Source organism: Hippocampus zosterae, unplaced genomic scaffold (assembly GCF_025434085.1).
Source record: "Hippocampus zosterae strain Florida unplaced genomic scaffold, ASM2543408v3 HiC_scaffold_33, whole genome shotgun sequence".
Lineage (NCBI taxonomy): Eukaryota > Metazoa > Chordata > Actinopteri > Syngnathiformes > Syngnathidae > Hippocampus > Hippocampus zosterae.
Window position 1 is genome coordinate 1,163,079 of NW_026262883.1, and position 72,089 is coordinate 1,235,167.

The following is a 72,089-nucleotide window of genomic DNA, read 5'->3' on the forward strand; positions in this document are numbered from 1 at the left end:
AACTAGTAAGCCTCAAAATGATCTTACGAGTGAACTAGTGGGTGTTTTGCGGCTTACATGTCAACAAGTAAGCCTCAAAATGATCTTACTAGTGAACTAGTGGGCGTTTTGCGGCTTACATGTTAACTAGTAAGCGTCAAAATGACCTTACTAGTGAACTAGTGACAATTTGTGGCTTACATGTTCACGAGTAAGCGTCAAAATGACCTTACTAGTGAACTAGTGAGCGTTTTGCGGCTTACATGTCAACTAGCAAGCCTCAAAATGATCTTACGAGTGAGCTAAGGGGTGTATTGCGGCTTATATGTCAACTAGTAAGCCTCAAAATGATCTTACTAGTGAACTAGTGGGCACATTTATGGCCTTACATGTTCACTAGTAAGCCTCAAAATGATCTTACTAGTGAACTAGTGGGCACATTTATGGCCTTACATGTTCACTAGTAAGCCTCAAAATGATCTTACTAGTGAACTAGTGGGCCTTTTTATGGATTACATGTTCACTAGTAAGTGTCAAAATGACCTTACTAGTTAACTAGTGAGTGTTTTGTGGCTTACATGTTCACGAGGAAGCGTCAAAATGACCTTACTAGTGAACTAGTGAGCGTTTTGTGGCTTACATGTTCACTAGTAAGCATCAAAATGATCTTACCAGTGAACTCGTGGGCGTTTTGCGGCTTACATGTCAACTAGTAAGCCTCAAAATGATCTTACTAGTGAACTAGTGGGCATTTTGTGGCTTACATGTCAACCAGTAAGCCTCAAAATGATCTTACTAGTGAACTAGTGGGCACATTTATGGCCTTACATGTTCACTAGTAAGCGTCAAAATGATCTTACTAGTAAACTAGTGGGCACATTTATGGCCTTACATGTTCACTAGTAAGCGTCAAAATGACCTTACTAGTGAACTAGTGGGCGTTTTGTGGCTTACATGTCAACTCGTAAGTCTCAAAATGATCTTACGAGTGAGCTAGTGGGCGTTTTGCGGCTTACATGTCAACTACTAAGCCTCACAATGATCTTACTAGTGAACTAGTGGGCATTTTGTGGCTTACATGTCAACTACTAAGCCTCAAAATGATCTTACTAGTGAACTAGTGGGCACATTTATGGCCTTACATGTTCACTTGTAAGCCTCAAAATGATCTTACTAGTGAACTAATGAGCGTTTTGTGGCTTACATGTTCACGAGTAAGTGTCAAAATGATCTTACTAGTGAACTAGTGGGCATTTTGTGGCTTACATGTCAACTAGTAAGCCTCAAAATGATCTTACTAGTGAACTAGTGGGCACATTTATGACCTTACATGTTCACTAGTAAGCCTCAAAATGATCTTACCAGTGAACTAGTGGGGGTTTTGCGGCTTATATGTCAACTAGTAAGCCTCAAAATGATCTTACTAGTGAACTAGTGGGGATTTTGTGGCTTACATGTCAACTCGTAAGCCTCAAAATGATCTTACGAGTGAGCTAGTGGGCGTTTTGTGGCTTACATGTCAACTACTAAGCCTCACAATGATCTTACTAGTGAACTAGTGGGCATTTTGTGGCTTACATGTCAACTACTAAGCCTCAAAATGATCTTACCAGTGAACTAGTGGGCACATTTATGGCCTTACATGTTCACTAGTAAGCCTCAAAATGATCTTACCAGTGAACTAGTGGGCGTTTTGTGCCTTACATGTTCACGAGTAAGTGTCAAAATGATCTTACTAGTGAACTAGTGGGCATTTTGTGGCTTACATGTCAACTAGTAAGCCACAAAATGATCTTACTAGTGAACTAGTGGGCACATTTATGACCTTACATGTTCACTAGTAAGCCTCAAAATGATCTTACCAGTGAACTAGTGGGGGTTTTGCGGCTTATATGTCAACTAGTAAGCCTCAAAATGATCTTACTAGTGAACTAGTGGGGATTTTGTGGCTTACATGTCAACTAGTAAGCCTCAAAATGATCTTACCAGTGAACTAGTGGGCACATTTATGGCCTTACATGTTCACTAGTAAGCCTCAAAATGATCTTACCAGTGAACTAGTGGGCGTTTTGTGCCTTACATGTTCACGAGTAAGTGTCAAAATGATCTTACTAGTGAACTAGTGGCCGTTTTGCGGCTTACATGTCAACAAGTAAGCCTCAAAATGATCTTACTAATGAACTAGTGGGCGTTTTGTGGCTTACATGTTCACTAGTAAGCGTCAAAATGACCTTACTAGTGAATTAGTGAGCGTTTTGTGGCTTACATGTCAACGAGTAAGCCTCAAAATGATCTTACTAGTGAACTAGTGACAATTTGTGGCTTACATGTTCACGAGTAAGCGTCAAAATGACCTTACTAGTGAACTAGTGGGAATTTTGTGGCTTACATGTCAACCAGTAAGCCTCAAAATGATCTTACTAGTGAACTAGTGGGCACATTTATGGCCTTACATGTTCACTAGTAAGCGTCAAAATGATCTTACTAGTAAACTAGTGGGCACATTTATGGCCTTACATGTTCACTAGTAAGCGTCAAAATGACCTTACTAGTGAACTAGTGGGCGTTTTGTGGCTTACATGTCAACTCGTAAGCCTCAAAATGATCTTACGAGTGAGCTAGTGGGCGTTTTGCGGCTTACATGTCAACTACTAAGCCTCACAATGATCTTACTAGTGAACTAGTGGGCATTTTGTGGCTTACATGTCAACTACTAAGCCTCAAAATGATCTTACTAGTGAACTAGTGGGCACATTTATGGCCTTACATGTTCACTTGTAAGCCTCAAAATGATCTTACTAGTGAACTAATGAGCGTTTTGTGGCTTACATGTTCACGAGTAAGTGTCAAAATGATCTTACTAGTGAACTAGTGGGCATTTTGTGGCTTACATGTCAACTAGTAAGCCTCAAAATGATCTTACTAGTGAACTAGTGGGCATTTTGTGGCTTACATGTCAACTAGTAAGCCACAAAATGATCTTACTAGTGAACTAGTGGGCACATTTATGACCTTACATGTTCACTAGTAAGCCTCAAAATGATCTTACCAGTGAACTAGTGGGGGTTTTGCGGCTTATATGTCAACTAGTAAGCCTCAAAATGATCTTACTAGTGAACTAGTGGGGATTTTGTGGCTTACATGTCAACTAGTAAGCCTCAAAATGATCTTACCAGTGAACTAGTGGGCACATTTATGGCCTTACATGTTCACTAGTAAGCCTCAAAATGATCTTACCAGTGAACTAGTGGGCGTTTTGTGCCTTACATGTTCACGAGTAAGTGTCAAAATGATCTTACTAGTGAACTAGTGGCCGTTTTGCGGCTTACATGTCAACAAGTAAGCCTCAAAATGATCTTACTAATGAACTAGTGGGCGTTTTGTGGCTTACATGTTCACTAGTAAGCGTCAAAATGACCTTACTAGTGAATTAGTGAGCGTTTTGTGGCTTACATGTCAACGAGTAAGCCTCAAAATGATCTTACTAGTGAACTAGTGACAATTTGTGGCTTACATGTTCACGAGTAAGCGTCAAAATGACCTTACTAGTGAACTAGTGGGAATTTTGTGGCTTACATGTCAACCAGTAAGCCTCAAAATGATCTTACTAGTGAACTAGTGGGCACATTTATGGCCTTACATGTTCACTAGTAAGCGTCAAAATGATCTTACTAGTAAACTAGTGGGCACATTTATGGCCTTACATGTTCACTAGTAAGCGTCAAAATGACCTTACTAGTGAACTAGTGGGCGTTTTGTGGCTTACATGTCAACTCGTAAGCCTCAAAATGATCTTACGAGTGAGCTAGTGGGCGTTTTGCGGCTTACATGTCAACTACTAAGCCTCACAATGATCTTACTAGTGAACTAGTGGGCATTTTGTGGCTTACATGTCAACTACTAAGCCTCAAAATGATCTTACTAGTGAACTAGTGGGCACATTTATGGCCTTACATGTTCACTTGTAAGCCTCAAAATGATCTTACTAGTGAACTAATGAGCGTTTTGTGGCTTACATGTTCACGAGTAAGTGTCAAAATGATCTTACTAGTGAACTAGTGGGCATTTTGTGGCTTACATGTCAACTAGTAAGCCTCAAAATGATCTTACTAGTGAACTAGTGGGCACATTTATGACCTTACATGTTCACTAGTAAGCCTCAAAATGATCTTACCAGTGAACTAGTGGGGGTTTTGCGGCTTATATGTCAACTAGTAAGCCTCAAAATGATCTTACTAGTGAACTAGTGGGGATTTTGTGGCTTACATGTCAACTCGTAAGCCTCAAAATGATCTTACGAGTGAGCTAGTGGGCGTTTTGTGGCTTACATGTCAACTACTAAGCCTCACAATGATCTTACTAGTGAACTAGTGGGCATTTTGTGGCTTACATGTCAACTACTAAGCCTCAAAATGATCTTACCAGTGAACTAGTGGGCACATTTATGGCCTTACATGTTCACTAGTAATCCTCAAAATGATCTTACCAGTGAACTAGTGGGCGTTTTGTGCCTTACATGTTCACGAGTAAGTGTCAAAATGATCTTACTAGTGAACTAGTGGGCATTTTGTGGCTTACATGTCAACTAGTAAGCCACAAAATGATCTTACTAGTGAACTAGTGGGCACATTTATGACCTTACATGTTCACTAGTAAGCCTCAAAATGATCTTACCAGTGAACTAGTGGGGGTTTTGCGGCTTATATGTCAACTAGTAAGCCTCAAAATGATCTTACTAGTGAACTAGTGGGGATTTTGTGGCTTACATGTCAACTAGTAAGCCTCAAAATGATCTTACCAGTGAACTAGTGGGCACATTTATGGCCTTACATGTTCACTAGTAAGCCTCAAAATGATCTTACCAGTGAACTAGTGGGCGTTTTGTGCCTTACATGTTCACGAGTAAGTGTCAAAATGATCTTACTAGTGAACTAGTGGCCGTTTTGCGGCTTACATGTCAACAAGTAAGCCTCAAAATGATCTTACTAATGAACTAGTGGGCGTTTTGTGGCTTACATGTTCACTAGTAAGCGTCAAAATGACCTTACTAGTGAATTAGTGAGCGTTTTGTGGCTTACATGTCAACGAGTAAGCCTCAAAATGATCTTACTAGTGAACTAGTGACAATTTGTGGCTTACATGTTCACGAGTAAGCGTCAAAATGACCTTACTAGTGAACTAGTGAGCGTTTTGCGGCTTACATGTCAACTAGCAAGCCTCAAAATGATCTTACGAGTGAACTAGTGGGCACATTTATGGCCTTACATGTTGACTATTAAGAGTCAAAATGATCTTACTAGTGAACAGGTGGGCACATTTATGGCCTGACATGTTCACTAGTAAGCCTCAAAATGATCTTACTAGTGAACTAGTGGGCGTTTTGTGGCTTACATGTTCACTAGTAAGCGTCAAAATGACCTTACTAGTGAATTTGTGAGCGTTTTGTGGCTTACATGTCAACTAGTAAGCCTCAAAATGATCTTACTAGTGAACTCCTGGGCGTTTTGTGGCTTACATGTTCACTAGTAAGCCTCAAAATGATCTTACTAGTGAACTAGTGGGCGTTTTGTGGCTTACAACTTCACTCGTTAGCCTCAAAATGATCTTACTAGTGAACTAGTGGGCGTTTTGTGGCTTACATGTTCACTAGTAAGCCTCAAAATGATCTTACCAGTGAACTAGTGGGGGTTTTGCGGCTTATATGTCAACTAGTAAGCCTCAAAATGATCTTACTAGTGAACTATTGGGGATTTTGTGGCTTACATGTCAACTAGTAAGCGTCAAAATGATCTTACTAATGATCTAGTGGGCGTTTTGTGGCTTACATGTTCACTAGTAAGCGTCAAAATGACCTTACTAGTGAATTAGTGAGTGTTTTGTGGCTTACATGTCAACGAGTAAGCCTCAAAATGATCTTACTAGTGAACTAGTGGGCGTTTTGCGGCTTGCATGTCAACTAGTAAGCCTCAAAATGATCTTACGAGTGAACTAGTGGGTGTTTTGCGGCTTACATGTCAACAAGTAAGCCTCAAAATGATCTTAGTAGTGAACTAGTGGGCGTTTTGCGGCTTACATGTTAACTAGTAAGCGTCAAAATGACCTTACTAGTGAACTTGTGACAATTTGTGGCTTACATGTTCACGAGTAAGCGTCAAAATGACCTTACTAGTGAACTAGTGAGCGTTTTGCGGCTTACATGTCAACTAGCAAGCCTCAAAATGATCTTACGAGTGAGCTAAGGGGCGTATTGCGGCTTATATGTCAACTAGTAAGCCTCAAAATGATCTTACTAGTGAACTAGTGGGTACATTTATGGCCTTACATGTTCACTATTAAGAGTCAAAATGATCTTACTAGTTAACTAGTGGGCACATTTATGGCCTTACATGTTCACTAGTAAGCGTCAAAATGATCTTACTAGTGAACAAGTGGGCGTTTTGTGGCTTACATCTTCACTAGTAAGCCTCAAAATGATCTTACTAGAGAACTAGTGGGCATTTTGTGGCTTACATGTCAACTAGTAAGCCTCAAAATGATCTTACTAGTGAACTAATGGGCACATTTATGGCCTTACATGTTCACTAGTAAGCGTCAAAATGATCTTACTAGTGAACTAGTGGGCGTTTTGCGGCTTACATGTCAACTAGTAAGCCTCAAAATGATCTTACCAGTGAACTAGTGGGCACATTTATGGCCTTACATGTTCACCAGTAAGCCTCAAAATGATCTTACCAGTGAACTAGTGGGCGTTTTGTGGCTTACTTGTTCACGAGTAAGCGTCAAAATGATCTTACTAGTGAACTAGTGGCCGTTTTGCGGCTTACATGTCAACAAGTAAGCCTCAAAATGATCTTACTAATAAACTAGTGGGCGTTTTGTGGCTTACATGTTCACTAGTAAGCGTCAAAATTACCTTACTAGTGAATTAGTGAGCGTTTTGTGGCTTACATGTCAACGAGTAAGCCTCAAAATGATCTTACTAGTGAACTAGTGGGTACATTTATGGCCTTACATGTTCACTAGTAAGCGTCAAAATGATCTTACCAGTGAACTAGTGGGCGTTTTGCGGCTTGCATGTCAACTAGTAAGCCTCAAAATGATCTTACGAGTGAACTAGTGGGTGTTTTGCGGCTTACATGTCAACAAGTAAGCCTCAAAATGATCTTACTAGTGAACTAGTGGGCGTTTTGTGGCTTACATGTTAACTAGTAAGCGTCAAAATGACCTTAGTAGTGAACTAGTGGGCACATTTATGGCCTTACATGTTCACTAGTAAGCCTCAAAATGATCTTACCAGTGAACTAGTGGGCGTTTTGCGGCTTACATGTAAACTAGTAAGCCTCAAAATGATCTTACTAGTGAACTAGTGGGCATTTTGTGGCTTACATGTCAACTAGTAAGCCTCAAAATGATCTTACTAGTGAACTAGTGGGCACATTTATGGCCTTAAATGTTCACTAGTAAGCCTCAAAATGATCTTACTAGTGAACTAGTGGGCGTTTTGTGGCTTACATGTTCACGAGTAAGGGTCAAAATGATCTTACTAGTGAACTAGTGGGCGTTTTGCGGCTTGCATGTCAACTAGTAAGCCTCAAAATGATCTTACGTGTGAACTAGTGGGCGTTTTGCGGCTTACATGTCAACAAGTAAGCCTCAAAATGATCTTACTAATGAACTAGTGGGCGTTTTGCAGTTTACATGTCAACTAGTAAGCCTCAAAATGATCTTACTAGAGAACTAGTGGGCATTTTGTGGCTTACATGTCAACTAGTAAGCCTCAAAATGATCTTACTAGTGAACTAATGGGCACATTTATGGCCTTACATGTTCACTAGTAAGCGTCAAAATGATCTTACTAGTGAACTAGTGGGCGTTTTGCGGCTTACATGTCAACTAGTAAGCCTCAAAATGATCTTACCAGTGAACTAGTGGGCACATTTATGGCCTTACATGTTCACCAGTAAGCCTCAAAATGATCTTACCAGTGAACTAGTGGGCGTTTTGTGGCTTACATGTTCACGAGTAAGCGTCAAAATGATCTTACTAGTGAACTAGTGGCCGTTTTGCGGCTTACATGTCAACAAGTAAGCCTCAAAATGATCTTACTAATAAACTAGTGGGCGTTTTGTGGCTTACATGTTCACTAGTAAGCGTCAAAATGACCTTACTAGTGAATTAGTGAGCGTTTTGTGGCTTACATGTCAACGAGTAAGCCTCAAAATGATCTTACTAGTGAACTAGTGGGTACATTTATGGCCTTACATGTTCACTAGTAAGCCTCAAAAGGATCTTACCAGTGAACTAGTGGGCGTTTTGCGGCTTGCATGTCAACTAGTAAGCCTCAAAATGATCTTACGAGTGAACTAGTGGGTGTTTTGCGGCTTACATGTCAACAAGTAAGCCTCAAAATGATCTTACTAGTGAACTAGTGGGCGTTTTGTGGCTTACATGTTAACTAGTAAGCGTCAAAATGACCTTAGTAGTGAACTAGTGAGCACATTTATGGCCTTACATGTTCACTAGTAAGCCTCAAAATGATCTTACCAGTGAACTAGTGGGCGTTTTGCGGCTTACATGTAAACTAGTAAGCCTCAAAATGATCTTACTAGTGAACTAGTGGGCATTTTGTGGCTTACATGTCAACTAGTAAGCCTCAAAATTATCTTACTAGTGAACTAGTGGGCACATTTATGGCCTTAAATGTTCACTAGTAAGCCTCAAAATGATCTTACTAGTGAACTAGTGGGCGTTTTGTGGCTTACATGTTCACGAGTAAGGGTCAAAATGATCTTACTAGTGAACTAGTGGGCGTTTTGCGGCTTGCATGTCAACTAGTAAGCCTCAAAATGATCTTACGTGTGAACTAGTGGGCGTTTTGCGGCTTACATGTCAACAAGTAAGCCTCAAAATGATCTTACTAATGAACTAGTGGGCGTTTTGCGGTTTACATGTCAACTAGTAAGCCTCACAATGATCTTACTAGTGAACTATTTGGCATTTTGTGGCTTACATGTCAACTACTAAGCCTCAAAATGACCTTACTAGTGAACTAGTGGGCACATTTATGGCCTTACATGTTCACTAGTAAGCCTCAAAATGATCTTACTAGTGAACTAGTGAGCGTTTTGTGGCTTACATGTCAACTAGTTAGCCTCAAAATGATCTTACTAGTGAACTAGTCGGCACATTTATGGCCTTACATGTTCACTAGTAAGCCTCAAAATGATCTTACTAGTGAACTAGTGGGCGTTTTGTGGCTTACATCTTCACTAGTAAGTGTCAAAATGACCTTACTAGTTAACTAGTGAGTGTTTTGTGGCTTACATGTTCACTAGTAGGCGTCAAAATGATCTTACTAGTGAACTAGTGAGCTTTTTGTGGCTTACATGTTCACTAGTAAGCCTCAAAATGATCTTACTAGTGAACTAGAGGGCACATTTATGGCCTTACATGTTCACTAGTAAGCCTCAAAATGATCTTACTAGTGAACTAGTGGGCACATTTATGGCCTTACATGTTCACTAGTAAGCCTCAAAATGATCTTACTAGTGAACTAGTGGCCGTTTTGCGGCTTACATGTCAACTGGTAAGCCTCAAAATGATCTTACTAGTGAACTAGTGGGCACATTTATGGCCTTACATGTTCACCAGTAAGCCTCAAAATGATCTTACTAGTGAACTAGTGGCCGTTTTGCGGCTTACATGTCAACAAGTAAGCCTCAAAATGATCTTACTAATAAACTAGTGGGCGTTTTGTGGCTTACATGTTCACTAGTAAGCGTCAAAATGACCTTACTAGTGAATTAGTGAGCGTTTTGTGGCTTACATGTCAACGAGTAAGCCTCAAAATTATCTTACTAGTGAACTAGTGGGCACATTTATGGCCTTACATGTTCACTAGTAAGCGTCAAAATGATCTTACTAGTGAACTAGTGGGCGTTTTGCGGCTTGCATGTCAACTAGTAAGCCTCAAAATGATCTTACGAGTGAACTAGTGGGTGTTTTGCGCCTTACATGTCAACAAGTAAGCCTCAAAATGATCTTACTAGTGAACTAGTGGGCGTTTTGTGGCTTACATGTTAACTAGTAAGCGTCAAAATGACCTTACTAGTGAACTAGTGGGCACATTTATGGCCTTAAATGTTCACTAGTAAGCCTCAAAATGATCTTACTAGTGAACTAGTGGGCGTTTTGTGGCTTACATGTTCACGAGTAAGGGTCAAAATGATCTTACTAGTGAACTAGTGGGCGTTTTGCGGCTTGCATGTCAACTAGTAAGCCTCAAAATGATCTTACTAGTGAACTAGTGGGCACATTTATGGCCTTACATGTTCACTAGTAAGCCTCAAAATGATCTTACCAGTGAACTAGTGGGCGTTTTGCGGCTTACATGTAAACTAGTAAGCCTCAAAATGATCTTATTAGTGAACTAGTGGGCATTTTGTGGCTTACATGTCAACTAGTAAGCCTCAAAATGATCTTACTAGTGAACTAGTGGGCACATTTATGGCCTTAAATGTTCACTAGTAAGCCTCAAAATGATCTTACTAGTGAACTAGTGGGCGTTTTGTGGCTTACATGTTCACGAGTAAGTGTCAAAATGACCTTACTAGTTAACTAGTGAGTGTTTTGTGGCTTACATGTTCACTAGTAGGCGTCAAAATGATCTTACTAGTGAACTAGTGAGCTTTTTGTGGCTTACATGTTCACTAGTAAGCCTCAAAATGATCTTACTAGTGAACTAGAGGGCACATTTATGGCCTTACATGTTCACTAGTAAGCCTCAAAATGATCTTACTAGTGAACTAGTGGGCACATTTATGGCCTTACATGTTCACTAGTAAGCCTCAAAATGATCTTACTAGTGAACTAGTGGCCGTTTTGCGGCTTACATGTCAACTGGTAAGCCTCAAAATGATCTTACTAGTGAACTAGTGGGCACATTTATGGCCTTACATGTTCACCAGTAAGCCTCAAAATGATCTTACTAGTGAACTAGTGGCCGTTTTGCGGCTTACATGTCAACAAGTAAGCCTCAAAATGATCTTACTAATAAACTAGTGGGCGTTTTGTGGCTTACATGTTCACTAGTAAGCGTCAAAATGACCTTACTAGTGAATTAGTGAGCGTTTTGTGGCTTACATGTCAACGAGTAAGCCTCAAAATTATCTTACTAGTGAACTAGTGGGCACATTTATGGCCTTACATGTTCACTAGTAAGCGTCAAAATGATCTTACTAGTGAACTAGTGGGCGTTTTGCGGCTTGCATGTCAACTAGTAAGCCTCAAAATGATCTTACGAGTGAACTAGTGGGTGTTTTGCGCCTTACATGTCAACAAGTAAGCCTCAAAATGATCTTACTAGTGAACTAGTGGGCGTTTTGTGGCTTACATGTTAACTAGTAAGCGTCAAAATGACCTTACTAGTGAACTAGTGGGCACATTTATGGCCTTAAATGTTCACTAGTAAGCCTCAAAATGATCTTACTAGTGAACTAGTGGGCGTTTTGTGGCTTACATGTTCACGAGTAAGGGTCAAAATGATCTTACTAGTGAACTAGTGGGCGTTTTGCGGCTTGCATGTCAACTAGTAAGCCTCAAAATGATCTTACTAGTGAACTAGTGGGCACATTTATGGCCTTACATGTTCACTAGTAAGCCTCAAAATGATCTTACCAGTGAACTAGTGGGCGTTTTGCGGCTTACATGTAAACTAGTAAGCCTCAAAATGATCTTACTAGTGAACTAGTGGGCATTTTGTGGCTTACATGTCAACTAGTAAGCCTCAAAATGATCTTACTAGTGAACTAGTGGGCACATTTATGGCCTTAAATGTTCACTAGTAAGCCTCAAAATGATCTTACTAGTGAACTAGTGGGCGTTTTGTGGCTTACGTGTTCACGAGTAAGGGTCAAAATGATCTTACTAGTGAACTAGTGGGCGTTTTGCGGCTTGCATGTCAACTAGTAAGCCTCAAAATGATCTTACGAGTGAACTAGTGGGCGTTTTGCGGCTTACATGTCAACAAGTAAGCCTCAAAATGATCTTACTAATGAACTGGTGGGCGTTTTGCGGTTTACATGTCAACTAGTAAGCCTCACAATGATCTTACTAGTGAACTAGTGGGCATTTTGTGGCTTACATGTCAACTACTAAGCCTCAAAATGACCTTACTAGTGAACTAGTGGGCACATTTATGGCCTTACATGTTCACTAGTAAGCCTCAAAATGATCTTACTAGTGAACTAGTGAGCGTTTTGTGGCTTACATGTTCACTAGTAAGTGTCAAAATGACCTTACTAGTGAACTAGTGAGTGTTTTGTGGCTTACATGTTCACTAGTAGGCGTCAAAATGATCTTACCAGTGAACTAATGGGCACATTTATGGCCTTACATGTTCACTAGTAAGCCTCAAAATGACCTTACATGTGAACTAGTGAGCGTTTTGTGGCTTACATGTTCACTAGTAAGCGTCAAAATGATCTTACTAGTGAACTAGTGGGCGTTTTGTGGCTTACATGTTCACTAGTAAGCCTCAAAATGATCTTACTAGTGAACTAGTGGGCGTTTTGTGGCTTACATGTCAACTAGTTAGCCTCAAAATGATCTTACTAGTGAACTAGTCGGCACATTTATGGCCTTACATGTTCACTAGTAAGCCTCAAAATGATCTTACGAGTGAGCTAAGGGGCATTTTGTGGCTTACATGTCAACTAGTAAGCCTCAAAATGATCTTACTAGTGAACTAGTGGGCGTTTTGTGGCTTACATGTTCACTAGTAAGTGTCAAAATGACCTAACTAGTTAACTAGTGGGCGTTTTGTGGCTTACATGTCAACTAGTTAGCCTCAAAATGATCTTACTAGTGAACTAGTCGGCACATTTATGGCCTTACATGTTCACTAGTAAGCCTCAAAATGATCTTACGAGTGAGCTAAGGGGCGTTTTGTGGCTTACATGTCAACTAGTAAGCCTCAAAATGATCTTACTAGTGAACTAGTGAGCGTTTTGTGGCTTACATATTAACTAGTAAGCCTCAAAATGATCTTACTAGTGAACTCGTGGGCGTTTTGTGGCTTACATGTTCACTAGTAAGCCTCAAAATTATCTTACGAGTGAGCTAAGGGGCGTTTTGTGGCTTACATGTCAACTAGTAAGCCTCAAAATGATCTTACTAGTGAACTAGTGGGCGTTTTGTGGCTTACATGTTCACTAGTAAGTGTCAAAATGACCTTACTAGTTAACTAGTGAGTGTTTTGTGGCTTACATGTTCACTAGTAGGCGTCAAAATGATCTTACTAGTGAACTAGTGAGCGTTTTGTGGCTTACATGTTCACTAGTAAGCCTCAAAATGATCTTACTAGTGAACTAGTGGGCACATTTATGGCCTTACATGTTCACTAGTAAGCCTCAAAATGATCTTACTAGTGAACTAGTGGGCACATTTATGGCCTTACATGTTTACTAGTAAGCGTCAAAATGATCTTACTAGTGAACTAGTGGGCATTTTGTGGCTTACATGTCAACTAGTAAGCCTCAAAATGATCTTACTAGTGAACTAGTCGGCACATTTATGGCCTTACATGTTCACTAGTAAGCCTCAAAATGAACTTACGAGTGAGCTAAGGGGCGTTTTGTGGCTTACATGTCAACTAGTAAGCCTCAAAATGATCTTACGAGTGAGCTAAGGGGCGTTTTGTGGCTTACATGTCAACTAGTAAGCCTCAAAATGATCTTACTAGTGAACTAGTGGGCGTTTTGTGGCTTACATGTCAACGAGTAAGCCTCAAAATGATCTTACTAGTGAACTAGTGGGCACATTTATGGCCTTACATGTTCACTAGTAAGCGTCAAAATGATCTTACTAGTGAACTAGTGTGCGTTTTGCGGCTTGCATGTCAACTAGTAAGCCTCAAAATGATCTTACGAGTGAACTAGTGGGTGTTTTGCGGCTTACATGTCAACAAGTAAGCCTCAAAATGATCTTACTAGTGAACTAGTGGGCGTTTTGTGGCTTACATGTTAACTAGTAAGCGTCAAAATGACCTTACTAGTGAACTAGTGGGCACATTTATGGCCTTAAATGTTCACTAGTAAGCCTCAAAATGATCTTACAAGTGAACTAGTGGGCGTTTTGTGGCTTACATGTTCACGAGTAAGGGTCAAAATGATCTTACTAGTGAACTAGTGGGCGTTTTGCGGCTTGCATGTCAGCAAGTAAGCCTCAAAATGATCTTACTAGTGAACTAGTGGGCGTTTTGTGGCTTACATGTTAACTAGTAAGCCTCAAAATGATCTTACTAGTGAACTAGTGGGCACATTTATGGCCTTACATGTTCACTAGTAAGCCTCAAAATGATCTTACCAGTGAACTAGTGGGCGTTTTGCGGCTTACATGTAAATTAGTAAGCCTCAAAATGATCTTACTAGTGAACTAGTGGGCATTTTGTGGCTTACATGTAAACTAGTAAGCCTCAAAATGATCTTACTAGTGAACTAGTGGGCACATTTATGGCCTTAAATGTTCACTAGTAAGCCTCAAAATGATCTTACTAGTGAACTAGTGGGCGTTTTGTGGCTTACATGTTCACGAGTAAGGGTCAAAATGATCTTACTAGTGAACTAGTGGGCGTTGTGCGGCTTGCATGTCAACTAGTAAGCCTCAAAATGATCTTACGAGTGAACTAGTGGGCGTTTTGCGGCTTACATGTCAACAAGTAAGCCTCAAAATGATCTTACTAATGAACTAGTGGGCGTTTTGCGGTTTACATGTCAACTACTAAGCCTCACAATGATCTTACTAGTGAACTAGTGGGCATTTTGTGGCTTACATATTAACTAGTAAGCCTCAAAATGATCTTACTAGTGAACTCGTGGGCGTTTTGTGGCTTACATGTCAACTAGTAAGCCTCAAAATGATCTTACTAGTGAACTAGTGGGCGTTTTGTGGCTTACATGTTCACTAGTAAGTGTCAAAATGACCTTACTAGTTAACTAGTGAGTGTTTTGTGGCTTACATGTTCACTAGTAGGCGTCAAAATGATCTTACTAGTGAACTAGTGAGCGTTTTGTGGCTTACATATTAACTAGTAATCCTCAAAATGATCTTACTAGTGAACTCGTGGGCGTTTTGTGGCTTACATGTTCACTAGTAAGCCTCAAAATTATCTTACGAGTGAGCTAAGGGGCGTTTTGTGGCTTACATGTCAACTAGTAAGCCTCAAAATGATCTTACTAGTGAACTAGTTGGCGTTTTGTGGCTTACATGTTCACTAGTAAGTGTCAAATGACCTTACTAGTTAACTAGTGAGTGTTTTGTGGCTTACATGTTCACTGGTAGGCTTCAAAATGATCTTACTAGTGAACGAGTGAGCGTTTTGTGGCTTACATGTTCACTAGTAAGCCTCAAAATGATCTTACTAGTGAACTAGTGGGCACATTTATGGCCTTACATGTTCACTAGTAAGCCTCAAAATCATCTTACTAGTGAACTAGTGGGCACATTTATGGCCTTACATGTTCACTAGTAAGCCTCAAAATGATCTTACTAGTGAACTAGTGGGCGTTTTGTGGATTACATGTTCACTAGTAAGTGTCAAAATGACCTTACTAGTTAACTAGTGAGTGTTTTGTGGCTTACATGTTCACTAGTAAGCGTCAAAATGACCTTACTAGTGAACTAGTGAGCGTTTTGTGGCTTACATGTTCACTAGTAAGCATCAAAATGATCTTACCAGTGAACTCGTGGGCGTTTTGCGGCTTACATGTCAACTAGTAAGCCTCAAAATGATCTTACTAGTGAACTAGTGGGCATTTTGTGGCTTACATGTCAACCAGTAAGCCTCAAAATGATCTTACTAGTGAACTAGTGGGCACATTTATGGCCTTACATGTTCACTAGTAAGCGTCAAAATGACCTTACTAGTGAACTAGTGGGCGTTTTGTGGCTTACATGTCAACTACTAAGCCTCACAATGATCTTACTAGTGAACTAGTGGGCATTTTGTGGCTTACATGTCAACTACTAAGCCTCAAAATGATCTTACTAGTGAACTAATGAGCGTTTTGTGGCTTACATGTTCACTAGTAAGTGTCAAAATGACCTTACTGGTGAACTAGTGAGTGTTTTGTGGCTTACATGTTCACTAGTAAGCCTCAAAATGATCTTACCAGTGAACTAGTGGGCGTTTTGTGGCTTACATGTTCACTAGTAAGCCTCAAAATGATCTTACTAGTGAACTAGTGGGCGTTTTGTGGCTTATATGTCAACTCGTTAGCCTCAAAATGATCTTACTAGTGAACTAGTGGGGATTTTGTGGCTTACATGTCAACTAGTAAGCCTCAAAATGATCTTACTAGTGAACTAGTGGGGATTTTGTGGCTTACATGTCAAATAGTAAGCCTCAAAATGATCTTACCAGTGAACTAGTGGGCACATTTATGGCCTTACATGTTCACTAGTAAGCCTCAAAATGATCTTACCAGTGAACTAGTGGGCGTTTTGTGGCTTACATGTTCACGAGTAAGCGTCAAAATGATCTTACTAGTGAACTAGTGGCCGTTTTGCGGCTTACATGTCAACAAGTAAGCCTCAAAATGATCTTACTAATGAACTAGTGGGCGTTTTGTGGCTTACATGTTCACTAGTAAGCGTCAAACTGACCTTACTAGTGAATTAGTGAGCGTTTTGTGGCTTACATGTCAACGAGTAAGCCTCAAAATGATCTTACTAGTGAACTAGTGACAATTTGTGGCTTACATGTTCACGAGTAAGCGTCAAAATGACATTGCTAGTGAACTAGTGAGCGTTTTGCGGCTTACATGTCAACTAGCAAGCCTCAAAATGATCTTACGAGTGAACTAGTGGGCACATTTATGGCCTTACATGTTCACTATTAAGAGTCAAAATGATCTTACTAGTGAACTAGTGGGCACATTTATGGCCTTACATGTTCACTAGTAAGCCTCAAAATGATCTTACTAGTGAACTAGTGGGCGTTTTGTGGCTTACATGTTCACGAGTAAGCGTCAAAATGACCTTACTAGTGAATTAGTGAGCGTTTTGTGGCTTACATGTCAACTAGTAAGCCTCAAAATGATCTTACTAGTGAACTCGTGGGCGTTTTGTGGCTTACATGTTCACTAGTAAGCCTCAAAATGATCTTACTAGTGAACTAGTGGGCGTTTTGTGGCTTACATGTTCACTAGTAAGCCTCAAAATGACCTTACTAGTGAATTAGTGAGCGTTTTGTGGCTTACATGTCAACTAGTAAGACTCAAAATGATCTTACTAGTGAACTCGTGGGCGTTTTGTGGCTTACATCTTCACTCGTTAGCCTCAAAATGATCTTACTAGTGAACTAGTGGGCGTTTTGTGGCTTACATGTTCACTAGTAAGCCTCAAAATGATCTTACCAGTGAACTAGTGGGGGTTTTGCAGCTTATATGTCAACTAGTAAGCCTCAAAATGATCTTACTAGTGAACTTGTGGGGATTTTGTGGCTTACATGTCAACTAGTAAGCCTCAAAATGATCTTACTAGTGAACTAGTGGGCACATTTATGGCCTTACATGTTCACTAGTAAGCCTCAAAATGATCTTACCAGTGAACTAGTGGGCGTTTTGTGGCTTACATGTTCACAAGTAAGCGTCAAAATGATCTTACTAGTGAACTAGTGGCCGTTTTGCGGCTTACATGTCAACAAGTAAGCCTCAAAATGATCTTACTAATGAACTAGTGGGCGGTTTGTGGCTTACATGTTCACTAGTAAGCGTCAAAATGACCTTACTAGTGAATTAGTGAGTGTTTTGTGGCTTACATGTCAACGAGTAAGCCTCAAAATTATCTTACTAGTGAACTAGTGGGCGTTTTGCGGCTTGCATGTCAACTAGTAAGCCTCAAAATGATCTTACGAGTGAACTAGTGGGTGTTTTGCGGCTTACATGTCAACAAGTAAGCCTCAAAATGATCTTACTAGTGAACTAGTGGGCGTTTTGCGGCTTACATGTTAACTAGTAAGCGTCAAAATGACCTTACTAGTGAACTAGTGACAATTTGTGGCTTACATGTTCACGAGTAAGCGTCAAAATGACCTTACTAGTGAACTAGTGAGCGTTTTGCGGCTTACATGTCAACTAGCAAGCCTCAAAATGATCTTACGAGTGAGCTAAGGGGCGTATTGCGGCTTATATGTCAACTAGTAAGCCTCAAAATGATCTTACTAGTGAACTAGTGGGCACATTTATGGCCTTACATGTTCACTATTAAGAGTCAAAATGATCTTACTAGTGAACTAGTGGGCACATTTATGGCCTTACATGTTCACTAGTAAGCGTCAAAATGATCTTACAAGTGAACAAGTGGGCGTTTTGTGGCTTACATCTTCACTAGTAAGCCTCAAAATGATCTTACTAGAGAACTAGTGGGCATTTTGTGGCTTACATGTCAACTAGTAAGCCTCAAAATGATCTTACTAGTGAACTAATGGGCACATTTATGGCCTTAAATGTTCACTAGTAAGCGTCAAAATGATCTTACTAGTGAACTAGTGGGCGTTTTGCGGCTTACATGTCAACTAGTAAGCCTCAAAATGATCTTACCAGTGAACTAGTGGGCACATTTATGGCCTTACATGTTCACCAGTAAGCCTCAAAATGATCTTACCAGTGAACTAGTGGGCGTTTTGTGGCTTACATGTTCACGAGTAAGCGTCAAAATGATCTTACTAGTGAACTAGTGGCCGTTTTGCGGCTTACATGTCAACAAGTAAGCCTCAAAATGATCTTACTAATAAACTAGTGGGCGTTTTGTGGCTTACATGTTCACTAGTAAGGGTCAAAATTACCTTACTAGTGAATTAGTGAGCGTTTTGTGGCTTACATGTCAACGAGTAAGCCTCAAAATGATCTTACTAGTGAACTAATGGGTACATTTATGGCCTTACATGTTCACTAGTAAGCGTCAAAATGATCTTACCAGTGAACTAGTGGGCGTTTTGCGGCTTACATGTTCACGAGTAAGCGTCAAAATGATCTTACTAGTGAACTAGTGGCCGTTTTGCGGCTTAAATTTCAACAAGTAAGCCTCAAAATGATCTTACTAATGAACTAGTGGGCGTTTTGTGGCTTACATGTTCACTAGTAAGCGTCAAAATGACCTTACTAGTGAATTAGTGAGCGTTTTGTGGCTTACATGTCAACGAGTAAGCCTCAAAATGATCTTACTAGTGAACTAGTGACAATTTGTGGCTTACATGTTCACGAGTAAGCGTCAAAATGACCTTGCTAGTGAACTAATGAGCGTTTTGCGGCTTACATGTCAACTAGCAAGCCTCAAAATGATCTTACGAGTGAACTAGTGGGCACATTTATGGCCTTACATGTTCACTAGTAAGCGTCAAAATGATCTTACCAGTGAACTAGTGGGCGTTTTGCGGCTTACATGTTCACGAGTAAGCGTCAAAATGATCTTACTAGTGAACTAGTGGCCGTTTTGCGGCTTAAATTTCAACAAGTAAGCCTCAAAATGATCTTACTAATGAACTAGTGGGCGTTTTGTGGCTTACATGTTCACTAGTAAGCGTCAAAATGACCTTACTAGTGAATTAGTGAGCGTTTTGTGGCTTACATGTCAACGAGTAAGCCTCAAAATGATCTTACTAGTGAACTAGTGACAATTTGTGGCTTACATGTTCACGAGTAAGCGTCAAAATGACCTTGCTAGTGAACTAGTGAGCGTTTTGCGGCTTACATGTCAACTAGCAAGCCTCAAAATGATCTTACTAGTGAACTAGTGGGCACATTTATGGCCTTACATGTTCACTATTAAGAGTCAAAATGATCTTACTAGTGAACTAGTGGGCACATTTATGGTCTTACATGTTCACTAGTAAGCCTCAAAATGATCTTACCAGTGAACTAGTGGGGGTTTTGCGGCTTATATGTCAACTAGTAAGCCTCAAAATGATCTTACTAGTGAACTAGTGGGGATTTTGTGGCTTACATGTCAACTAGTAAGCCTCAAAATGATCTTACTAGTGAACTAGTGGGCACATTTATGGCCTTACATGTTCACTAGTAAGCCTCAAAATGATCTTACTAGTGAACTAGTGGGCGTTTTGTGGCTTACATGTTCACTAGTAAGTGTCAAAATGACCTTACTAGTTAACTAGTGATTGTTTTGTGGCTTACATGTTCACTGGTAGGCGTCAAAATGATCTTACTAGTGAACTAGTGAGCGTTTTGTGGCTTACATGTTCACTAGTAAGCCTCAAAATGATCTTACTAGTGAACTAGTGGGCACATTTATGGCCTTACATGTTCACTAGTAAGCCTCAAAATGACCTTACTAGTGAGCTAAGGGGCGTTTTGTGGCTTACATGACAACTAGTAAGCCTCAAAATGATCTTACTAGTGAACTAGTGGGTTCTTTTGTGGCTGACATGTTCACTAGTAAGCGTCACAATGACCTTACTTGTGAACTAGTGAGCGTTTTGTGGCTTACATGTTCACTAGTAAGCGTCAAAATGATCTTACTAGTGAACTAGTGGGCGTTTTGTGGCTTACATGTTCACTAGTAAGCCTCAAAATGATCTTACTAGTGAACTAGTGGGCGTTTTGTGGCTTACATGTCAACTAGTTAGCCTCAAAATGATCTTACTAGTGAACTAGTCGGCACATTTATGGCCTTACATGTTCACTAGTAAGCCTCAAAATGATCTTACGAGTGAGCTAAGGGGCGTTTTGTGGCTTACATGTCAACTAGTAAGCCTCAAAATGATCTTACTAGTGAACTAGTGGGCACATTTATGGCCTTACATGTTCACTAGTAAGCCTCAAAATGATCTTACTAGTGAACTAGTGGGCGTTTTGTGGCTTACATGTTCACTAGTAAGTGTCAAAATGACCTTACTAGTTAACTAGTGATTGTTTTGTGGCTTACATGTTCACTGGTAGGCGTCAAAATGATCTTACTAGTGAACTAGTGAGCGTTTTGTGGCTTACATGTTCACTAGTAAGCCTCAAAATGATCTTACTAGTGAACTAGTGGGCACATTTATGGCCTTACATGTTCACTAGTAAGCCTCAAAATGACCTTACTAGTGAGCTAAGGGGCGTTTTGTGGCTTACATGACAACTAGTAAGCCTCAAAATGATCTTACTAGTGAACTAGTGGGTTCTTTTGTGGCTGACATGTTCACTAGTAAGCGTCACAATGACCTTACTTGTGAACTAGTGAGCGTTTTGTGGCTTACATGTTCACTAGTAAGCGTCAAAATGATCTTACTAGTGAACTAGTGGGCGTTTTGTGGCTTACATGTTCACTAGTAAGCCTCAAAATGATCTTACTAGTGAACTAGTGGGCGTTTTGTGGCTTACATGTCAACTAGTTAGCCTCAAAATGATCTTACTAGTGAACTAGTCGGCACATTTATGGCCTTACATGTTCACTAGTAAGCCTCAAAATGATCTTACGAGTGAGCTAAGGGGCGTTTTGTGGCTTACATGTCAACTAGTAAGCCTCAAAATGATCTTACTAGTGAACTAGTGGGCGTTTTGTGGCTTACATCTTCACTAGTAAGTGTCAAAATGATCTTACGAGTGAACTAGTGGGCGTTTTGCGGCTTACATGTCAACAAGTAAGCCTCAAAATGATCTTACTAATGAACTAGTGAGTGTTTTGTGGCTTACATGTTCACTAGTAGGCGTCAAAATGATCTTACTAGTGAACTAGTGAGCGTTTTGTGGCTTACATATCAACTAGTAAGCCTCAAAATGATCTTACTAGTGAACTAGTGGGCGTTTTGTGGCTTACATGTTCACTAGTAGGCCTCAAAATGATCTTACTAGTGAACTAGTGGGCACATTTATGGCCTTACATGTTCACTAGTAAGCCTCAAAATGATCTTACTAGTGAACTAGTGGGCGTTTTGTGGCTTACATGTTCACTAGTAAGTGTCAAAATGACCTTACTAGTTAACTAGTGAGTGTTTTGTGGCTTACATGTTCACTAGTAAGCGTCAAAATGACCTTACTAGTAAACTAGTGAGCGTTTTGTGGCTTACATGTTCACTAGTAAGCGTCAAAATGATCTTACTAGTGAACTAGTAGGCGATGTGTGGCTTACATGTCAACTAGTAAGCCTCAAAATGAACTTACTAGTGAACTAGTGGGCACATTTATGGCCTTACATGTTCACTAGTAAGCGTCAAAATGATCTTACTAGTGAACTAGTGGGCGTTTTGTGGCTTACATGTTCACTAGTAAGCGTCAAAATGACCTTACTAGTGAACTAGTGAGCGTTTTGTGGCTTACATATTCACTAGTAAGCCTCAAAATGATCTTACCAGTGAACTAGTGGGCGTTTTGTGGCTTACATGTTCACGAGTAAGCGTCAAAATGATCTTACTAGTGAACTAGTGGCCGTTTTGCGGCTTACATGTCAACAAGTAAGCCTCAAAATGATCTTACTAATGAACTAGTGGGCGTTTTGTGGCTTACATGTTCACTAGTAAGCGTCAAACTGACCTTACTAGTGAATTAGTGAGCGTTTTGTGGCTTACATGTCAACGAGTAAGCCTCAAAATGATCTTACTAGTGAACTAGTGACAATTTGTGGCTTACATGTTCACGAGTAAGCGTCAAAATGACCTTGCTAGTGAACTAGTGAGCGTTTTGCGGCTTACATGTCAACTAGCAAGCCTCAAAATGATCTTACGAGTGAACTAGTGGGCACATTTATGGCCTTACATGTTCACTATTAAGAGTCAAAATGATCTTACTAGTGAACTAGTGGGCACATTTATGGCCTTACATGTTCACTAGTAAGCCTCAAAATGATCTTACTAGTGAACTAGTGGGCGTTTTGTGGCTTACATGTTCACGAGTAAGCGTCAAAATGACCTTACTAGTGAATTAGTGAGCGTTTTGTGGCTTACATGTCAACTAGTAAGCCTCAAAATGATCTTACTAGTGAACTCGTGGGCGTTTTGTGGCTTACATGTTCACTAGTAAGCCTCAAAATGATCTTACTAGTGAACTAGTGGGCGTTTTGTGGCTTACATGTTCACTAGTAAGCCTCAAAATGACCTTACTAGTGAATTAGTGAGCGTTTTGTGGCTTACATGTCAACTAGTAAGACTCAAAATGATCTTACTAGTGAACTCGTGGGCGTTTTGTGGCTTACATCTTCACTCGTTAGCCTCAAAATGATCTTACTAGTGAACTAGTGGGCGTTTTGTGGCTTACATGTTCACTAGTAAGCCTCAAAATGATCTTACCAGTGAACTAGTGGGGGTTTTGCGGCTTATATGTCAACTAGTAAGCCTCAAAATGATCTTACTAGTGAACTAGTGGGGATTTTGTGGCTTACATGTCAACTAGTAAGCCTCAAAATGATCTTACTAGTGAACTAGTGGGCACATTTATGGCCTTACATGTTCACTAGTAAGCCTCAAAATGATCTTACCAGTGAACTAGTGGGCGTTTTGTGGCTTACATGTTCACAAGTAAGCGTCAAAATGATCTTACTAGTGAACTAGTGGCCGTTTTGCGGCTTACATGTCAACAAGTAAGCCTCAAAATGATCTTACTAATGAACTAGTGGGCGGTTTGTGGCTTACATGTTCACTAGTAAGCGTCAAAATGACCTTACTAGTTAATTAGTGAGTGTTTTGTGGCTTACATGTCAACGAGTAAGCCTCAAAATTATCTTACTAGTGAACTAGTGGGCGTTTTGCGGCTTGCATGTCAACTAGTAAGCCTCAAAATGATCTTACGAGTGAACTAGTGGGTGTTTTGCGGCTTACATGTCAACAAGTAAGCCTCAAAATGATCTTACTAGTGAACTAGTGGGCGTTTTGCGGCTTACATGTTAACTAGTAAGCGTCAAAATGACCTTACTAGTGAACTAGTGACAATTTGTGGCTTACATGTTCACGAGTAAGCGTCAAAATGACCTTACTAGTGAACTAGTGAGCGTTTTGCGGCTTACATGTCAACTAGCAAGCCTCAAAATGATCTTACGAGTGAGCTAAGGGGCGTATTGCGGCTTATATGTCAACTAGTAAGCCTCAAAATGATCTTACTAGTGAACTAGTGGGCACATTTATGGCCTTACATGTTCACTAGTAAGCGTCAAAATGATCTTACTAGTGAACAAGTGGGCGTTTTGTGGCTTACATCTTCACTAGTAAGCCTCAAAATGATCTTACTAGAGAACTAGTGGGCATTTTGTGGCTTACATGTCAACTAGTAAGCCTCAAAATGATCTTACCAGTGAACTAGTGGGCACATTTATGGCCTTAAATGTTCACTAGTAAGCGTCAAAATGATCTTACTAGTGAACTAGTGGGCGTTTTGCGGCTTACATGTCAACTAGCAAGCCTCAAAATGATCTTACGAGTGAACTAGTGGGCACATTTATGGCCTTACATGTTCACTATTTAGAGTCAAAATGATCTTACTAGTGAACTAGTGGGCACATTTATGGCCTTACATGTTCACTAGTAAGCCTCAAAATGATCTTACTAGTGAACTAGTGGGCGTTTTGTGGCTTACATGTTCACGAGTAAGCGTCAAAATGACCTTACTAGTGAATTAGTGAGCGTTTTGTGGCTTACATGTCAACTAGTAAGCCTCAAAATGATCTTACTAGTGAACTCGTGGGCGTTTTGTGGCTTACATGTTCACTAGTAAGCCTCAAAATGATCTTACTAGTGAACTAGTGGGCGTTTTGTGGCTTACATGTTCACTAGTAAGCCTCAAAATGACCTTACTAGTGAATTAGTGAGCGTTTTGTGGCTTACATGTCAACTAGTAAGACTCAAAATGATCTTACTAGTGAACTCGTGGGCGTTTTGTGGCTTACATCTTCACTCGTTAGCCTCAAAATGATCTTACTAGTGAACTAGTGGGCGTTTTGTGGCTTACATGTTCACTAGTAAGCCTCAAAATGATCTTACCAGTGAACTAGTGGGGGTTTTGCGGCTTATATGTCAACTAGTAAGCCTCAAAATGATCTTACTAGTGAACTAGTGGGGATTTTGTGGCTTACATGTCAACTAGTAAGCCTCAAAATGATCTTACTAGTGAACTAGTGGGCACATTTATGGCCTTACATGTTCACTAGTAAGCCTCAAAATGATCTTACCAGTGAACTAGTGGGCGTTTTGTGGCTTACATGTTCACAAGTAAGCGTCAAAATGATCTTACTAGTGAACTAGTGGCCGTTTTGCGGCTTACATGTCAACAAGTAAGCCTCAAAATGATCTTACTAATGAACTAGTGGGCGGTTTGTGGCTTACATGTTCACTAGTAAGCGTCAAAATGACCTTACTAGTGAATTAGTGAGTGTTTTGTGGCTTACATGTCAACGAGTAAGCCTCAAAATTATCTTACTAGTGAACTAGTGGGCGTTTTGCGGCTTGCATGTCAACTAGTAAGCCTCAAAATGATCTTACGAGTGAACTAGTGGGTGTTTTGCGGCTTACATGTCAACAAGTAAGGCTCAAAATGATCTTACTAGTGAACTAGTGGGCGTTTTGCGGCTTACATGTTAACTAGTAAGCGTCAAAATGACCTTACTAGTGAACTAGTGACAATTTGTGGCTTACATGTTCACGAGTAAGCGTCAAAATGACCTTACTAGTGAACTAGTGAGCGTTTTGCGGCTTACATGTCAACTAGCAAGCCTCAAAATGATCTTACGAGTGAGCTAAGGGGCGTATTGCGGCTTATATGTCAACTAGTAAGCCTCAAAATGATCTTACTAGTGAACTAGTGGGCACATTTATGGCCTTACATGTTCACTAGTAAGCGTCAAAATGATCTTACTAGTGAACAAGTGGGCGTTTTGTGGCTTACATCTTCACTAGTAAGCCTCAAAATGATCTTACTAGAGAACTAGTGGGCATTTTGTGGCTTACATGTCAACTAGTAAGCCTCAAAATGATCTTACCAGTGAACTAGTGGGCACATTTATGGCCTTAAATGTTCACTAGTAAGCGTCAAAATGATCTTACTAGTGAACTAGTGGGCGTTTTGCGGCTTACATGTCAACTAGTAAGCCTCAAAATGATCTTACCAGTGAACTAGTGGGCACATTTATGGCCTTACATGTTCACCAGTAAGCCTCAAAATGATCTTACCAGTGAACTAGTGGGCGTTTTGTGGCTTACATGTTCACGAGTAAGCGTCAAAATGATCTTACTAGTGAACTAGTGGCCGTTTTGCGGCTTACATGTCAACAAGTAAGCCTCAAAATGATCTTACTAATAAACTAGTGGGCGTTTTGTGGCTTACATGTTCACTAGTAAGCGTCAAAATGACCTTACTAGTGAATTAGTGAGCGTTTTGTGGCTTACATGTCAACGAGTAAGCCTCAAAATGATCTTACTAGTGAACTAATGGGTACATTTATGGCCTTACATGTTCACTAGTAAGCGTCAAAATGATCTTACCAGTGAACTAGTGGGCGTTTTGCGGCTTACATGTTCACGAGTAAGCGTCAAAATGATCTTACTAGTGAACTAGTGGCCGTTTTGCGGCTTAAATTTCAACAAGTAAGCCTCAAAATGATCTTACTAATGAACTAGTGGGCGTTTTGTGGCTTACATGTTCACTAGTAAGCGTCAAAATGACCTTACTAGTGAATTAGTGAGCGTTTTGTGGCTTACATGTCAACGAGTAAGCCTCAAAATGATCTTACTAGTGAACTAGTGACAATTTGTGGCTTACATGTTCACGAGTAAGCGTCAAAATGACCTTGCTAGTGAACTAGTGAGCGTTTTGCGGCTTACATGTCAACTAGCAAGCCTCAAAATGATCTTACGAGTGAACTAGTGGGCACATTTATGGCCTTACATGTTCACTATTAAGAGTCAAAATGATCTTACTAGTGAACTAGTGGGCACATTTATGGCCTTACATGTTCACTAGTAAGCCTCAAAATGATCTTACTAGTGAACTCGTGGGCGTTTTGTGGCTTACATGTTCACTAGTAAGCCTCAAAATGATCTTACGAGTGAGCTAAGGGGCGTTTTGTGGCTTACATGTCAACTAGTAAGCCTCAAAATGATCTTACTAGTGAACAAGTGGGCGTTCTGTGGCTTACATGTTCACTAGTAAGTGTCAAAATGACCTTACTAGTTAACTAGTGAGTGTTTTGTGGCTTACATGTTCACTGGTAGGCGTCAAAATGATCTTACTAGTGAACTAGTGAGCGTTTTGTGGCTTACATGTTCACTAGTAAGCCTCAAAATGATCTTACTAGTGAACTAGTGGGCACATTTATGGCCTTACATGTTCACTAGTAAGCCTCAAAATGATCTTACTAGTGAACTAGTGGGCGTTTTGTGGATTACATGTTCACTAGTAAGTGTCAAAATGACCTTACTAGTTAACTAGTGAGTGTTTTGTGACTTACATGTTCACTGGTAGGCGTCAAAATGACCTTACTAGTGAACTAGTGAGCGTTTTGTGGCTTACATGTTCACTAGTAAGCCTCAAAATGATCTTACTAGTGAACTAGTGGGTACATTTATGGCCTTACATGTTCACTAGTAAGCCTCAAAATCATCTTACTAGTGAACTAGTGGGCACATTTATGGCCTTACATGTTCACTAGTAAGCCTCAAAATGATCTTACTAGTGAACTAGTGGGCGTTTTGTGTATTACATGTTCACTAGTAAGTGTCAAAATGACCTTACTAGTTAACTAGTGAGTGTTTTGTGGCTTACATGTTCACTAGTAAGCGTCAAAATGACCTTACTAGTGAACTAGTGAGCGTTTTGTGGCTTACATGTTCACTAGTAAGCATCAAAATGATCTTACCAGTGAACTCGTGGGCGTTTTGCGGCTTACATGTCAACTACTAAGCCTCACAATGATCTTACTAGTGAACTAGTGGGCATTTTGTGGCTTACATGTCAACTACTAAGCCTCAAAATGATCTTACTAGTGAACTAGTGGGCACATTTATGACCTTACATGTTCACTAGTAAGCCTCAAAATGATCTTACCAGTGAACTAGTGGGGGTTTTGCGGCTTATATGTCAACTAGTAAGCCTCAAAATGATCTTACTAGTGAACTAGTGGGGATTTTGTGGCTTACATGTCAACTAGTAAGCCTCAAAATGATCTTACCAGTGAACTAGTGGGCACATTTATGGCCTTACATGTTCACTAGTAAGCCTCAAAATGATCTTACCAGTGAACTAGTGGGCGTTTTGTGGCTTACATGTTCACGAGTAAGCGTCAAAATGATCTTACTAGTGAACTAGTGGCCGTTTTGCGGCTTACATGTCAACAAGTAAGCCTCAAAATGATCTTACTAATGAACTAGTGGGCGTTTTGTGGCTTACATGTTCACTAGTAAGCGTCAAAATGACCTTACTAGTGAATTAGTGAGCGTTTTGTGGCTTACATGTCAACGAGTAAGCCTCAAAATGATCTTACTAGTGAACTAGTGACAATTTGTGGCTTACATGTTCACGAGTAAGCGTCAAAATGACCTTGCTAGTGAACTAGTGAGCGTTTTGCGGCTTACATGTCAACTAGCATGCCTCAAAATGATCTTACGAGTGAACTAGTGGGCACATTTATGGCCTTACATGTTCACTATTAAGATAATAATAATAATAATACATCACATTTGTAAGCGCCTTTCACAACACTCAAGGACACTGTACAGCCAAGACCAATAGTAAAACACAGATAAAATAATAAATAAAGAAAGAAAGATTTAAGGCGGGTAGGCAAGTCTGAATAGGTGGGTTTTGAGCTGGGTTTTGAATAAGGAAAGAGAGTATATATTATATAGTATAGTATAGTATATAAGAGAGACCCACGATGAATATATTTCCGGGAAGGAAAGCGAACGATGTCCGGGAGCCGGTGTAGAGCAGGAGGAGGGCCCAGCCATTGGAAGCGGAGCCGAAGGAGCTCGGCCAACGAGTACTGGAGCAGACCCTTGACAGGTCGATGGAGGAGCGACAGGTTGACAGGTAGGACGCTGAGATGCCGGGACGAAACAGTCGAAGATAGTTGAGAGTGCGAGACAGGCCTGAATGGGGGCTGGGTGGAATGACTGTGAGATGATGATCGTGATTCCATGCGAAACAGTAAAACAATCGAGCGTAAAAACACCGTAAAACACAAAAGTTTGTGGGAGAGCAGCGGCAGCCAAAAACGCGCCAGCGTTCACTCTACCCGGAAGTCCCAGGCAGTGACTTCAAAATGATCTTACTAGTGAACTAGTGGGCACATTTATGGCCTTACATGTTCACTAGTAAGCCTCAAAATGATCTTACTAGTGAACTAGTGGGCGTTTTGTGGCTTACATGTTCACGAGTAAGCGTCAAAATGACCTTACTAGTGAATTAGTGAGCGTTTTGTGGCTTACATGTCAACTAGTAAGCCTCAAAATGATCTTACTAATGAACTAGTGGGCGTTTTGTGGCTTACATGTTCACTAGTAAGCGTCAAAATGACCTTACTAGTGAATTAGTGAGTGTTTTGTGGCTTACATGTCAACGAGTAAGCCTCAAAATGATCTTACTAGTGAACTAGTGGGCGTTTTGCGGCTTGCATGTCAACTAGTAAGCCTCAAAATGATCTTACGAGTGAACTAGTGGGTGTTTTGCGGCTTACATGTCAACAAGTAAGCCTCAAAATGATCTTACTAGTGAACTAGTGGGCGTTTTGCGGCTTACATGTTAACTAGTAAGCGTCAAAATGACCTTACTAGTGAACTAGTGACAATTTGTGGCTTACATGTTCACGAGTAAGCGTCAAAATGACCTTACTAGGGAACTAGTGAGCGTTTTGCGGCTTACATGTCAACTAGCAAGCCTCAAAATGATCTTACGAGTGAGCTAAGGGGCGTATTGCGGCTTATATGTCAACTAGTAAGCCTCAAAATGATCTTACTAGTGAACTAGTGGGCACATTTATGGCCTTACATGTTCACTATTAAGAGTCAAAATGATCTTACTAGTGAATTAGTGGGCACATTTATGGCCTTACATGTTCACTAGTAAGCGTCAAAATGATCTTACTAGTGAACAAGTGGGCGTTTTGTGGCTTACATCTTCACTAGTAAGCCTCAAAATGATCTTACTAGAGAACTAGTGGGCATTTTGTGGCTTACATGTCAACTAGTAAGCCTCAAAATTATCTTACTAGTGAACTAATGGGCACATTTATGGCCTTACATGTTCACTAGTAAGCGTCAAAATGATCTTACTAGTGAACTAGTGGGCGTTTTGCGGCTTACATGTCAACTAGTAAGCCTCAAAATGATCTTACTAGTGAACTAGTGGGCATTTTGTGGCTTACATGTCAACTAGTAAGCCTCAAAATGATCTTACCAGTGAACTAGTGGGCACATTTATGGCCTTACATGTTCACCAGTAAGCCTCAAAATGATCTTACCAGTGAACTAGTGGGAACCCTTTATGGCCTTACATGTTCACTAGTAAGCGTCAAAATGATCTTACTAGTGAACTAGTGGGCGTTTTGCGGCTTGCATGTCAACTAGTAAGCCTCAAAAAGATCTTACGAGTGAACTAGTGGGTGTTTTGCGGCTTACATGTCAACAAGTAAGCCTCAAAATGATCTTACTAGTGAACTAGTGGGCGTTTTGTGGCTTACATGTTAACTAGTAAGCGTCAAAATGACCTTACTAGTGAACTAGTGGGCACATTTATGGTCTTAAATGTTCACTAGTAAGCCTCAAAATGATCTTACTAGTGAACTAGTGGGCGTTTTGTGGCTTACATGTTCACGAGTAAGGGTCAAAATGATCTTACTAGTGAACTAGTGGGAGTTTTGCGGCTTGCATGTCAACTAGTAAGCCTCAAAATGATCTTACTAGTGAACTAGTGGGCATTTTGTGGCTTACATGTCAACTAGTAAGCCTCAAAATGATCTTACTAGTGAACTAGTGGGCACATTTATGGCCTTAAATGTTCACTAGTAAGCCTCAAAATGATCTTACTAGTGAACTAGTGGGCGTTTTGTGGCTTATATGTTCACGAGTAAGGGTCAAAATGATCTTACTAGTGAACTAGTGGGCGTTTTGCGGCTTGCATGTCAACTAGTAAGCCTCAAAATGATCTTACGAGGGAACTAGTGGGCGTTTTGCGGCTTACATGTCAACAAGTAAGCCTCAAAATGATCTTACTAATGAACTAGTGGGCGTTTTGCGGTTTACATGTCAACTAGTAAGCCTCACAATGATCTTACTAGTGAACTAGTGGGCATTTTGTGGCTTACATGTCAACTACTAAGCCTCAAAATGACCTTACTAGTGAACTAGTGGGCACATTTATGGCCTTACATGTTCACTAGTAAGCCTCAAAATGATCTTACTAGTGAACTAGTGAGCGTTTTGTGGCTTACATGTTCACTAGTAAGTGTCAAAATGACCTTACTAGTGAACTAGTGAGTGTTTTGTGGCTTACATGTTCACTAGTAGGCATCAAAATGATCTTACTAGTGAACTAATGGGCACATTTATGGCCTTACATGTTCACTAGTAAGCCTCAAAATGATCTTACTAGTGAACTAGTGGGCGTTCTGTGGCTTACATGTTCACGGGTAAGCGTCAAAATGATTTTACTAGTGAACTAGTGGCCGTTTTGTGGCTTACATGTTCAGTAGTAAGCCTCAAAATGATCTTACTAGTGAACTAGTGGGCGTTTTGTGGCTTACATGTTAACTAGTAAGCGTCAAAATGACCTTACTAGTGAACTAGTGACAATTTGTGGCTTACATGTTCACGAGTAAGCGTCAAAATGATCTTACTAGTGAACTAGTGGCCGTTTTGCGGCTTACATGTCAACAAGTAAGCCTCAAAATGATCTTACTAATAAACTAGTGGGCGTTTTGTGGCTTACATGTTCACTAGTAAGCGTCAAAATGACCTTACTAGTGAATTAGTGAGCGTTTTGTGGCTTACATGTCAACGAGTAAGCCTCAAAATGATCTTACTAGTGAACTAATGGGTACATTTATGGCCTTACATGTTCACTAGTAAGCGTCAAAATGATCTTACCAGTGAACTAGTGGGCGTTTTGCGGCTTACATGTTCACGAGTAAGCGTCAAAATGATCTTACTAGTGAACTAGTGGCCGTTTTGCGGCTTAAATTTCAACAAGTAAGCCTCAAAATGATCTTACTAATGAACTAGTGGGCGTTTTGTGGCTTACATGTTCACTAGTAAGCGTCAAAATGACCTTACTAGTGAATTAGTGAGCGTTTTGTGGCTTACATGTCAACGAGTAAGCCTCAAAATGATCTTACTAGTGAACTAGTGACAATTTGTGGCTTACATGTTCACGAGTAAGCGTCAAAATGACCTTGCTAGTGAACTAGTGAGCGTTTTGCGGCTTACATGTCAACTAGCAAGCCTCAAAATGATCTTACGAGTGAACTAGTGGGCACATTTATGGCCTTACATGTTCACTATTAAGAGTCAAAATGATCTTACTAGTGAACTAGTGGGCACATTTATGGCCTTACATGTTCACTAGTAAGCCTCAAAATGATCTTACTAGTGAACTCGTGGGCGTTTTGTGGCTTACATGTTCACTAGTAAGCCTCAAAATGATCTTACGAGTGAGCTAAGGGGCGTTTTGTGGCTTACATGTCAACTAGTAAGCCTCAAAATGATCTTACTAGTGAACAAGTGGGCGTTCTGTGGCTTACATGTTCACTAGTAAGTGTCAAAATGACCTTACTAGTTAACTAGTGAGTGTTTTGTGGCTTACATGTTCACTGGTAGGCGTCAAAATGATCTTACTAGTGAACTAGTGAGCGTTTTGTGGCTTACATGTTCACTAGTAAGCCTCAAAATGATCTTACTAGTGAACTAGTGGGCACATTTATGGCCTTACATGTTCACTAGTAAGCCTCAAAATGATCTTACTAGTGAACTAGTGGGCGTTTTGTGGATTACATGTTCACTAGTAAGTGTCAAAATGACCTTACTAGTTAACTAGTGAGTGTTTTGTGGCTTACATGTTCACTGGTAGGCGTCAAAATGACCTTACTAGTGAACTAGTGAGCGTTTTGTGGCTTACATGTTCACTAGTAAGCCTCAAAATGATCTTACTAGTGAACTAGTGGGTACATTTATGGCCTTACATGTTCACTAGTAAGCCTCAAAATCATCTTACTAGTGAACTAGTGGGCACATTTATGGCCTTACATGTTCACTAGTAAGCCTCAAAATGATCTTACTAGTGAACTAGTGGGCGTTTTGTGGATTACATGTTCACTAGTAAGTGTCAAAATGACCTTACTAGTTAACTAGTGAGTGTTTTGTGGCTTACATGTTCACTAGTAAGCGTCAAAATGACCTTACTAGTGAACTAGTGAGCGTTTTGTGGCTTACATGTTCACTAGTAAGCATCAAAATGATCTTACCAGTGAACTCGTGGGCGTTTTGCGGCTTACATGTCAACTACTAAGCCTCACAATGATCTTACTAGTGAACTAGTGGGCATTTTGTGGCTTACATGTCAACTACTAAGCCTCAAAATGATCTTACTAGTGAACTAGTGGGCACATTTATGACCTTACATGTTCACTAGTAAGCCTCAAAATGATCTTACCAGTGAACTAGTGGGGGTTTTGCGGCTTATATGTCAACTAGTAAGCCTCAAAATGATCTTACTAGTGAACTAGTGGGGATTTTGTGGCTTACATGTCAACTAGTAAGCCTCAAAATGATCTTACCAGTGAACTAGTGGGCACATTTATGGCCTTACATGTTCACTAGTAAGCCTCAAAATGATCTTACCAGTGAACTAGTGGGCGTTTTGTGGCTTACATGTTCACGAGTAAGCGTCAAAATGATCTTACTAGTGAACTAGTGGCCGTTTTGCGGCTTACATGTCAACAAGTAAGCCTCAAAATGATCTTACTAATAAACTAGTGGGCGTTTTGTGGCTTACATGTTCACTAGTAAGGGTCAAAATTACCTTACTAGTGAATTAGTGAGCGTTTTGTGGCTTACATGTCAACGAGTAAGCCTCAAAATGATCTTACTAGTGAACTAATGGGTACATTTATGGCCTTACATGTTCACTAGTAAGCGTCAAAATGATCTTACCAGTGAACTAGTGGGCGTTTTGCGGCTTACATGTTCACGAGTAAGCGTCAAAATGATCTTACTAGTGAACTAGTGGCCGTTTTGCGGCTTAAATTTCAACAAGTAAGCCTCAAAATGATCTTACTAATGAACTAGTGGGCGTTTTGTGGCTTACATGTTCACTAGTAAGCGTCAAAATGACCTTACTAGTGAATTAGTGAGCGTTTTGTGGCTTACATGTCAACGAGTAAGCCTCAAAATGATCTTACTAGTGAACTAGTGACAATTTGTGGCTTACATGTTCACGAGTAAGCGTCAAAATGACCTTGCTAGTGAACTAATGAGCGTTTTGCGGCTTACATGTCAACTAGCAAGCCTCAAAATGATCTTACGAGTGAACTAGTGGGCACATTTATGGCCTTACATGTTCACTAGTAAGCGTCAAAATGATCTTACCAGTGAACTAGTGGGCGTTTTGCGGCTTACATGTTCACGAGTAAGCGTCAAAATGATCTTACTAGTGAACTAGTGGCCGTTTTGCGGCTTAAATTTCAACAAGTAAGCCTCAAAATGATCTTACTAATGAACTAGTGGGCGTTTTGTGGCTTACATGTTCACTAGTAAGCGTCAAAATGACCTTACTAGTGAATTAGTGAGCGTTTTGTGGCTTACATGTCAACGAGTAAGCCTCAAAATGATCTTACTAGTGAACTAGTGACAATTTGTGGCTTACATGTTCACGAGTAAGCGTCAAAATGACCTTGCTAGTGAACTAGTGAGCGTTTTGCGGCTTACATGTCAACTAGCAAGCCTCAAAATGATCTTACTAGTGAACTAGTGGGCACATTTATGGCCTTACATGTTCACTATTAAGAGTCAAAATGATCTTACTAGTGAACTAGTGGGCACATTTATGGTCTTACATGTTCACTAGTAAGCCTCAAAATGATCTTACCAGTGAACTAGTGGGGGTTTTGCGGCTTATATGTCAACTAGTAAGCCTCAAAATGATCTTACTAGTGAACTAGTGGGGATTTTGTGGCTTACATGTCAACTAGTAAGCCTCAAAATGATCTTACTAGTGAACTAGTGGGCACATTTATGGCCTTACATGTTCACTAGTAAGCCTCAAAATGATCTTACTAGTGAACTAGTGGGCGTTTTGTGGCTTACATGTTCACTAGTAAGTGTCAAAATGACCTTACTAGTTAACTAGTGATTGTTTTGTGGCTTACATGTTCACTGGTAGGCGTCAAAATGATCTTACTAGTGAACTAGTGAGCGTTTTGTGGCTTACATGTTCACTAGTAAGCCTCAAAATGATCTTACTAGTGAACTAGTGGGCACATTTATGGCCTTACATGTTCACTAGTAAGCCTCAAAATGACCTTACTAGTGAGCTAAGGGGCGTTTTGTGGCTTACATGACAACTAGTAAGCCTCAAAATGATCTTACTAGTGAACTAGTGGGTTCTTTTGTGGCTGACATGTTCACTAGTAAGCGTCACAATGACCTTACTTGTGAACTAGTGAGCGTTTTGTGGCTTACATGTTCACTAGTAAGCGTCAAAATGATCTTACTAGTGAACTAGTGGGCGTTTTGTGGCTTACATGTTCACTAGTAAGCCTCAAAATGATCTTACTAGTGAACTAGTGGGCGTTTTGTGGCTTACATGTCAACTAGTTAGCCTCAAAATGATCTTACTAGTGAACTAGTCGGCACATTTATGGCCTTACATGTTCACTAGTAAGCCTCAAAATGATCTTACGAGTGAGCTAAGGGGCGTTTTGTGGCTTACATGTCAACTAGTAAGCCTCAAAATGATCTTACTAGTGAACTAGTGGGCGTTTTGTGGCTTACATCTTCACTAGTAAGTGTCAAAATGATCTTACGAGTGAACTAGTGGGCGTTTTGCGGCTTACATGTCAACAAGTAAGCCTCAAAATGATCTTACTAATGAACTAGTGAGTGTTTTGTGGCTTACATGTTCACTAGTAGGCGTCAAAATGATCTTACTAGTGAACTAGTGAGCGTTTTGTGGCTTACATATCAACTAGTAAGCCTCAAAATGATCTTACTAGTGAACTCGTGGGCGTTTTGTGGCTTACATGTTCACTAGTAAGCCTCAAAATGATCTTACGAGTGAGCTAAGGGGCGTTTTGTGGCTTACATGTCAACTAGTAAGCCTCAAAATGATCTTACTAGTGAACTAGTGGGCGTTTTGTGGCTTACATGTTCACTAGTAGGCCTCAAAATGATCTTACTAGTGAACTAGTGGGCACATTTATGGCCTTACATGTTCACTAGTAAGCCTCAAAATGATCTTACTAGTGAACTAGTGGGCGTTTTGTGGCTTACATGTTCACTAGTAAGTGTCAAAATGACCTTACTAGTTAACTAGTGAGTGTTTTGTGGCTTACATGTTCACTAGTAAGCGTCAAAATGACCTTACTAGTAAACTAGTGAGCGTTTTGTGGCTTACATGTTCACTAGTAAGCGTCAAAATGATCTTACTAGTGAACTAGTAGGCGATGTGTGGCTTACATGTCAACTAGTAAGCCTCAAAATGAACTTACTAGTGAACTAGTGGGCACATTTATGGCCTTACATGTTCACTAGTAAGCGTCAAAATGATCTTACTAGTGAACTAGTGGGCGTTTTGTGGCTTACATGTTCACTAGTAAGCGTCAAAATGACCTTACTAGTGAACTAGTGAGCGTTTTGTGGCTTACATATTCACTAGTAAGCCTCAAAATGATCTTACCAGTGAACTAGTGGGCGTTTTGTGGCTTACATGTTCACGAGTAAGCGTCAAAATGATCTTACTAGTGAACTAGTGGCCGTTTTGCGGCTTACATGTCAACAAGTAAGCCTCAAAATGATCTTACTAATGAACTAGTGGGCGTTTTGTGGCTTACATGTTCACTAGTAAGCGTCAAACTGACCTTACTAGTGAATTAGTGAGCGTTTTGTGGCTTACATGTCAACGAGTAAGCCTCAAAATGATCTTACTAGTGAACTAGTGACAATTTGTGGCTTACATGTTCACGAGTAAGCGTCAAAATGACCTTGCTAGTGAACTAGTGAGCGTTTTGCGGCTTACATGTCAACTAGCAAGCCTCAAAATGATCTTACGAGTGAACTAGTGGGCACATTTATGGCCTTACATGTTCACTATTAAGAGTCAAAATGATCTTACTAGTGAACTAGTGGGCACATTTATGGCCTTACATGTTCACTAGTAAGCCTCAAAATGATCTTACTAGTGAACTAGTGGGCGTTTTGTGGCTTACATGTTCACGAGTAAGCGTCAAAATGACCTTACTAGTGAATTAGTGAGCGTTTTGTGGCTTACATGTCAACTAGTAAGCCTCAAAATGATCTTACTAGTGAACTCGTGGGCGTTTTGTGGCTTACATGTTCACTAGTAAGCCTCAAAATGATCTTACTAGTGAACTAGTGGGCGTTTTGTGGCTTACATGTTCACTAGTAAGCCTCAAAATGACCTTACTAGTGAATTAGTGAGCGTTTTGTGGCTTACATGTCAACTAGTAAGACTCAAAATGATCTTACTAGTGAACTCGTGGGCGTTTTGTGGCTTACATCTTCACTCGTTAGCCTCAAAATGATCTTACTAGTGAACTAGTGGGCGTTTTGTGGCTTACATGTTCACTAGTAAGCCTCAAAATGATCTTACCAGTGAACTAGTGGGGGTTTTGCGGCTTATATGTCAACTAGTAAGCCTCAAAATGATCTTACTAGTGAACTAGTGGGGATTTTGTGGCTTACATGTCAACTAGTAAGCCTCAAAATGATCTTACTAGTGAACTAGTGGGCACATTTATGGCCTTACATGTTCACTAGTAAGCCTCAAAATGATCTTACCAGTGAACTAGTGGGCGTTTTGTGGCTTACATGTTCACAAGTAAGCGTCAAAATGATCTTACTAGTGAACTAGTGGCCGTTTTGCGGCTTACATGTCAACAAGTAAGCCTCAAAATGATCTTACTAATGAACTAGTGGGCGGTTTGTGGCTTACATGTTCACTAGTAAGCGTCAAAATGACCTTACTAGTGAATTAGTGAGTGTTTTGTGGCTTACATGTCAACGAGTAAGCCTCAAAATTATCTTACTAGTGAACTAGTGGGCGTTTTGCGGCTTGCATGTCAACTAGTAAGCCTCAAAATGATCTTACGAGTGAACTAGTGGGTGTTTTGCGGCTTACATGTCAACAAGTAAGCCTCAAAATGATCTTACTAGTGAACTAGTGGGCGTTTTGCGGCTTACATGTTAACTAGTAAGCGTCAAAATGACCTTACTAGTGAACTAGTGACAATTTGTGGCTTACATGTTCACGAGTAAGCGTCAAAATGACCTTACTAGTGAACTAGTGAGCGTTTTGCGGCTTACATGTCAACTAGCAAGCCTCAAAATGATCTTACGAGTGAGCTAAGGGGCGTATTGCGGCTTATATGTCAACTAGTAAGCCTCAAAATGATCTTACTAGTGAACTAGTGGGCACATTTATGGCCTTACATGTTCACTAGTAAGCGTCAAAATGATCTTACTAGTGAACAAGTGGGCGTTTTGTGGCTTACATCTTCACTAGTAAGCCTCAAAATGATCTTACTAGAGAACTAGTGGGCATTTTGTGGCTTACATGTCAACTAGTAAGCCTCAAAATGATCTTACCAGTGAACTAGTGGGCACATTTATGGCCTTAAATGTTCACTAGTAAGCGTCAAAATGATCTTACTAGTGAACTAGTGGGCGTTTTGCGGCTTACATGTCAACTAGTAAGCCTCAAAATGATCTTACCAGTGAACTAGTGGGCACATTTATGGCCTTACATGTTCACCAGTAAGCCTCAAAATGATCTTACCAGTGAACTAGTGGGCGTTTTGTGGCTTACATGTTCACGAGTAAGCGTCAAAATGATCTTACTAGTGAACTAGTGGCCGTTTTGCGGCTTACATGTCAACAAGTAAGCCTCAAAATGATCTTACTAATAAACTAGTGGGCGTTTTGTGGCTTACATGTTCACTAGTAAGCGTCAAAATGACCTTACTAGTGAATTAGTGAGCGTTTTGTGGCTTACATGTCAACGAGTAAGCCTCAAAATGATCTTACTAGTGAACTAATGGGTACATTTATGGCCTTACATGTTCACTAGTAAGCGTCAAAATGATCTTACCAGTGAACTAGTGGGCGTTTTGCGGCTTACATGTTCACGAGTAAGCGTCAAAATGATCTTACTAGTGAACTAGTGGCCGTTTTGCGGCTTAAATTTCAACAAGTAAGCCTCAAAATGATCTTACTAATGAACTAGTGGGCGTTTTGTGGCTTACATCTTCACTAGTAAGTGTCAAAATGATCTTACGAGTGAACTAGTGGGCGTTTTGCGGCTTACATGTCAACAAGTAAGCCTCAAAATGATCTTACTAATGAACTAGTGAGTGTTTTGTGGCTTACATGTTCACTAGTAGGCGTCAAAATGATCTTACTAGTGAACTAGTGAGCGTTTTGTGGCTTACATATCAACTAGTAAGCCTCAAAATGATCTTACTAGTGAACTCGTGGGCGTTTTGTGGCTTACATGTTCACTAGTAAGCCTCAAAATGATCTTACGAGTGAGCTAAGGGGCGTTTTGTGGCTTACATGTCAACTAGTAAGCCTCAAAATGATCTTACTAGTGAACTAGTGGGCGTTTTGTGGCTTACATGTTCACTAGTAGGCCTCAAAATGATCTTACTAGTGAACTAGTGGGCACATTTATGGCCTTACATGTTCACTAGTAAGCCTCAAAATGATCTTACTAGTGAACTAGTGGGCGTTTTGTGGCTTACATGTTCACTAGTAAGTGTCAAAATGACCTTACTAGTTAACTAGTGAGTGTTTTGTGGCTTACATGTTCACTAGTAAGCGTCAAAATGACCTTACTAGTAAACTAGTGAGCGTTTTGTGGCTTACATGTTCACTAGTAAGCGTCAAAATGATCTTACTAGTGAACTAGTAGGCGATGTGTGGCTTACATGTCAACTAGTAAGCCTCAAAATGAACTTACTAGTGAACTAGTGGGCACATTTATGGCCTTACATGTTCACTAGTAAGCGTCAAAATGATCTTACTAGTGAACTAGTGGGCGTTTTGTGGCTTACATGTTCACTAGTAAGCGTCAAAATGACCTTACTAGTGAACTAGTGAGCGTTTTGTGGCTTACATATTCACTAGTAAGCCTCAAAATGATCTTACCAGTGAACTAGTGGGCGTTTTGTGGCTTACATGTTCACGAGTAAGCGTCAAAATGATCTTACTAGTGAACTAGTGGCCGTTTTGCGGCTTACATGTCAACAAGTAAGCCTCAAAATGATCTTACTAATGAACTAGTGGGCGTTTTGTGGCTTACATGTTCACTAGTAAGCGTCAAACTGACCTTACTAGTGAATTAGTGAGCGTTTTGTGGCTTACATGTCAACGAGTAAGCCTCAAAATGATCTTACTAGTGAACTAGTGACAATTTGTGGCTTACATGTTCACGAGTAAGCGTCAAAATGACCTTGCTAGTGAACTAGTGAGCGTTTTGCGGCTTACATGTCAACTAGCAAGCCTCAAAATGATCTTACGAGTGAACTAGTGGGCACATTTATGGCCTTACATGTTCACTAGTAAGCCTCAAAATGATCTTACTAGTGAACTAGTGGGCGTTTTGTGGCTTACATGTTCACGAGTAAGCGTCAAAATGACCTTACTAGTGAATTAGTGAGCGTTTTGTGGCTTACATGTCAACTAGTAAGCCTCAAAATGATCTTACTAGTGAACTCGTGGGCGTTTTGTGGCTTACATGTTCACTAGTAAGCCTCAAAATGATCTTACTAGTGAACTAGTGGGCGTTTTGTGGCTTACATGTTCACTAGTAAGCCTCAAAATGACCTTACTAGTGAATTAGTGAGCGTTTTGTGGCTTACATGTCAACTAGTAAGACTCAAAATGATCTTACTAGTGAACTCGTGGGCGTTTTGTGGCTTACATCTTCACTCGTTAGCCTCAAAATGATCTTACTAGTGAACTAGTGGGCGTTTTGTGGCTTACATGTTCACTAGTAAGCCTCAAAATGATCTTACCAGTGAACTAGTGGGGGTTTTGCGGCTTATATGTCAACTAGTAAGCCTCAAAATGATCTTACTAGTGAACTAGTGGGGATTTTGTGGCTTACATGTCAACTAGTAAGCCTCAAAATGATCTTACTAGTGAACTAGTGGGCACATTTATGGCCTTACATGTTCACTAGTAAGCCTCAAAATGATCTTACCAGTGAACTAGTGGGCGTTTTGTGGCTTACATGTTCACAAGTAAGCGTCAAAATGATCTTACTAGTGAACTAGTGGCCGTTTTGCGGCTTACATGTCAACAAGTAAGCCTCAAAATGATCTTACTAATGAACTAGTGGGCGGTTTGTGGCTTACATGTTCACTAGTAAGCGTCAAAATGACCTTACTAGTGAATTAGTGAGTGTTTTGTGGCTTACATGTCAACGAGTAAGCCTCAAAATTATCTTACTAGTGAACTAGTGGGCGTTTTGCGGCTTGCATGTCAACTAGTAAGCCTCAAAATGATCTTACGAGTGAACTAGTGGGTGTTTTGCGGCTTACATGTCAACAAGTAAGCCTCAAAATGATCTTACTAGTGAACTAGTGGGCGTTTTGCGGCTTACATGTTAACTAGTAAGCGTCAAAATGACCTTACTAGTGAACTAGTGACAATTTGTGGCTTACATGTTCACGAGTAAGCGTCAAAATGACCTTACTAGTGAACTAGTGAGCGTTTTGCGGCTTACATGTCAACTAGCAAGCCTCAAAATGATCTTACGAGTGAGCTAAGGGGCGTATTGCGGCTTATATGTCAACTAGTAAGCCTCAAAATGATCTTACTAGTGAACTAGTGGGCACATTTATGGCCTTACATGTTCACTAGTAAGCGTCAAAATGATCTTACTAGTGAACAAGTGGGCGTTTTGTGGCTTACATCTTCACTAGTAAGCCTCAAAATGATCTTACTAGAGAACTAGTGGGCATTTTGTGGCTTACATGTCAACTAGTAAGCCTCAAAATGATCTTACCAGTGAACTAGTGGGCACATTTATGGCCTTAAATGTTCACTAGTAAGCGTCAAAATGATCTTACTAGTGAACTAGTGGGCGTTTTGCGGCTTACATGTCAACTAGTAAGCCTCAAAATGATCTTACCAGTGAACTAGTGGGCACATTTATGGCCTTACATGTTCACCAGTAAGCCTCAAAATGATCTTACCAGTGAACTAGTGGGCGTTTTGTGGCTTACATGTTCACGAGTAAGCGTCAAAATGATCTTACTAGTGAACTAGTGGCCGTTTTGCGGCTTACATGTCAACAAGTAAGCCTCAAAATGATCTTACTAATAAACTAGTGGGCGTTTTGTGGCTTACATGTTCACTAGTAAGCGTCAAAATGACCTTACTAGTGAATTAGTGAGCGTTTTGTGGCTTACATGTCAACGAGTAAGCCTCAAAATGATCTTACTAGTGAACTAATGGGTACATTTATGGCCTTACATGTTCACTAGTAAGCGTCAAAATGATCTTACCAGTGAACTAGTGGGCGTTTTGCGGCTTACATGTTCACGAGTAAGCGTCAAAATGATCTTACTAGTGAACTAGTGGCCGTTTTGCGGCTTACATGTCAACAAGTAAGCCTCAAAATTATCTTACTAGTGAACTAGTGGGCGTTTTGCGGCTTGCATGTCAACTAGTAAGCCTCAAAATGATCTTACGAGTGAACTAGTGGGTGTTTTGCGGCTTACATGTCAACAAGTAAGACTCAAAATGATCTTACTAGTGAACTAGTGGGCGTTTTGCGGCTTACATGTTAACTAGTAAGCGTCAAAATGACCTTACTAGTGAACTAGTGACAATTTGTGGCTTACATGTTCACGAGTAAGCGTCAAAATGACCTTACTAGTGAACTAGTGAGCGTTTTGCGGCTTACATGTCAACTAGCAAGCCTCAAAATGATCTTACGAGTGAGCTAAGGGGCGTATTGCGGCTTATATGTCAACTAGTAAGCCTCAAAATGATCTTACTAGTGAACTAGTGGGCACATTTATGGCCTTACATGTTCACTAGTAAGCGTCAAAATGATCTTACTAGTGAACAAGTGGGCGTTTTGTGGCTTACATCTTCACTAGTAAGCCTCAAAATGATCTTACTAGAGAACTAGTGGGCATTTTGTGGCTTACATGTCAACTAGTAAGCCTCAAAATGATCTTACCAGTGAACTAGTGGGCACATTTATGGCCTTAAATGTTCACTAGTAAGCGTCAAAATGATCTTACTAGTGAACTAGTGGGCGTTTTGCGGCTTACATGTCAACTAGTAAGCCTCAAAATGATCTTACCAGTGAACTAGTGGGCACATTTATGGCCTTACATGTTCACCAGTAAGCCTCAAAATGATCTTACCAGTGAACTAGTGGGCGTTTTGTGGCTTACATGTTCACGAGTAAGCGTCAAAATGATCTTACTAGTGAACTAGTGGCCGTTTTGCGGCTTACATGTCAACAAGTAAGCCTCAAAATGATCTTACTAATAAACTAGTGGGCGTTTTGTGGCTTACATGTTCACTAGTAAGCGTCAAAATGACCTTACTAGTGAATTAGTGAGCGTTTTGTGGCTTACATGTCAACGAGTAAGCCTCAAAATGATCTTACTAGTGAACTAATGGGTACATTTATGGCCTTACATGTTCACTAGTAAGCGTCAAAATGATCTTACCAGTGAACTAGTGGGCGTTTTGCGGCTTACATGTTCACGAGTAAGCGTCAAAATGATCTTACTAGTGAACTAGTGGCCGTTTTGCGGCTTAAATTTCAACAAGTAAGCCTCAAAATGATCTTACTAATGAACTAGTGGGCGTTTTGTGGCTTACATCTTCACTAGTAAGTGTCAAAATGATCTTACGAGTGAACTAGTGGGCGTTTTGCGGCTTACATGTCAACAAGTAAGCCTCAAAATGATCTTACTAATGAACTAGTGAGTGTTTTGTGGCTTACATGTTCACTAGTAGGCGTCAAAATGATCTTACTAGTGAACTAGTGAGCGTTTTGTGGCTTACATATCAACTAGTAAGCCTCAAAATGATCTTACTAGTGAACTCGTGGGCGTTTTGTGGCTTACATGTTCACTAGTAAGCCTCAAAATGATCTTACGAGTGAGCTAAGGGGCGTTTTGTGGCTTACATGTCAACTAGTAAGCCTCAAAATGATCTTACTAGTGAACTAGTGGGCGTTTTGTGGCTTACATGTTCACTAGTAGGCCTCAAAATGATCTTACTAGTGAACTAGTGGGCACATTTATGGCCTTACATGTTCACTAGTAAGCCTCAAAATGATCTTACTAGTGAACTAGTGGGCGTTTTGTGGCTTACATGTTCACTAGTAAGTGTCAAAATGACCTTACTAGTTAACTAGTGAGTGTTTTGTGGCTTACATGTTCACTAGTAAGCGTCAAAATGACCTTACTAGTAAACTAGTGAGCGTTTTGTGGCTTACATGTTTACTAGTAAGCGTCAAAATGATCTTACTAGTGAACTAGTAGGCGATGTGTGGCTTACATGTCAACTAGTAAGCCTCAAAATGAACTTACTAGTGAACTAGTGGGCACATTTATGGCCTTACATGTTCACTAGTAAGCGTCAAAATGATCTTACTAGTGAACTAGTGGGCGTTTTGTGGCTTACATGTTCACTAGTAAGCGTCAAAATGACCTTACTAGTGAACTAGTGAGCGTTTTGTGGCTTACATATTCACTAGTAAGCCTCAAAATGATCTTACCAGTGAACTAGTGGGCGTTTTGTGGCTTACATGTTCACGAGTAAGCGTCAAAATGATCTTACTAGTGAACTAGTGGCCGTTTTGCGGCTTACATGTCAACAAGTAAGCCTCAAAATGATCTTACTAATGAACTAGTGGGCGTTTTGTGGCTTACATGTTCACTAGTAAGCGTCAAACTGACCTTACTAGTGAATTAGTGAGCGTTTTGTGGCTTACATGTCAACGAGTAAGCCTCAAAATGATCTTACTAGTGAACTAGTGACAATTTGTGGCTTACATGTTCACGAGTAAGCGTCAAAATGACCTTGCTAGTGAACTAGTGAGCGTTTTGCGGCTTACATGTCAACTAGCAAGCCTCAAAATGATCTTACGAGTGAACTAGTGGGCACATTTATGGCCTTACATGTTCACTATTAAGAGTCAAAATGATCTTACTAGTGAACTAGTGGGCACATTTATGGCCTTACATGTTCACTAGTAAGCCTCAAAATGATCTTACTAGTGAACTAGTGGGCGTTTTGTGGCTTACATGTTCACGAGTAAGCGTCAAAATGACCTTACTAGTGAATTAGTGAGCGTTTTGTGGCTTACATGTCAACTAGTAAGCCTCAAAATGATCTTACTAGTGAACTCGTGGGCGTTTTGTGGCTTACATGTTCACTAGTAAGCCTCAAAATGATCTTACTAGTGAACTAGTGGGCGTTTTGTGGCTTACATGTTCACTAGTAAGCCTCAAAATGACCTTACTAGTGAATTAGTGAGCGTTTTGTGGCTTACATGTCAACTAGTAAGACTCAAAATGATCTTACTAGTGAACTCGTGGGCGTTTTGTGGCTTACATCTTCACTCGTTAGCCTCAAAATGATCTTACTAGTGAACTAGTGGGCGTTTTGTGGCTTACATGTTCACTAGTAAGCCTCAAAATGATCTTACCAGTGAACTAGTGGGGGTTTTGCGGCTTATATGTCAACTAGTAAGCCTCAAAATGATCTTACTAGTGAACTAGTGGGGATTTTGTGGCTTACATGTCAACTAGTAAGCCTCAAAATGATCTTACTAGTGAACTAGTGGGCACATTTATGGCCTTACATGTTCACTAGTAAGCCTCAAAATGATCTTACCAGTGAACTAGTGGGCGTTTTGTGGCTTACATGTTCACAAGTAAGCGTCAAAATGATCTTACTAGTGAACTAGTGGCCGTTTTGCGGCTTACATGTCAACAAGTAAGCCTCAAAATGATCTTACTAATGAACTAGTGGGCGGTTTGTGGCTTACATGTTCACTAGTAAGCGTCAAAATGACCTTACTAGTGAATTAGTGAGTGTTTTGTGGCTTACATGTCAACGAGTAAGCCTCAAAATTATCTTACTAGTGAACTAGTGGGCGTTTTGCGGCTTGCATGTCAACTAGTAAGCCTCAAAATGATCTTACGAGTGAACTAGTGGGTGTTTTGCGGCTTACATGTCAACAAGTAAGCCTCAAAATGATCTTACTAGTGAACTAGTGGGCGTTTTGCGGCTTACATGTTAACTAGTAAGCGTCAAAATGACCTTACTAGTGAACTAGTGACAATTTGTGGCTTACATGTTCACGAGTAAGCGTCAAAATGACCTTACTAGTGAACTAGTGAGCGTTTTGCGGCTTACATGTCAACTAGCAAGCCTCAAAATGATCTTACGAGTGAGCTAAGGGGCGTATTGCGGCTTATATGTCAACTAGTAAGCCTCAAAATGATCTTACTAGTGAACTAGTGGGCACATTTATGGCCTTACATGTTCACTAGTAAGCGTCAAAATGATCTTACTAGTGAACAAGTGGGCGTTTTGTGGCTTACATCTTCACTAGTAAGCCTCAAAATGATCTTACTAGAGAACTAGTGGGCATTTTGTGGCTTACATGTCAACTAGTAAGCCTCAAAATGATCTTACCAGTGAACTAGTGGGCACATTTATGGCCTTAAATGTTCACTAGTAAGCGTCAAAATGATCTTACTAGTGAACTAGTGGGCGTTTTGCGGCTTACATGTCAACTAGTAAGCCTCAAAATGATCTTACCAGTGAACTAGTGGGCACATTTATGGCCTTACATGTTCACCAGTAAGCCTCAAAATGATCTTACCAGTGAACTAGTGGGCGTTTTGTGGCTTACATGTTCACGAGTAAGCGTCAAAATGATCTTACTAGTGAACTAGTGGCCGTTTTGCGGCTTACATGTCAACAAGTAAGCCTCAAAATGATCTTACTAATAAACTAGTGGGCGTTTTGTGGCTTACATGTTCACTAGTAAGCGTCAAAATGACCTTACTAGTGAATTAGTGAGCGTTTTGTGGCTTACATGTCAACGAGTAAGCCTCAAAATGATCTTACTAGTGAACTAATGGGTACATTTATGGCCTTACATGTTCACTAGTAAGCGTCAAAATGATCTTACCAGTGAACTAGTGGGCGTTTTGCGGCTTACATGTTCACGAGTAAGCGTCAAAATGATCTTACTAGTGAACTAGTGGCCGTTTTGCGGCTTACATGTCAACAAGTAAGCCTCAAAATTATCTTACTAGTGAACTAGTGGGCGTTTTGCGGCTTGCATGTCAACTAGTAAGCCTCAAAATGATCTTACGAGTGAACTAGTGGGTGTTTTGCGGCTTACATGTCAACAAGTAAGACTCAAAATGATCTTACTAGTGAACTAGTGGGCGTTTTGCGGCTTACATGTTAACTAGTAAGCGTCAAAATGACCTTACTAGTGAACTAGTGACAATTTGTGGCTTACATGTTCACGAGTAAGCGTCAAAATGACCTTACTAGTGAACTAGTGAGCGTTTTGCGGCTTACATGTCAACTAGCAAGCCTCAAAATGATCTTACGAGTGAGCTAAGGGGCGTATTGCGGCTTATATGTCAACTAGTAAGCCTCAAAATGATCTTACTAGTGAACTAGTGGGCACATTTATGGCCTTACATGTTCACTAGTAAGCGTCAAAATGATCTTACTAGTGAACAAGTGGGCGTTTTGTGGCTTACATCTTCACTAGTAAGCCTCAAAATGATCTTACTAGAGAACTAGTGGGCATTTTGTGGCTTACATGTCAACTAGTAAGCCTCAAAATGATCTTACCAGTGAACTAGTGGGCACATTTATGGCCTTAAATGTTCACTAGTAAGCGTCAAAATGATCTTACTAGTGAACTAGTGGGCGTTTTGCGGCTTACATGTCAACTAGTAAGCCTCAAAATGATCTTACCAGTGAACTAGTGGGCACATTTATGGCCTTACATGTTCACCAGTAAGCCTCAAAATGATCTTACCAGTGAACTAGTGGGCGTTTTGTGGCTTACATGTTCACGAGTAAGCGTCAAAATGATCTTACTAGTGAACTAGTGGCCGTTTTGCGGCTTACATGTCAACAAGTAAGCCTCAAAATGATCTTACTAATAAACTAGTGGGCGTTTTGTGGCTTACATGTTCACTAGTAAGCGTCAAAATGACCTTACTAGTGAATTAGTGAGCGTTTTGTGGCTTACATGTCAACGAGTAAGCCTCAAAATGATCTTACTAGTGAACTAATGGGTACATTTATGGCCTTACATGTTCACTAGTAAGCGTCAAAATGATCTTACCAGTGAACTAGTGGGCGTTTTGCGGCTTACATGTTCACGAGTAAGCGTCAAAATGATCTTACTAGTGAACTAGTGGCCGTTTTGCGGCTTAAATTTCAACAAGTAAGCCTCAAAATGATCTTACTAATGAACTAGTGGGCGTTTTGTGGCTTACATCTTCACTAGTAAGTGTCAAAATGATCTTACGAGTGAACTAGTGGGCGTTTTGCGGCTTACATGTCAACAAGTAAGCCTCAAAATGATCTTACTAATGAACTAGTGAGTGTTTTGTGGCTTACATGTTCACTAGTAGGCGTCAAAATGATCTTACTAGTGAACTAGTGAGCGTTTTGTGGCTTACATATCAACTAGTAAGCCTCAAAATGATCTTACTAGTGAACTCGTGGGCGTTTTGTGGCTTACATGTTCACTAGTAAGCCTCAAAATGATCTTACGAGTGAGCTAAGGGGCGTTTTGTGGCTTACATGTCAACTAGTAAGCCTCAAAATGATCTTACTAGTGAACTAGTGGGCGTTTTGTGGCTTACATGTTCACTAGTAGGCCTCAAAATGATCTTACTAGTGAACTAGTGGGCACATTTATGGCCTTACATGTTCACTAGTAAGCCTCAAAATGATCTTACTAGTGAACTAGTGGGCGTTTTGTGGCTTACATGTTCACTAGTAAGTGTCAAAATGACCTTACTAGTTAACTAGTGAGTGTTTTGTGGCTTACATGTTCACTAGTAAGCGTCAAAATGACCTTACTAGTAAACTAGTGAGCGTTTTGTGGCTTACATGTTTACTAGTAAGCGTCAAAATGATCTTACTAGTGAACTAGTAGGCGATGTGTGGCTTACATGTCAACTAGTAAGCCTCAAAATGAACTTACTAGTGAACTAGTGGGCACATTTATGGCCTTACATGTTCACTAGTAAGCGTCAAAATGATCTTACTAGTGAACTAGTGGGCGTTTTGTGGCTTACATGTTCACTAGTAAGCGTCAAAATGACCTTACTAGTGAACTAGTGAGCGTTTTGTGGCTTACATATTCACTAGTAAGCCTCAAAATGATCTTACCAGTGAACTAGTGGGCGTTTTGTGGCTTACATGTTCACGAGTAAGCGTCAAAATGATCTTACTAGTGAACTAGTGGCCGTTTTGCGGCTTACATGTCAACAAGTAAGCCTCAAAATGATCTTACTAATGAACTAGTGGGCGTTTTGTGGCTTACATGTTCACTAGTAAGCGTCAAACTGACCTTACTAGTGAATTAGTGAGCGTTTTGTGGCTTACATGTCAACGAGTAAGCCTCAAAATGATCTTACTAGTGAACTAGTGACAATTTGTGGCTTACATGTTCACGAGTAAGCGTCAAAATGACCTTGCTAGTGAACTAGTGAGCGTTTTGCGGCTTACATGTCAACTAGCAAGCCTCAAAATGATCTTACGAGTGAACTAGTGGGCACATTTATGGCCTTACATGTTCACTATTAAGAGTCAAAATGATCTTACTAGTGAACTAGTGGGCACATTTATGGCCTTACATGTTCACTAGTAAGCCTCAAAATGATCTTACTAGTGAACTAGTGGGCGTTTTGTGGCTTACATGTTCACGAGTAAGCGTCAAAATGACCTTACTAGTGAATTAGTGAGCGTTTTGTGGCTTACATGTCAACTAGTAAGCCTCAAAATGATCTTACTAGTGAACTCGTGGGCGTTTTGTGGCTTACATGTTCACTAGTAAGCCTCAAAATGATCTTACTAGTGAACTAGTGGGCGTTTTGTGGCTTACATGTTCACTAGTAAGCCTCAAAATGACCTTACTAGTGAATTAGTGAGCGTTTTGTGGCTTACATGTCAACTAGTAAGACTCAAAATGATCTTACTAGTGAACTCGTGGGCGTTTTGTGGCTTACATCTTCACTCGTTAGCCTCAAAATGATCTTACTAGTGAACTAGTGGGCGTTTTGTGGCTTACATGTTCACTAGTAAGCCTCAAAATGATCTTACCAGTGAACTAGTGGGGGTTTTGCGGCTTATATGTCAACTAGTAAGCCTCAAAATGATCTTACTAGTGAACTAGTGGGGATTTTGTGGCTTACATGTCAACTAGTAAGCCTCAAAATGATCTTACTAGTGAACTAGTGGGCACATTTATGGCCTTACATGTTCACTAGTAAGCCTCAAAATGATCTTACCAGTGAACTAGTGGGCGTTTTGTGGCTTACATGTTCACAAGTAAGCGTCAAAATGATCTTACTAATGAACTAGTGGGCGGTTTGTGGCTTACATGTTCACTAGTAAGCGTCAAAATGACCTTACTAGTGAATTAGTGAGTGTTTTGTGGCTTACATGTCAACGAGTAAGCCTCAAAATTATCTTACTAGTGAACTAGTGGGCGTTTTGCGGCTTGCATGTCAACTAGTAAGCCTCAAAATGATCTTACGAGTGAACTAGTGGGTGTTTTGCGGCTTACATGTCAACAAGTAAGCCTCAAAATGATCTTACTAGTGAACTAGTGGGCGTTTTGCGGCTTACATGTTAACTAGTAAGCGTCAAAATGACCTTACTAGTGAACTAGTGACAATTTGTGGCTTACATGTTCACGAGTAAGCGTCAAAATGACCTTACTAGTGAACTAGTGAGCGTTTTGCGGCTTACATGTCAACTAGCAAGCCTCAAAATGATCTTACGAGTGAGCTAAGGGGCGTATTGCGGCTTATATGTCAACTAGTAAGCCTCAAAATGATCTTACCAGTGAACTAGTGGGCACATTTATGGCCTTACATGTTCACTAGTAAGCGTCAAAATGATCTTACTAGTGAACAAGTGGGCGTTTTGTGGCTTACATCTTCACTAGTAAGCCTCAAAATGATCTTACTAGAGAACTAGTGGGCATTTTGTGGCTTACATGTCAACTAGTAAGCCTCAAAATGATCTTACCAGTGAACTAGTGGGCACATTTATGGCCTTAAATGTTCACTAGTAAGCGTCAAAATGATCTTACTAGTGAACTAGTGGGCGTTTTGCGGCTTACATGTCAACTAGTAAGCCTCAAAATGATCTTACCAGTGAACTAGTGGGCACATTTATGGCCTTACATGTTCACCAGTAAGCCTCAAAATGATCTTACCAGTGAACTAGTGGGCGTTTTGTGGCTTACATGTTCACGAGTAAGCGTCAAAATGATCTTACTAGTGAACTAGTGGCCGTTTTGCGGCTTACATGTCAACAAGTAAGCCTCAAAATGATCTTACTAATAAACTAGTGGGCGTTTTGTGGCTTACATGTTCACTAGTAAGCGTCAAAATGACCTTACTAGTGAATTAGTGAGCGTTTTGTGGCTTACATGTCAACGAGTAAGCCTCAAAATGATCTTACTAGTGAACTAATGGGTACATTTATGGCCTTACATGTTCACTAGTAAGCGTCAAAATGATCTTACCAGTGAACTAGTGGGCGTTTTGCGGCTTACATGTTCACGAGTAAGCGTCAAAATGATCTTACTAGTGAACTAGTGGCCGTTTTGCGGCTTAAATTTCAACAAGTAAGCCTCAAAATGATCTTACTAATGAACTAGTGGGCGTTTTGTGGCTTACATGTTCACTAGTAAGCGTCAAAATGACCTTACTAGTGAATTAGTGAGCGTTTTGTGGCTTACATGTCAACGAGTAAGCCTCAAAATGATCTTACTAGTGAACTAGTGACAATTTGTGGCTTACATGTTCACGAGTAAGCGTCAAAATGACCTTGCTAGTGAACTAGTGAGCGTTTTGCGGCTTACATGTCAACTAGCAAGCCTCAAAATGATCTTACGAGTGAACTAGTGGGCACATTTATGGCCTTACATGTTCACTATTAAGAGTCAAAATGATCTTACTAGTGAACTAGTGGGCACATTTATGGCCTTACATGTTCACTAGTAAGCCTCAAAATGATCTTACTAGTGAACTCGTGGGCGTTTTGTGGCTTACATGTTCACTAGTAAGCCTCAAAATGATCTTACGAGTGAGCTAAGGGGCGTTTTGTGGCTTACATGTCAACTAGTAAGCCTCAAAATGATCTTACTAGTGAACAAGTGGGCGTTCTGTGGCTTACATGTTCACTAGTAAGTGTCAAAATGACCTTACTAGTTAACTAGTGAGTGTTTTGTGGCTTACATGTTCACTGGTAGGCGTCAAAATGATCTTACTAGTGAACTAGTGAGCGTTTTGTGGCTTACATGTTCACTAGTAAGCCTCAAAATGATCTTACTAGTGAACTAGTGGGCACATTTATGGCCTTACATGTTCACTAGTAAGCCTCAAAATGATCTTACTAGTGAACTAGTGGGCGTTTTGTGGATTACATGTTCACTAGTAAGTGTCAAAATGACCTTACTAGTTAACTAGTGAGTGTTTTGTGGCTTACATGTTCACTGGTAGGCGTCAAAATGACCTTACTAGTGAACTAGTGAGCGTTTTGTGGCTTACATGTTCACTAGTAAGCCTCAAAATGATCTTACTAGTGAACTAGTGGGTACATTTATGGCCTTACATGTTCACTAGTAAGCCTCAAAATCATCTTACTAGTGAACTAGTGGGCACATTTATGGCCTTACATGTTCACTAGTAAGCCTCAAAATGATCTTACTAGTGAACTAGTGGGCGTTTTGTGTATTACATGTTCACTAGTAAGTGTCAAAATGACCTTACTAGTTAACTAGTGAGTGTTTTGTGGCTTACATGTTCACTAGTAAGCGTCAAAATGACCTTACTAGTGAACTAGTGAGCGTTTTGTGGCTTACATGTTCACTAGTAAGCATCAAAATGATCTTACCAGTGAACTTGTGGGCGTTTTGCGGCTTACATGTCAACTACTAAGCCTCACAATGATCTTACTAGTGAACTAGTGGGCATTTTGTGGCTTACATGTCAACTACTAAGCCTCAAAATGATCTTACTAGTGAACTAGTGGGCACATTTATGACCTTACATGTTCACTAGTAAGCCTCAAAATGATCTTACCAGTGAACTAGTGGGGGTTTTGCGGCTTATATGTCAACTAGTAAGCCTCAAAATGATCTTACTAGTGAACTAGTGGGGATTTTGTGGCTTACATGTCAACTAGTAAGCCTCAAAATGATCTTACCAGTGAACTAGTGGGCACATTTATGGCCTTACATGTTCACTAGTAAGCCTCAAAATGATCTTACCAGTGAACTAGTGGGCGTTTTGTGGCTTACATGTTCACGAGTAAGCGTCAAAATGATCTTACTAGTGAACTAGTGGCCGTTTTGCGGCTTACATGTCAACAAGTAAGCCTCAAAATGATCTTACTAATGAACTAGTGGGCGTTTTGTGGCTTACATGTTCACTAGTAAGCGTCAAAATGACCTTACTAGTGAATTAGTGAGCGTTTTGTGGCTTACATGTCAACGAGTAAGCCTCAAAATGATCTTACTAGTGAACTAGTGACAATTTGTGGCTTACATGTTCACGAGTAAGCGTCAAAATGACCTTGCTAGTGAACTAGTGAGCGTTTTGCGGCTTACATGTCAACTAGCATGCCTCAAAATGATCTTACGAGTGAACTAGTGGGCACATTTATGGCCTTACATGTTCACTATTAAGATAATAATAATAATAATACATCACATTTGTAAGCGCCTTTCACAACACTCAAGGACACTGTACAGCCAAGACCAATAGTAAAACACAGATAAAATAATAAATAAAGAAAGAAAGATTTAAGGCGGGTAGGCAAGTCTGAATAGGTGGGTTTTGAGCTGGGTTTTGAATAAGGAAAGAGAGTATATATTACGAATGTTGGGAGGAAGTGAGTTCCAGAGTTTGGGGGCAGAGCGACTGAAGGCTCTGCACCCCATTGTACTGAGACGGGCAGAGGGTAGAAAAAGGTGGAGGGAGGATGAGGACCTGAGTGAGCGAGAGGGAATGGAGATTTGAAGAAGATCTGACAGATAGGGGGGCGCAAGGTTATGGATGGCTTTGAATGTATAGAGAAGTATTTTGAAGTTGATTCTAAGTTTGACAGGAAGCCAGTGGAGCTGTCGGAGGATGGGGGTGATATGATGGAAGGAGGGGGTTCTCGTGATGATCCGGGCTGCTGAATTCTGAACAAGTTGAAGTTTATGGAGGAATTTTTGATGGACACCGAAGAGGAGTGAGTTGCAGTAGTCAATACGGGAAGTGACGAGACTGTGAACAAGGATAGCGGTGGTGTGCGGAGTGAGTGAGGGACGGAGGCGGTTTATATTGCGAAGGTGGAAATGAGCGGACCGGGTAATGTTATTGATGTGGGAGTGAAAGGATAGTGAACTGTCAAGGATGACACCCAGACTCTTCACCTGGGGGGAAGGAGATATAGTGGCATTATCAATTGTGAGGGAGAAACTGTCGGCTTTGTTTAGAGTGGATTTGGTACCGACGAGTAGGAGTTCAGTTTTATTGCTGTTTAGCTTGAGGAAATTGTGGGTGAACCAAGATTTGATTTCTGAGAGACAGTGAGAGAGGGACGAGGGTGGGAGAGAAGCGTCGGGTTTGCTGGAGAGATAGAGCTGGGTGTCATCCGCAAAGCAGTGAAAGTGTAAGCCAAATTTGCGGAAAATGTTTCCGAGTGGAAGGAGGTGGACAATGAAGAGGAGCGGACCGAGGACAGAACCCTGGGGAACACCAGAAGAAACGGGGAGGGATTGTGAAGTAAAAGAATCAACTTGAATGAACTGAGAGCGGCCAGTGAGATATGAGTGGAACCAATGTAGAGGGGTGTTGGTGATGCCTATGGTAGAGAGTCGATTGAGGAGGATGGGGTGAGAGATTGTGTCGAAGGCTGCACTCAGGTCAAGGAGGATGAGGATGGAGATAAGGCCAGAGTCTGCTGCCATGAGAAGATCGTTTGTGATTTTTATGAGGGCTGTTTCAGTACTGTGACGGGGACGGAAGCCGGACTGGAATTGTTCATAAAGACTATTGTCGGTGAGGTGGGAGTGGATCTGAGAGGCGACAGTTTTCTCCAGAATTTTCGAGATGAAGGGAAGATGGGAAATGGGGCGTAGGTTATTGAAGTCATTGGGATCTGAACCAGTTTTTTTCAGGATTGGTGTGACAGCTGCAGTTTTGAAGAGCACAGGAACAATTCCAGTCGACAGAGAGAAATGTAAACAAATCCCGGGGGAGTGGAATCGTTCAACTGTGAGAAGTCCCCGGGAGTTTGCCAGGTTTCATTCAAGCAGAGAATGTCAAGCTTACGGTCCGTGAGGATATCTTGAATGAGATTACCCTTCCCAGTAAGCGAACGGATGTTAAGTAGCCCGAAGTTGACGGCGGCAGTCTCGCTGCTGCGGGGGCCGTTAGCCGCCCTAGCCAAGCCGGCTAACGCACGATGGTCGATGGATCGGCCGGCGTTTCTGGATGGCCGACGGGAGGAAGACCAGAAGGAGACGATGGTGTTGGATCGGTTGAGGCAGAAGCCCCGACGAGACCCACGATGAATATATTTCCGGGAAGGAAAGCGAACGATGTCCGGGAGCCGGTGTAGAGCAGGAGGAGGGCCCAGCCATTGGAAGCGGAGCCGAAGGAGCTCGGCCAACGAGTACTGGAGCAGACCCTTGACAGGTCGATGGAGGAGCGACAGGTTGACAGGTAGGACGCTGAGACGCCGGGACGAAACAGTCGAAGATAGTTGAGAGTGCGAGACAGGCCTGAATGGGGGCTGGGTGGAATGACTGTGAGATGATGATCGTGATTCCATGCGAAACAGTAAAACAATCGAGCGTAAAAACACCGTAAAACACAAAAGTTTGTGGGAGAGCAGCGGCAGCCAAAAACGCGCCAGCGTTCACTCTACCCGGAAGTCCCAGGCAGTGACTTCAAAATGATCTTACTAGTGAACTAGTGGGCACATTTATGGCCTTACATGTTCACTAGTAAGCCTCAAAATGATCTTACTAGTGAACTAGTGGGCGTTTTGTGGCTTACATGTTCACGAGTAAGCGTCAAAATGACCTTACTAGTGAATTAGTGAGCGTTTTGTGGCTTACATGTCAACTAGTAAGCCTCAAAATGATCTTACTAATGAACTAGTGGGCGTTTTGTGGCTTACATGTTCACTAGTAAGCGTCAAAATGACCTTACTAGTGAATTAGTGAGTGTTTTGTGGCTTACATGTCAACGAGTAAGCCTCAAAATGATCTTACTAGTGAACTAGTGGGCGTTTTGCGGCTTGCATGTCAACTAGTAAGCCTCAAAATGATCTTACGAGTGAACTAGTGGGTGTTTTGCGGCTTACATGTCAACAAGTAAGCCTCAAAATGATCTTACTAGTGAACTAGTGGGCGTTTTGCGGCTTACATGTTAACTAGTAAGCGTCAAAATGACCTTACTAGTGAACTAGTGACAATTTGTGGCTTACATGTTCACGAGTAAGCGTCAAAATGACCTTACTAGGGAACTAGTGAGCGTTTTGCGGCTTACATGTCAACTAGCAAGCCTCAAAATGATCTTACGAGTGAGCTAAGGGGCGTATTGCGGCTTATATGTCAACTAGTAAGCCTCAAAATGATCTTACTAGTGAACTAGTGGGCACATTTATGGCCTTACATGTTCACTATTAAGAGTCAAAATGATCTTACTAGTGAATTAGTGGGCACATTTATGGCCTTACATGTTCACTAGTAAGCGTCAAAATGATCTTACTAGTGAACAAGTGGGCGTTTTGTGGCTTACATCTTCACTAGTAAGCCTCAAAATGATCTTACTAGAGAACTAGTGGGCATTTTGTGGCTTACATGTCAACTAGTAAGCCTCAAAATTATCTTACTAGTGAACTAATGGGCACATTTATGGCCTTACATGTTCACTAGTAAGCGTCAAAATGATCTTACTAGTGAACTAGTGGGCGTTTTGCGGCTTACATGTCAACTAGTAAGCCTCAAAATGATCTTACTAGTGAACTAGTGGGCATTTTGTGGCTTACATGTCAACTAGTAAGCCTCAAAATGATCTTACCAGTGAACTAGTGGGCACATTTATGGCCTTACATGTTCACCAGTAAGCCTCAAAATGATCTTACCAGTGAACTAGTGGGAACCCTTTATGGCCTTACATGTTCACTAGTAAGCGTCAAAATGATCTTACTAGTGAACTAGTGGGCGTTTTGCGGCTTGCATGTCAACTAGTAAGCCTCAAAAAGATCTTACGAGTGAACTAGTGGGTGTTTTGCGGCTTACATGTCAACAAGTAAGCCTCAAAATGATCTTACTAGTGAACTAGTGGGCGTTTTGTGGCTTACATGTTAACTAGTAAGCGTCAAAATGACCTTACTAGTGAACTAGTGGGCACATTTATGGTCTTAAATGTTCACTAGTAAGCCTCAAAATGATCTTACTAGTGAACTAGTGGGCGTTTTGTGGCTTACATGTTCACGAGTAAGGGTCAAAATGATCTTACTAGTGAACTAGTGGGAGTTTTGCGGCTTGCATGTCAACTAGTAAGCCTCAAAATGATCTTACTAGTGAACTAGTGGGCATTTTGTGGCTTACATGTCAACTAGTAAGCCTCAAAATGATCTTACTAGTGAACTAGTGGGCACATTTATGGCCTTAAATGTTCACTAGTAAGCCTCAAAATGATCTTACTAGTGAACTAGTGGGCGTTTTGTGGCTTATATGTTCACGAGTAAGGGTCAAAATGATCTTACTAGTGAACTAGTGGGCGTTTTGCGGCTTGCATGTCAACTAGTAAGCCTCAAAATGATCTTACGAGGGAACTAGTGGGCGTTTTGCGGCTTACATGTCAACAAGTAAGCCTCAAAATGATCTTACTAATGAACTAGTGGGCGTTTTGCGGTTTACATGTCAACTAGTAAGCCTCACAATGATCTTACTAGTGAACTAGTGGGCATTTTGTGGCTTACATGTCAACTACTAAGCCTCAAAATGACCTTACTAGTGAACTAGTGGGCACATTTATGGCCTTACATGTTCACTAGTAAGCCTCAAAATGATCTTACTAGTGAACTAGTGAGCGTTTTGTGGCTTACATGTTCACTAGTAAGTGTCAAAATGACCTTACTAGTGAACTAGTGAGTGTTTTGTGGCTTACATGTTCACTAGTAGGCATCAAAATGATCTTACTAGTGAACTAATGGGCACATTTATGGCCTTACATGTTCACTAGTAAGCCTCAAAATGATCTTACTAGTGAACTAGTGGGCGTTCTGTGGCTTACATGTTCACGGGTAAGCGTCAAAATGATTTTACTAGTGAACTAGTGGCCGTTTTGTGGCTTACATGTTCAGTAGTAAGCCTCAAAATGATCTTACTAGTGAACTAGTGGGCGTTTTGTGGCTTACATGTTAACTAGTAAGCGTCAAAATGACCTTACTAGTGAACTAGTGACAATTTGTGGCTTACATGTTCACGAGTAAGCGTCAAAATGATCTTACTAGTGAACTAGTGGCCGTTTTGCGGCTTACATGTCAACAAGTAAGCCTCAAAATGATCTTACTAATAAACTAGTGGGCGTTTTGTGGCTTACATGTTCACTAGTAAGCGTCAAAATGACCTTACTAGTGAATTAGTGAGCGTTTTGTGGCTTACATGTCAACGAGTAAGCCTCAAAATGATCTTACTAGTGAACTAATGGGTACATTTATGGCCTTACATGTTCACTAGTAAGCGTCAAAATGATCTTACCAGTGAACTAGTGGGCGTTTTGCGGCTTACATGTTCACGAGTAAGCGTCAAAATGATCTTACTAGTGAACTAGTGGCCGTTTTGCGGCTTAAATTTCAACAAGTAAGCCTCAAAATGATCTTACTAATGAACTAGTGGGCGTTTTGTGGCTTACATGTTCACTAGTAAGCGTCAAAATGACCTTACTAGTGAATTAGTGAGCGTTTTGTGGCTTACATGTCAACGAGTAAGCCTCAAAATGATCTTACTAGTGAACTAGTGACAATTTGTGGCTTACATGTTCACGAGTAAGCGTCAAAATGACCTTGCTAGTGAACTAGTGAGCGTTTTGCGGCTTACATGTCAACTAGCAAGCCTCAAAATGATCTTACGAGTGAACTAGTGGGCACATTTATGGCCTTACATGTTCACTATTAAGAGTCAAAATGATCTTACTAGTGAACTAGTGGGCACATTTATGGCCTTACATGTTCACTAGTAAGCCTCAAAATGATCTTACTAGTGAACTCGTGGGCGTTTTGTGGCTTACATGTTCACTAGTAAGCCTCAAAATGATCTTACGAGTGAGCTAAGGGGCGTTTTGTGGCTTACATGTCAACTAGTAAGCCTCAAAATGATCTTACTAGTGAACAAGTGGGCGTTCTGTGGCTTACATGTTCACTAGTAAGTGTCAAAATGACCTTACTAGTTAACTAGTGAGTGTTTTGTGGCTTACATGTTCACTGGTAGGCGTCAAAATGATCTTACTAGTGAACTAGTGAGCGTTTTGTGGCTTACATGTTCACTAGTAAGCCTCAAAATGATCTTACTAGTGAACTAGTGGGCACATTTATGGCCTTACATGTTCACTAGTAAGCCTCAAAATGATCTTACTAGTGAACTAGTGGGCGTTTTGTGGATTACATGTTCACTAGTAAGTGTCAAAATGACCTTACTAGTTAACTAGTGAGTGTTTTGTGGCTTACATGTTCACTGGTAGGCGTCAAAATGACCTTACTAGTGAACTAGTGAGCGTTTTGTGGCTTACATGTTCACTAGTAAGCCTCAAAATGATCTTACTAGTGAACTAGTGGGTACATTTATGGCCTTACATGTTCACTAGTAAGCCTCAAAATCATCTTACTAGTGAACTAGTGGGCACATTTATGGCCTTACATGTTCACTAGTAAGCCTCAAAATGATCTTACTAGTGAACTAGTGGGCGTTTTGTGTATTACATGTTCACTAGTAAGTGTCAAAATGACCTTACTAGTTAACTAGTGAGTGTTTTGTGGCTTACATGTTCACTAGTAAGCGTCAAAATGACCTTACTAGTGAACTAGTGAGCGTTTTGTGGCTTACATGTTCACTAGTAAGCATCAAAATGATCTTACCAGTGAACTCGTGGGCGTTTTGCGGCTTACATGTCAACTACTAAGCCTCACAATGATCTTACTAGTGAACTAGTGGGCATTTTGTGGCTTACATGTCAACTACTAAGCCTCAAAATGATCTTACTAGTGAACTAGTGGGCACATTTATGACCTTACATGTTCACTAGTAAGCCTCAAAATGATCTTACCAGTGAACTAGTGGGGGTTTTGCGGCTTATATGTCAACTAGTAAGCCTCAAAATGATCTTACTAGTGAACTAGTGGGGATTTTGTGGCTTACATGTCAACTAGTAAGCCTCAAAATGATCTTACCAGTGAACTAGTGGGCACATTTATGGCCTTACATGTTCACTAGTAAGCCTCAAAATGATCTTACCAGTGAACTAGTGGGCGTTTTGTGGCTTACATGTTCACGAGTAAGCGTCAAAATGATCTTACTAGTGAACTAGTGGCCGTTTTGCGGCTTACATGTCAACAAGTAAGCCTCAAAATGATCTTACTAATGAACTAGTGGGCGTTTTGTGGCTTACATGTTCACTAGTAAGCGTCAAAATGACCTTACTAGTGAATTAGTGAGCGTTTTGTGGCTTACATGTCAACGAGTAAGCCTCAAAATGATCTTACTAGTGAACTAGTGACAATTTGTGGCTTACATGTTCACGAGTAAGCGTCAAAATGACCTTGCTAGTGAACTAGTGAGCGTTTTGCGGCTTACATGTCAACTAGCATGCCTCAAAATGATCTTACGAGTGAACTAGTGGGCACATTTATGGCCTTACATGTTCACTATTAAGATAATAATAATAATAATACATCACATTTGTAAGCGCCTTTCACAACACTCAAGGACACTGTACAGCCAAGACCAATAGTAAAACACAGATAAAATAATAAATAAAGAAAGAAAGATTTAAGGCGGGTAGGCAAGTCTGAATAGGTGGGTTTTGAGCTGGGTTTTGAATAAGGAAAGAGAGTATATATTACGAATGTTGGGAGGAAGTGAGTTCCAGAGTTTGGGGGCTGAGCGACTGAAGGCTCTGCACCCCATTGTACTGAGACGGGCAGAGGGTAGAAAAAGGTGGAGGGAGGATGAGGACCTGAGTGAGCGAGAGGGAATGGAGATTTGAAGAAGATCTGACAGATAGGGGGGCGCAAGGTTATGGATGGCTTTGAATGTATAGAGAAGTATTTTGAAGTTGATTCTAAGTTTGACAGGAAGCCAGTGGAGCTGTCGGAGGATGGGGGTGATATGATGGAAGGAGGGGGTTCTCGTGATGATCCGGGCTGCTGAATTCTGAACAAGTTGAAGTTTATGGAGGAATTTTTGATGGACACCGAAGAGGAGTGAGTTGCAGTAGTCAATACGGGAAGTGACGAGACTGTGAACAAGGATAGCGGTGGTGTGCGGAGTGAGTGAGGGACGGAGGCGGTTTATATTGCGAAGGTGGAAATGAGCGGACCGGGTAATGTTATTGATGTGGGAGTGAAAGGATAGTGAACTGTCAAGGATGACACCCAGACTCTTCACCTGGGGGGAAGGAGATATAGTGGCATTATCAATTGTGAGGGAGAAACTGTCGGCTTTGTTTAGAGTGGATTTGGTACCGACGAGTAGGAGTTCAGTTTTATTGCTGTTTAGCTTGAGGAAATTGTGGGTGAACCAAGATTTGATTTCTGAGAGACAGTGAGAGAGGGACGAGGGTGGGAGAGAAGCGTCGGGTTTGCTGGAGAGATAGAGCTGGGTGTCATCCGCAAAGCAGTGAAAGTGTAAGCCAAATTTGCGGAAAATGTTTCCGAGTGGAAGGAGGTGGACAATGAAGAGGAGCGGACCGAGGACAGAACCCTGGGGAACACCAGAAGAAACGGGGAGGGATTGTGAAGTAAAAGAATCAACTTGAATGAACTGAGAGCGGCCAGTGAGATATGAGTGGAACCAATGTAGAGGGGTGTTGGTGATGCCTATGGTAGAGAGTCGATTGAGGAGGATGGGGTGAGAGATTGTGTCGAAGGCTGCACTCAGGTCAAGGAGGATGAGGATGGAGATAAGGCCAGAGTCTGCTGCCATGAGAAGATCGTTTGTGATTTTTATGAGGGCTGTTTCAGTACTGTGACGGGGACGGAAGCCGGACTGGAATTGTTCATAAAGACTATTGTCGGTGAGGTGGGAGTGGATCTGAGAGGCGACAGTTTTCTCCAGAATTTTCGAGATGAAGGGAAGATGGGAAATGGGGCGTAGGTTATTGAAGTCATTGGGATCTGAACCAGTTTTTTTCAGGATTGGTGTGACAGCTGCAGTTTTGAAGAGCACAGGAACAATTCCAGTCGACAGAGAGAAATGTAAACAAATCCCGGGGGAGTGGAATCGTTCAACTGTGAGAAGTCCCCGGGAGTTTGCCAGGTTTCATTCAAGCAGAGAATGTCAAGCTTACGGTCCGTGAGGATATCTTGAATGAGATTACCCTTCCCAGTAAGCGAACGGATGTTAAGTAGCCCGAAGTTGACGGCGGCAGTCTCGCTGCTGCGGGGGCCGTTAGCCGCCCTAGCCAAGCCGGCTAACGCACGATGGTCGATGGATCGGCCGGCGTTTCTGGATGGCCGACGGGAGGAAGACCAGAAGGAGACGATGGTGTTGGATCGGTTGAGGCAGAAGCCCCGACGAGACCCACGATGAATATATTTCCGGGAAGGAAAGCGAACGATGTCCGGGAGCCGGTGTAGAGCAGGAGGAGGGCCCAGCCATTGGAAGCGGAGCCGAAGGAGCTCGGCCAACGAGTACTGGAGCAGACCCTTGACAGGTCGATGGAGGAGCGACAGGTTGACAGGTAGGACGCTGAGACGCCGGGACGAAACAGTCGAAGATAGTTGAGAGTGCGAGACAGGCCTGAATGGGGGCTGGGTGGAATGACTGTGAGATGATGATCGTGATTCCATGCGAAACAGTAAAACAATCGAGCGTAAAAACACCGTAAAACACAAAAGTTTGTGGGAGAGCAGCGGCAGCCAAAAACGCGCCAGCGTTCACTCTACCCGGAAGTCCCAGGCAGTGACTTCAAAATGATCTTACTAGTGAACTAGTGGGCACATTTATGGCCTTACATGTTCACTAGTAAGCCTCAAAATGATCTTACTAGTGAACTAGTGGGCGTTTTGTGGCTTACATGTTCACGAGTAAGCGTCAAAATGACCTTACTAGTGAATTAGTGAGCGTTTTGTGGCTTACATGTCAACTAGTAAGCCTCAAAATGATCTTACTAATGAACTAGTGGGCGTTTTGTGGCTTACATGTTCACTAGTAAGCGTCAAAATGACCTTACTAGTGAATTAGTGAGTGTTTTGTGGCTTACATGTCAACGAGTAAGCCTCAAAATGATCTTACTAGTGAACTAGTGGGCGTTTTGCGGCTTGCATGTCAACTAGTAAGCCTCAAAATGATCTTACGAGTGAACTAGTGGGTGTTTTGCGGCTTACATGTCAACAAGTAAGCCTCAAAATGATCTTACTAGTGAACTAGTGGGCGTTTTGCGGCTTACATGTTAACTAGTAAGCGTCAAAATGACCTTACTAGTGAACTAGTGACAATTTGTGGCTTACATGTTCACGAGTAAGCGTCAAAATGACCTTACTAGGGAACTAGTGAGCGTTTTGCGGCTTACATGTCAACTAGCAAGCCTCAAAATGATCTTACGAGTGAGCTAAGGGGCGTATTGCGGCTTATATGTCAACTAGTAAGCCTCAAAATGATCTTACTAGTGAACTAGTGGGCACATTTATGGCCTTACATGTTCACTATTAAGAGTCAAAATGATCTTACTAGTGAATTAGTGGGCACATTTATGGCCTTACATGTTCACTAGTAAGCGTCAAAATGATCTTACTAGTGAACAAGTGGGCGTTTTGTGGCTTACATCTTCACTAGTAAGCCTCAAAATGATCTTACTAGAGAACTAGTGGGCATTTTGTGGCTTACATGTCAACTAGTAAGCCTCAAAATTATCTTACTAGTGAACTAATGGGCACATTTATGGCCTTACATGTTCACTAGTAAGCGTCAAAATGATCTTACTAGTGAACTAGTGGGCGTTTTGCGGCTTACATGTCAACTAGTAAGCCTCAAAATGATCTTACTAGTGAACTAGTGGGCATTTTGTGGCTTACATGTCAACTAGTAAGCCTCAAAATGATCTTACCAGTGAACTAGTGGGCACATTTATGGCCTTACATGTTCACCAGTAAGCCTCAAAATGATCTTACCAGTGAACTAGTGGGAACCCTTTATGGCCTTACATGTTCACTAGTAAGCGTCAAAATGATCTTACTAGTGAACTAGTGGGCGTTTTGCGGCTTGCATGTCAACTAGTAAGCCTCAAAAAGATCTTACGAGTGAACTAGTGGGTGTTTTGCGGCTTACATGTCAACAAGTAAGCCTCAAAATGATCTTACTAGTGAACTAGTGGGCGTTTTGTGGCTTACATGTTAACTAGTAAGCGTCAAAATGACCTTACTAGTGAACTAGTGGGCACATTTATGGTCTTAAATGTTCACTAGTAAGCCTCAAAATGATCTTACTAGTGAACTAGTGGGCGTTTTGTGGCTTACATGTTCACGAGTAAGGGTCAAAATGATCTTACTAGTGAACTAGTGGGAGTTTTGCGGCTTGCATGTCAACTAGTAAGCCTCAAAATGATCTTACTAGTGAACTAGTGGGCATTTTGTGGCTTACATGTCAACTAGTAAGCCTCAAAATGATCTTACTAGTGAACTAGTGGGCACATTTATGGCCTTAAATGTTCACTAGTAAGCCTCAAAATGATCTTACTAGTGAACTAGTGGGCGTTTTGTGGCTTATATGTTCACGAGTAAGGGTCAAAATGATCTTACTAGTGAACTAGTGGGCGTTTTGCGGCTTGCATGTCAACTAGTAAGCCTCAAAATGATCTTACGAGTGAACTAGTGGGCGTTTTGCGGCTTACATGTCAACAAGTAAGCCTCAAAATGATCTTACTAATGAACTAGTGGGCGTTTTGCGGTTTACATGTCAACTAGTAAGCCTCACAATGATCTTACTAGTGAACTAGTGGGCATTTTGTGGCTTACATGTCAACTACTAAGCCTCAAAATGACCTTACTAGTGAACTAGTGGGCACATTTATGGCCTTACATGTTCACTAGTAAGCCTCAAAATGATCTTACTAGTGAACTAGTGAGCGTTTTGTGGCTTACATGTTCACTAGTAAGTGTCAAAATGACATTACTAGTGAACTAGTGAGTGTTTTGTGGCTTACATGTTCACTAGTAGGCATCAAAATGATCTTACTAGTGAACTAATGGGCACATTTATGGCCTTACATGTTCACTAGTAAGCCTCAAAATGATCTTACTAGTGAACTAGTGGGCGTTCTGTGGCTTACATGTTCACGGGTAAGCGTCAAAATGATTTTACTAGTGAACTAGTGGCCGTTTTGTGGCTTACATGTTCAGTAGTAAGCCTCAAAATGATCTTACTAGTGAACTAGTGGGCGTTTTGTGGCTTACATGTTAACTAGTAAGCGTCAAAATGACCTTACTAGTGAACTAGTGACAATTTGTGGCTTACATGTTCACGAGTAAGCGTCAAAATGACCTTACTCGTGAACTAGTGGGCACATTTATGGCCTTACATGTTCACTAGTAAGCCTCAAAATGATCTTACTAGTGAACTAGTGAGCGTTTTGTGGCTTACATGTTCACTAGTAAGTGTCAAAATGACCTTACTAGTGAACTAGTGAGTGTTTTGTGGCTTACATGTTCACTAGTAGGCATCAAAATGATCTTACTAGTGAACTAATGGGCACATTTATGGCCTTACATGTTCACTAGTAAGCCTCAAAATGATCTTACCAGTGAACTAGTGGGGGTTTTGCGGCTTATATATCAACTAGTAAGCCTCAAAATGATCTTACTAGTGAACTAGTGGGGATTTTGTGGCTTGCATGTCAACTAGTAAGCCTCAAAATAATCTTACCAGTGAACTAGTGGGCACATTTATGGCCTTACATGTTCACCAGTAAGCCTCAAAATGATCTTACCAGTGAACTAGTGGGCGTTTTGTGGTTTACATGTTCACGAGTAAGCGTCAAAATGATCTTACTAGTGAACTACTGGCCGTTTTGCGGCTTACATGTCAATAAGTAAGCCTCAAAATGATCTTACTAATGACCTAGTGGGCGTTTTGTGGCTTACATGTTCACTAGTAAGCGCCAAAATGACCTTACTAGTGAATTAGTGAGCGTTTTGTGGCTTACATGTCAACGAGTAAGCCTCAAAATGATCTTACTAGTGAACTAGTGGGCGTTTTGCGGCTTGCATGTCAACTAATAAGCCTCAAAATGATCTTACGAGTGAACTAGTGGGTGTTTTGCGGCTTACATGTCAACAAGTAAGCCTCAAAATGATCTTACTAGTGAACTAGTGGGCGTTTTGCGGCTTACATGTTAACTAGTAAGCGTCAAAATGACCTTACTAGTGAACTAGTGACAATTTGTGGCTTACATGTTCACGAGTAAGCGTCAAAATGACCTTACTAGTGAACTAGTGAGCGTTTTGCGGCTTACATGTCAACTAGCAAGCCTCAAAATGATCTTACGAGTGAGCTAAGGGGCGTATTGCGGCTTATATGTCAACTAGTAAGCCTCAAAATGATCTTACTAGTGAACTAGTGGGCACATTTATGGACTTACATGTTCACTATTAAGAGTCAAAATGATCTTACTAGTGAACTAGTGGGCACATTTATGGCCTTACATGTTCACTAGTAAGCGTCAAAATGATCTTACTAGTGAACAAGTGGGCGTTTTGTGGCTTACATCTTCACTAGTAAGCCTCAAAATGATCTTACTAGAGAACTAGTGGGCATTTTGTGGCTTACATGTCAACTAGTAAGCATCAAAATGCTCCTACCAGTGAACTAGTGGGCACATTTATGGCCTTACATGTTCACCAGTAAGCCTCAAAATGATCTTACCAGTGAACTAGTGAGCGTTTTGTGGCTTACATGTTCACTAGTAAGTGTCAAAATGACCTTACTAGTGAACTAGTGAGTGTTTTGTGGCTTACATGTTCACTAGTAGGCATCAAAATGATCTTACTAGTGAACTAATGGGCACATTTATGGCCTTACATGTTCACTAGTAAGCCTCAAAATGATCTTACTAGTGAACTAGTGGGCGTTCTGTGGCTTACATGTTCACGGGTAAGCGTCAAAATGATTTTACTGGTGAACTAGTGGCCGTTTTGTGGCTTACATGTTCAGTAGTAAGCCTCAAAATGATCTTACTAGTGAACTAGTGGGCGTTTTGTGGCTTACATGTTAACTAGTAAGCGTCAAAATGACCTTACTAGTGAACTAGTGACAATTTGTGGCTTACATGTTCACGAGTAAGCGTCAAAATGACCTTACTAGTGAACTAGTGAGCGTTTTGTGGCTTACATGTTCACTAGTAAGCCTCAAAATGATCTTACGAGTGAGCTAAGGGGCGTTTTGTGGCTTACATGACAACTAGTAAGCCTCAAAATGATCTTACTAGTGAAATAGTGGCTTCTTTTGTGGCTGACATGTTTACTAGTAAGCGTCACAATGACCTTACTTGTGAACTAGTGAGCGTTTTGTGGCTTACATGTTCACTAGTAAGCGTCAAAATGATCTTACTAGTGAACTCGTGGGCGTTTTGCGGCTTACATGTTCACTAGTAAGCCTCAAAATGATCTTACTAGTGAACTAGTGGGCGTTTTGTGGCTTACATGTCAACTAGTTAGCCTCAAAATGATCTTACTAGTGAACTAGTCGGCACATTTATGGCCTTACATGTTCACTAGTAAGCCTCAAAATGATCTTACCAGTGAACTAGTGGGGGGTTTGCGGCTTATATATCAACTAGTAAGCCTCAAAATGATCTTACTAGTGAACTAGTGGGGATTTTGTGGCTTGCATGTCAACTAGTAAGCCTCAAAATAATCTTACCAGTGAACTAGTGGGCACATTTATGGCCTTACATGTTCACCAGTAAGCCTCAAAATGATCTTACCAGTGAACTAGTGGGCGTTTTGTGGTTTACATGTTCACGAGTAAGCGTCAAAATGATCTTACTAGTGAACTACTGGCCGTTATGCGGCTTACATGTCAATAAGTAAGCCTCAAAATGATCTTACTAATGACCTAGTGGGCGTTTTGTGGCTTACATGTTCACTAGTAAGCGCCAAAATGACCTTACTAGTGAATTAGTGAGCGTTTTGTGGCTTACATGTCAACGAGTAAGCCTCAAAATGATCTTACTAGTGAACTAGTGGGCGTTTTGCGGCTTGCATGTCAACTAATAAGCCTCAAAATGATCTTACGAGTGAACTAGTGGGTGTTTTGCGGCTTACATGTCAACAAGTAAGCCTCAAAATGATCTTACTAGTGAACTAGTGGGCGTTTTGCGGCTTACATGTTAACTAGTAAGCGTCAAAATGACCTTACTAGTGAACTAGTGACAATTTGTGGCTTACATGTTCACGAGTAAGCGTCAAAATGACCTTACTAGTGAACTAGTGAGCGTTTTGCGGCTTACATGTCAACTAGCAAGCCTCAAAATGATCTTACGAGTGAGCTAAGGGGCGTATTGCGGCTTATATGTCAACTAGTAAGCCTCAAAATGATCTTACTAGTGAACTAGTGGGCACATTTATGGACTTACATGTTCACTATTAAGAGTCAAAATGATCTTACTAGTGAACTAGTGGGCACATTTATGGCCTTACATGTTCACTAGTAAGCGTCAAAATGATCTTACTAGTGAACAAGTGGGCGTTTTGTGGCTTACATCTTCACTAGTAAGCCTCAAAATGATCTTACTAGAGAACTAGTGGGCATTTTGTGGCTTACATGTCAACTAGCAAGCCTCAAAATGATCTTACTAGTGAACTAATGGGCACATTTATGGCCTTACATGTTCACTAGTAAGCGTCAAAATGATCTTACTAGTGAACTAGTGGGCGTTTTGCGGCTTACATGTCAACTAGTAAGCCTCAAAATGATCTTACTAGTGAACTAGTGGGCATTTTGTGGCTTACATGTCAACTAGTAAGCATCAAAATGCTCCTACCAGTGAACTAGTGGGCACATTTATGGCCTTACATGTTCACCAGTAAGCCTCAAAATGATCTTACCAGTGAACTAGTGGGCGTTTTGTGGCTTACATGTTCACGAGTAAGCGTCAAAATGATCTTACTAGTGAACTAGTGGCCGTTTTGCGGCTTACATGTCAACAAGTAAGCCTCAAAATGATCTTACTAATAAACTAGTGGGCGTTTTGTGGCTTACATGTTCACTAGTAAGCGTCAAAATGACCTTACGAGTGAATTAGTGAGCGTTTTGTGGCTTACATGTCAACGAGTAAGCCTCAAAATGATCTTACTAGTGAACTAGTGGGAACCCTTTATGGCCTTACATGTTCACTAGTAAGCGTCAAAATGATCTTACTAGTGAACTAGTGGGCGTTTTGCGGCTTGCATGTCAACTAGTAAGCCTCAAAATGATCTTACTAGTGAACTAGTGGGCGTTTTGTGGCTTACATGTTAACTAGTAAGCGTCAAAATGACCTTACTAGTGAACTAGTGGGCACATTTATGGCCTTAAATGTTCACTAGTAAGCCTCAAAATGATCTTACTAGTGAACTAGTGGGCGTTTTGTGGCTTACATGTTCACGAGTAAGGGTCAAAATGATCTTACTAGTGAACTAGTGGGCGTTTTGCGGCTTGCATGTCAACTAATAAGCCTCAAAATGATCTTACTAGTGAACTAGTGGGCACATTTATGGCCTTACATGTTCACTAGTAAGCCTCAAAATGATCTTACCAGTGAACTAGTGGGCGTTTTGCGGCTTACATGTAAACTAGTAAGCCTCAAAATGATCTTACTAGTGAACTAGTGGGCATTTTGTGGCTTACATGTCAACTAGTAAGCTTCAAAATGATCTTACTAGTGAACTAGTGGGCACATTTATGGCCTTAACTGTTCACTAGTAAGCCTCAAAATGATCTTACTAGTGAACTAGTGGCAGTTTTGTGGCTTACATGTTCACGAGTAAGAGTCAAAATGATCTTACTCGTGAACTAGTGGGCGTTTTGCGGCTTGCATGTCAACTAGTAAGCCTCAAAATGATCTTACGAGTGAACTAGTGGGCGTTTTGCGGCTTACATGTTCACTAGTAAGCCTCAAAATGATCTTACTAGTGAACTAGTGAGCGTTTTGTGGCTTACATGTTCACTAGTAAGTGTCAAAATGACCTTACTAGTGAACTAGTGAGTCTTTTGTGGCTTACATGTTCACTAGTAGGCGTCAAAATGATCTTACTAGTGAACTAATTGGCACATTTATGGCCTTAAATGTTCACTAGTAAGCCTCAAAATGATCTTAGTAGTGAACTAGTGGGCGTTCTGTGGCTTACATGTTCACGGGTAAGCGTCAAAATGATTTTACTAGTGAACTAGTGGCCGTTTTGTGGCTTACATGTTCACTAGTAAGCCTCAAAATGATCTTACTAGTGAACTAGTGGGCGTTTTGTGGCTTACATGTTAACTAGTAAGCGTCAAAATGACCTTACTAGTGAACTAGTGACAATTTGTGGCTTACATGTTCACGAGTAAGCGTCAAAATGACCTTACTAGTGAACTAGTGAGCGTTTTGTGGCTTACATGTTCACTAGTAAGCCTCAAAATGATCTTACGAGTGAGCTAAGGGGCGTTTTGTGGCTTACATGACAACTAGTAAGCCTCAAAATGATCTTACTAGTGAACTAGTGGGTTCTTTTGTGGCTGACATGTTCACTACTAAGCCTCAAAATGATCTTACTAGTGAACTAGTGGGCGTTTTGTGGCTTACATGTCAACTATTTAGCCTCAAAATGATCTTACTAGTGAACTAGTCGGCACATTTATGGCCTTACATGTTCACTAGTAAGCCTCAAAATGATCTTACCAGTGAACTAGTGGGGGTTTTGCGGCTTATATAGCAACTAGTAAGCCTCAAAATGATCTTACTATTGAACTAGTGGGCGTTTTGCGGCTTGCATGTCAACTAGTAAGCCTCAAAAAGATCTTACGAGTGAACTAGTGGGTGTTTTGCGGCTTAAATGTCAACAAGTAAGCCTCAAAATGATCTTACTAGTGAACTAGTGGGCACATTTATGGACTTACATGTTCACTATTAAGAGTCAAAATGACATTACTAGTGAACTAGTGGGCACATTTATGGCCTTACATGTTCACTAGTAAGCGTCAAAATGATCTTACTAGTGAACAAGTGGGCGTTTTGTGGCTTACATCTTCACTAGTAAGCCTCAAAATGATCTTACTAGAGAACTAGTGGGCATTTTGTGGCTTACATGTCAACTAGTAAGCCTCAAAATGATCTTACTAGTGAACTAATGGGCACATTTATGGCCTTACATGTTCACTAGTAAGCGTCAAAATGAT